Source organism: Xenopus laevis, chromosome 1S (assembly GCF_017654675.1).
Source record: "Xenopus laevis strain J_2021 chromosome 1S, Xenopus_laevis_v10.1, whole genome shotgun sequence".
NCBI lineage: Eukaryota > Metazoa > Chordata > Amphibia > Anura > Pipidae > Xenopus > Xenopus laevis.
The window spans coordinates 48,691,835-48,763,923 of record NC_054372.1 but is presented as its reverse complement, the minus strand read 5'-3'; the positions used below and the strand labels follow the sequence as shown (position 1 = coordinate 48,763,923).

The following is a 72,089-nucleotide window of genomic DNA, read 5'->3' as shown; positions in this document are numbered from 1 at the left end:
GGAGCGTGCCGTGCGACGAGTGACAGATGAGGCTGTAGACCAGCGTGACGAGGAGCAGGAAGCGCACGATTTCTGGTCGGAATCACCAGAACGAACCCAGGCACCTGCTGCAACGCAGGGAGAGGTGTCAGAAGTGGAGTCAGAGGAGGAAGGTGGCTTTGTGGAGGAGGAGGACCAACAGGAGCAGGCTTCCCAGGGGGCTGGTGGTGACCTTTTGGGGACCCCTGGTCTTGTACGTGGCTGGGGGGAGGAGACCGTGGATGATGCAGTCCTTGATAACGAGGAAGCGGAGATGGATACCTCTGCATCCAACCTTGTGAGAATGGGGTCTTTCATGCTGTCATGCCTGTTGAAGGACCCCCGTATCAAGAGGCTTAAGGAGAAGGACCTGTACTGGGTCGCGACTCTACTAGACCCTCGGTACAAGCATAAAGTGGCAGAAATGTTACCAACATACCACAAGTCTGAAAGGATGCTGCATTTACAAACCAGCCTGCAAAACATGTTGTACAATGCTTTTAAGGGTGATGTCACTTCAGGAACTCATCAACATTCCAGGGGCAGAGGTGCCAGTAATCCTGCCACGAGTGCACCTGCAAGGACAAAGCACTTTGGCCACTCTGTAACGTCAGACATGCAAATGTTTTTCAGCCCAAGGCAGCGGCAGAACCCTTCTGGATCCACCCTCAAAGAACGCCTCGACCGGCAGGTAGCGGACTACCTGGCATTAACTGCAGATATCGACACTCTGAGGAGCGATGAACCCCTGGACTACTGGGTGCGCAGGCTTGATCTGTGGCCAGAGCTGTCACAATTTGCCATGAACCTCTTGTCTTGCCCCGCCTCAAGTGTCCTCTCAGAAAGGACCTTCAGTGCAGCAGGAGGGATTGTAACTGAGAAGAGAACTCGCCTAGGTCACAAAAGTGTGGATTACCTGACCTTTATTAAAATGAATGAGGGGTGGATCTCGGAGGGTTACTGCACGCCGGAAGACTTGTTCTGAGTTTCTGATTCTGACTCCCCATGCAGCTGTCCTTCTCTGCACGCCTCATGACTCCACATACAGCTGTCCTTTAGCGTCCTCCTCCCTCCACCACCGTTACAAACTAGGGTGCAAACCCTACTGGTTTAATTTGAATCCAGGTAAATCCTGAGTTTTTCTGGCCTCTGTGCTTCAGTGGCTGCGACCAAAAAAAACAGAATATTTTCAGCATTTATATGGCATATTTTTTCTGGCCTCTGTGCTTCAGTGGCTGCGACCAAAAAAAACAGAATATTTTCAGCATTTATATGGCATATTTTTCCTGGCCTCTGTGCTTCAGTGGCTGCGACCAAAAAAATGGAATATTTTCAGCATTTATATGGCATATTTTTTCTGGCCTCTGTGCTTCAGTGGCTGCGACCAAAAAAATTGAATATTTTCAGCATTTATATGGCATATTTTTTCTGGCCTCTGTGCTTCAGTGGCTGCGACTAAAAAAAACAGAATATTTTCAGCATTTATATGGCATATTTTTCCTGGCCTCTGTGCTTCAGTGGCTGCGACCAAAAAAATTTAAAATTTTCAGCATTTATATGGCATATTTTTTCTGGCCTCTGTGCTTCAGTGGCTGCGACAAAAATAAATGAATATTTTCAGCATTTATATGGCATATTTTTTCTGGCCTCTGTGCTTCAGTGGCTGTGACAAAAAAATGAATATTTTCAGCATTTATATGGCATATTTTTTCTGGCCTCTGTGCTTCAGTGGCTGCGACTAAAAAAAACAGAATATTTTCAGCATTTATATGGCATATTTTTCCTGGCCTCTGTGCTTCAGTGGCTGCGACCAAAAAAATTTAAAATTTTCAGCATTTATATGGCATATTTTTTCTGGCCTCTGTGCTTCAGTGGCTGCGACAAAAATAAATGAATATTTTCAGCATTTATATGGCATATTTTTTCTGGCCTCTGTGCTTCAGTGGCTGTGACAAAAAAATGAATATTTTCAGCATTTATATGGCATATTTTTTCTGGCCTCTGTGCTTCAGTGGCTGCGACTAAAAAAACAGAATATTTTCAGCATTTATATGGCATATTTTTCCTGGCCTCTGTGCTTCAGTGGCTGCGACCAAAAAAACAGAATATTTTCAGCATTTATATGGCATATTTTTCCTGGCCTCTGTGCTTCAGTGGCTGCGACCAAAAAAATTTATATTGTTAGCATTTATATGGCATATTTTTCCTGGCCTCTGTGCTGCAGTGGCTGCGACAAAAAAAAAATTAATATTGTTTGCATTTATATGGCATATTTTTTCTGGCCTCTGTGCTGCAGTGGCTGCCACAAAAAAATTAATATTTTCAGCATTTATATGGCATATTGTTTCTGGACTTCTGGTTCAGTGGCTGCGACAAAAAAAACATAATTTTTCAGGAAAGTACACATGCCTAATTTTTCAGGGTTCTGCAACAGTGGCAAAATCGCATCTTTTATGGTCACCGCAGGTGATCAATAAAGTAGACCAAAACTGGGCCCACAATGCAGAATCAGTGTTTTTTGGTTCGCTTCACTGTACATTGAATTACCTCTGCCTGACCGTGCACGTGCGCACAAGCACGGTGACTGCTAAACACACCACTACAGAAATATTGCCACCAACAGGACGAACATCCTGGAGGTGACAAGCAACTAGTAATTAAAAACTATTATTTGCTCACTTGACGGTATCATTCATTAAAGCTCTTTGCGTCTTTTTGCGTTGCAGTAAGCACCGCGTTTCGTCTTTGCGTGTGAACAGGCTGTAACTTTTACACGACTTGATTGGCATGTAGACGCCGGACGTTTTAAAGCATTTTATTACACAGGTTTAGAAATGTAGTGTGATTTCTGCCCTTTACAGCACAAAACGCAGCGCTGTGTCAACAATGGATTTTTTAGAAACATTTTTGCCCTTGATCCCCCTCTGGCATGGCACTGTCCAGGTCGTTGCACCCTTTAAACAACTTTAAAATCATTTTTCTGGCCAGAAATGTCTTTTCTAGCTTTTAAAATTCGCCTTCCCATTGAAGTCTATGGGGTTCGCGACGTTCGCGAACCGTTCGCATTTTTGACGCAAGTTCGCGAATATGTTCGCGAACTTTTTTTCCGACGTTCGCTACATCCCTATGAATCAGCAGAAAAGAGGTTGGGGAGCTACTGGGGCATTTTGGAGACACAGATCTTTACTGCTGTGTTTGCCTTGGGCTGGTACAGATGCCCAAAACATAATGTACAAATTTCTAGCCTACTTCTTTAGTTAGGCTTTAGATCTCCTTTAAATGGGTCGGGGAATGACGGCTTAGTTGTATGGTGTCATCTAACGGTGATCCTGCCCAGAACTACAAAAAGGAGCTGGACAAACTGAAAAGTATAAAGCCAGATGATATCTTTAATACAATCAATGCTAAAGGAACTGAATCACCAAAAAATGAAAGTATATCAAAGTAAATAAAATATAATGTACTGCTGCCCTGCACTGTAAAAGTTGCAAACACAGTCTCAGTTATGACCCATGTCCCCCCTCAATTCTCTGATTGGTTACTGCCTGGTAATCAATCAGTGGAAACCAAGAGAGCTGCAAAGCAGGAAGTAGTGTTTTGGCTATTATGTAACACATCCAGTCACTCCAGCCTTTATACATTACATTTTTTACTAACTATATTGAACATTTATTTATTTTGCACAGCCTATTTACTCAGTTTTTATTTTTACACTGAACAGAGTAATAGTGAACCAATTAAATTGTATCTAAATTCTAACAGGCATACAATGCAATCATACAGAGATCACTTAGTTTTTTTGTGATTTTACTGTTCCTTTAATAGTCCTTATTTTCTCCATTATTCTTCACACACATCATGAAAAGTTTGTACCGTGGCCACAGGTAAATACTTTATTGAGAGCAGGGGCATAACTCAGGGGGGCCGGCCCCTCTGCAAAAAAAACGTTTTCTGGGTCCAAGCTGCCAATACACACTGGGGACATGTAATCCCTTGCCACCTATACTCTCGGGTGAACCGTTATACTACTAAGGAAACCGACCTCCAGCAGGCCCCCCTGTACCACTGTGCCCCCCAACATGGGCTCTGCTTCCTCAGTAGTTACACCACTGATTGAGAGTATTTAGAATATAATGCAGGACCAGAAATTGTAGGTCTGCAGTTTTTTAGGAATTACCTATTTCCAAATAATCTGTGCCATTATTTGTAAATGCATCTTAAAGAGTAAAAGATTTACTTGGCACTTGATTTTCAAAAATGTTTTGATATCTAAATTAGGTGGCACAGTTGGGAGTTATTCCCTCTGGAGAAAAGATGCTTGCGAGGGGACATGATTACACTTTATAACTACATTAGAGAGCATTATATACCACTAGCGAACCAGAGGCCACCCCATTAGCCTAGAAGAAAATAACTTGTATTTGATGCAACGTAGGGGGTTCTTCACAGTCAGGACAGTGAGGTTGTGGAATGCACTGCCGGGTGATGTTGTGATGGCTGATTCTATTAATGCTTTTAAGAATGGCTTGGATGATTTCTTGGACAAGCATAAAATCCAAGGCTATAGTGATACTAAAATCTACAATTAATATAGATATCGGTACAGTTTATATATAGTTTCAGCAGGCGTGTGTAAGTATGTGCACTGGGGTTCATTTGGAGGGGTTCAACTTCACGCACTTTGGTTTTTTTACAACCCAACATAAATATGTAACTATCTATTGTAAAGTGCTCTACGTAACGCCAAACATCACAATAAATATCATAAGAAATACCATATTTAATTTTTAAAAGCCTAACAACAGTTAGATTCAGGGAGGCACATGGCCAAAGTGGTGCGTTCTAAGATTAAATCTTTTGTGTATGAAACAAATATTCAGTCTCAACAAGTCAAGCATTGGCTTATAATAAATAGAATTTGTGGTGTAAACATAATGAAGATGGATTATGATATTATTAGTTTATCCCATGGATATTTGTTATGGAGCCTGGAAGGTAATTTGTACCAAGCCAAGTTAATAAGATTTGTATAATCTTTTAAAGTGTTCTGAAATTGAAATGCTGGGGCCAGAAAGCTGCATCTAAGGGGATGTTAGTAAAGTATAAATAAATGACGGAAAGGTGTGTGCATCCCCTTAGCTGATTAGATAAGTCTGCTTGGCTCACAAGTGTTTCTGATGAAATACGACGGCTCTGCAGTGCCTGCTCTTTTAATTCCACAAGGGAAAAAGCGTTCATTGTAAGCATTTCTCAATGAATAAACCCACTTATGTCTGTGCTTTGTAAGGAAATATTTATATACTGCTCCTTATTTTTTAGAAATTTCCCTGACACTAACAACTAGATTTCCTAGCAAAGAGTAAAAGAAATGCAGTAAAAATAGCACAGTAAATAATTGTACATGTGGAGATGGAAATATAAGGTGGATTGACAGTCAGGTATTGAAGGGCCAGTGACACAAAATAAATGTGGCATTACTGAGCAAGAATTTTTGTTAGCTACTAGGGTCAGTGGCCCTCATGTAAAAGATGAAAAGTAGCAGAAACAGTAGGCAAATAATGAAAAACTAAAATAAACTATAAGAAAAATATATAAAATAAAGACCAGTTACAGGAATAGGACATTATATATTCTACAACCTACCTATAACAGTGCTGTACAACTGAACCCCCCTTGTGTGGGCCCCACATGAAAGTCTGCCTGATGTGACTGCTTCCCTTGTTAAAGCTTTAAAAGTTATCAGTACAGTACTGAGATTAACTGGCCCTGGCATTGTTTAACCTCAAATTCAGACTGTACCCTATTGTGACAAACTGCTAGAGGGTCACCATCATTGTGTTACTGTATGTAGCACAGTATGAACTGTTCATCTTAAAGTGGTCCCTATGGGTTTCTGTCTCTTGTTGTATTCTGCCTCCCTATGCTCCCTGTGTGTACAATACTCTGCCTGCCCTATGCTCCCTGTGTGTGCCATTCTCTGCCTGCCCTATGCTCCCTGTGTGTGCAATACTCTGCCTGCCCTATGCTCCCTGTGTGTGACATACTCTGTCTGCCCTATGCTCCATGTCTGTGCCATACTCTGCCGGCCCTATGCTCACTGTGTGTGCCCTACGCTACCTGTGGACAGGAGCCTGGTAGGCGTTTGTTAGTATTTGGAAATTGTTGTTATGGGCCCCTAAGGTGTTTAATCATGTTCTGGGGTGGGGGTGCAGTGTTATCTATATGGGAGGAGGAGGAGGAGGCATATGAATTTAATGGTATGTTTTAAACAAGAAGTAGGGCAGAAATATTGTGGATTATGTGTTGGGCTTATGTACCAGCCCAAGGCAACAACAGCCTTTTAGCAATGAATATGTGTACCTCCAAATGTCTCCCAATGTGTGTGCACATCACAAACTGACCTCTTTATAAAGCAAAATATGCTCACTGTGCATGCACACATTGGACACTAAGGAGAAATTGTAAAAAAAAATGAGTGAATGGTCTAACAGGAAACCATGACAGGGAGTCTGGAGCTTTTGGCAAAAATATTAATAAATAGAATAAAAATTAAACTTGAAACATTTTATGTCTTGATTTAATGAGGCTTCTTTATATATTTACATTTTTACTGATCCAATCAGTAGTAGGAAATGCTTTTAGCAATCTAAAACTGTTTGATATATAGAATATGTATTAATACACGTAATTATGTCTCATCCGTTGATTGTAGCTGTTCACGGAGCATTCTCTGTTGAATGCATTCTATAAGAATTTACTTACATTCCTATCTTAAACATATTTGTGTTTTAAATGAATGATTATTGACTATGAATTAAATATTAATGTATTGATATATTTATTTTATTGTAGTAGCTCATGTTTAATCAGGATAAGATATAAACTGGCTAATGTATGTAGATAAAACCAAAGAATTCCATGGGGAAACAAACCAAAAAACCCAAGCTCTCAGCTCATAATGATCTTATTTATGCTAATGGTGAAGTTTAAATATATTTTTTTTTGCTTTGATTTAAAGTCAGCATGACTTGCTTCATTGAACTAATGATGAATCATGCAATCAGTCTGCACTCTACTTGTAATTATACTTGTGAGGTTCTATCATTCAAAGTTCTTGTATAAACAGTGTATGGAGAAACCTATAAAAAGCCCCTGCAGACAATTATAGTCCTAAGCTCTGATGGCCTAGCTCTCCAAACAATATTTAAAATGTAATTAAAAAAAAATAATTTAAAACATATTTATCAATACAGCATGTGATAAATATACAGATTTTATTCTATCCCTCAATCCTGATATGGATAAAGGGATAAGGTTGGAACAAGATGGAGTGGTGAGGATTAGAACAGGACAGTTAAGGTAACATTTGGAGAAAATGGAACAGAATGCTGTAGGCAAGGATCATTGAACAGAAAAGACAGAAACAGACTGGAGCAGGACAGAGCAGGTAAAGTTCACAAATCATTAGTGCAGGACAGAAGATGAATACTGTGCAGGAAGAGACTGTAGTGAGCATAGACAGAGATTGACAAGAACTGGATCTATGGCACAGTTACAAACTGCTGACATCATAGTTCTGTTCTTGCAAGGTGATGCCAAATATTAAGTCTCATTCTGCCAATGACTATGCCTTTTTGCTAGGTCGCTGTATCTGTTTGTACACTTCTGGTACTGATTTCCTTGTGAACAATCCTGATCCTAATTCCTGGAATCACCTCTGGCATTTTTCTGCCTTGCCTGTTGTAGCACCTGTGACCAGTACCTGCCATGTTTTTCTAGTACTTACCTTGACTGCCTTGTTAACTTACCTGCACCTTTGTGTGTTCAGTCCTGCCTCTTCCCCTATTCCTGCTTCCTTTATGGTTCGTACAAAATCTCTTTGTACAAACCAGGGGGAACTGTCATATCATGAAAATGTAATATCCCATAAGAACATTTCTACATATAATGAAATAAAAATTCTGTAGCATTTCTGAAATAATCTAGTTAGCCTTCACTATCCCTCTCCCAGTATTTGTCCCTCTTGATTCCCTCTTCATGCAGGAGCAAGGTGACAGATTTTAAAGGAGAAGGAAAGCTACGGAAGCATTTTATTGCCAATAGATTAGCTACAACAGTGCAAGCTAGAATGCTATATTTATTCTGTAGAATGTTTTACCATACCTGAGTAAATAGCTCTAGAAACTCTCTGTTTGTTTAGGATAGGAGCTGCAGTATTAACATGGTGTGACATCACTTCCTGCCTGAGTCTCTCCCTGCTCTGGGCTCAGATTACAGTAGAGAAGGGAGGGGGCAGGGAAAGAGGAGCAAACTGAGCATGCTCTTGCCCAGGGCAATGAGGTTTAAGCTGAAGGCAGGAAGTCTGATTCAGAAGCCCATGTGTACACAATAGAAGGAAAGAAATGCAGTGTTTCTTTTAACAGGGGACTCAGAGCAGCACTACTTTTGGGGTTTACTGGTATATTTAGATGGACCTTTCTGATAAGGCTTACTTAGTTTTAACCTTTCCTTCTCCTTTAATTGTCAGTTAGTTCTACTGTAGCTTTTGGCGTGGATGTCCTCTCCTTGCCTAGATGAAGTTTAAGGAGAGATGCTTATGGAAGTTAGGAGTACATATAGCCTCACTGCTATATGGTCTAAGCACCAGGACCTGCTCCTTCGAAATATATTGACCCTTTTTTGTATATCCATAAAAGTAAAAAAGTGATCTTTGGTTTTGGGGATGGTGAAAAGCAGATGTCACTTGGAATAACAATTACAATATATAATATAATTAATTACTATAGAATATATTATATTATAAAGAATAATTCTCATGATGGATGCAGAAAATAGACACTCCAGGACATAAAGGCTATTGCTTAAGCAAGTAATTTGCTTGCAAATTAAACCAAAGTGAATATTCCAGTACACAAGGTCTTGTTTTTGGACTTTTATATTTCTGTAACATGATGACCATCGCCCTACAGTAAGTAGTATTGTTTTGTAGCTCTGACTATAAGTTGTATCCCATCACCTGCTGTATGATATATTATGTTAGGCATGCATACACAAAGTAGAAAGATTTAAAGGTAGTCAATCACATGAAACTGTTCATGTACCCTTCACATTTTGGTCACACATTATGGGGAAATCTCATAACCTTAAAGGAAAACTATACTCCCAAAATGAATACTTAAGCAACAGATAGTTTATATCAAATTGAATGACATATTAAAGAATCTTACCAAACTGGAATATATATTTACATAAATATTGCCCTTTTACATCTCTTGCCTTGAACCACCATTTCGTGACTCTATCTGTGCTGCCTCAGAGATCACCTGACCAGAAATACTACAACACTAACTGTAACAGGAAGAAGTGAGGAAGCAAAAGGCAGAACTCTGTCTGTTAATTGGCTCATGTGACCTTACATGTGGTTTGTTTGTGTACACAGTGAATCTTACGATCTCAGGGGGCGGCCCTTATTTTTTAAAATGGCAATTTTCTATTTATGATTACCCAATGGCACATACTACTAAAAAAGTATAATATTATGATAATGGTTCATTTACATGAAGCAGGGTTTTACACATGAGCTGTTTTACTCAGTATCTTTTAATAGAGACCTACATTGTTTGGGGGGTATAGTTTTCCTTTAACTGTTCTGCTAGAAATCGCTAAACATTCAGGCACTTTCCACTATCAGTACTTCAAACACGCATCATGTGTCCAGCTGACCAGTAAACACATTCATGATGTGTGCTATTATTGCAACCTTTGACTCTTGTCTTCCCCAAAATGGCTGGTAATTTTTTCCAGAAAAGGTGGCAACCATAACCCCAAATATGAGACTTATCTTCAACTTGACATATGTAGCCTGGAGTAATGCTGGGGCCATATCATTCTGTGCTCATACATTCTATCCAATGGCTGATATTTAGTCAAAAAATTGGATAGATTCCTCTTGGGAATGTTTGAAAATTCCATTGGGAAAAACCACATTGGAGCATGATATGGTGAGCTCCCAATAAGTTTGCATAGGCCATCTAGGATACGAATCTTGGCACAATAAAAAAGATTGGCTCAGCATAATTAAGCCTTATACATTGGAGGCCAGATTGGGAAAATATCCACCAACAAGCAGATCTATTTAATACCTCATAATTGTCCCATTTTCTGCAGGAAAGTAACAATCTTGACAACTCAGCCGGAGTTGCTTGCTGTTCTGATTGTTTGTGCTTTTTAAATGAACACAATAGATACACAGCATATCATGTGTTGGGCAGATGGCTGTCGGATGAAGACCTGATTGGCCCATCTTTAGGCTGCCCATGGAACTAAATGTTTTGGCAAAGGTCAGAAACTCTTCCAGATGTATCAATATTACCAGTAACGGAACTACCCGGCGTGTGGCCCGGGTGCAGGCTATGAAGTTAGAACTTCACACAATTAAAAGGGACTTCTTACCCTAATTAATAATAATTCCAGATCCTATTTTATGATGTTGTTCAAGCAAAATAAACTTCACTCAAACTGTATACATTATTTCAATCTTCCTTTTAGTCTTGGAAATGACAATCATTATTATTAAAATGTATTTATATAGCGCCAACATATTGCACAGCAAGGAGGCAGAAGCCATTTTGAGGAAACTGTTATTAATGTAAGCTTTGCACCATGCCAAAATCTTCTTTATTCTTCAGAATGGGGCACCCAATACACATGGCCAGGCTACACAATTAGATGGAGAGGAGGGAGGGAAAGGTGAGGAGGGCAGTGACATCTAGAAAATGCATAATCTGCATGTAGAAAAGCATCCTGACCAATAGTGATCCTCTTGCAGAATGCTGTATTGAAACTCTCTTTTTCAAAAGAGCAAACTTATTTCTTAATACTTAATTTTGAAATTTGACCATAACCATTTTAGTTTCCCAGGTGCCCTCAGCCATATGATGAGGCTGATTATACCATTTTGATCAGCTTATGTTATCACTTTACAAGGCCCTTAGCCTCTTCCTGCCCATATATACAATTTTAAAATGTTAAAATTATTTCCCTTTTCTTTAATATTAAAATGAGTTTATAACAGTTGTGGGTGTTTTAATTAAAAAAAAAAAAAGAATTTGGGTTTTAGTTAGGACTTTTAGTATACAGATTTTTATGTCTAGGTGACAGGTCCCCTTTAAATTCAGTGCTTTATCACAAGAAAGAATTGCTGGAATTACAGATTTACTATACTTATCAATTAATCTTGTACTACATCTGGTTAATATAAAATTGTCGTGCCAGTTCTATCTTTCACCATTTCCCTCCACCCCATTTTTATTTGCCTGCTAAATCATTAAACTGAAAACATTTCTACATCATTACCTGGATTAATTTAAACAAATATTGCAACATGAATATTTACCATCCATGAAGTCATTTTATCTTTCACTGGATATATTTCTGGAATTGGCAGCTAAGAATGAATTACTGTACAGAATATATCAGCAGTATAGACCTTCCATATTAAACGTTGACACATCAAAAGAAATAGAAAGATCATGCTACTTTTGTGCTTTCCTCTCAGCAGTGTAGGGACTGATAGAAAGTGTATGAAACCAATGGCCACCTTGGCGAATACAGTACACTTAGGGGCAGATTTATCAAGGGTCGAATTCCGAAGTTGAAAATACATCGAAATTCGACCATCAAATTCTTGCAGAATGCTGTATTGAAACCCTCTTTTTCAAAAGAGCAAACATATTTTTAAATATTTAATTTTGAAATTTGACCATAACCATTTTAGTTCCCAGGTGCCCTCAGCCCTGTGATGTTAACACCATAAAGCCCCTAACCAAATTTAAATCAGAAAGGTAAGAATATACCATTTTGATCAGCTTATGTTATCACATTAGGAGGCCATTAGCCTCTTCCTGCTCATATATGTTTTTAAAATATAATAGTAAATCAATTTATTTTAACAAAAAAGAAAAACCTCTGCCTATCTGAAATATGATTTTAAAAAATCACAAATTTTTCGGAATTTATTAAACCCAGAGGATGGAAAAGTCTGAATCGGAAAATCTGGCATCTCAGACCTGTCGAAGTTGCATATAAGTCAATAGGAGAAATCCCAATGATTTTTTTTATGTTTGCTGGGTTTTTGGCAATACCCCGGGGGTGAAAAATCCCAAAACAACTTGAAAATCTGATTTTTCACAATTTTTTCCGATTTTTTCCAGCAAACAAAATTTTCGTGAAAGTATATTGATAAATAAGCCCAAAAAACCCATGCGGATTTGGTCTAAGTTTTTTTCAGAAAATATTGAGATAAATTCAGACTTTGATAAATAACCCACTTAGAGGCACATTTATCAAAGGTCAAATATTGAATTAATGTGAATTTTTTTTAACTCTAATAAATTCAAATATACTCGAAATTCGATTGGGGGTTTATTGAGATAAATCCGGACTTTGATAAATAACCCACTTAGAGGCACATTTATCAAAGGTCGAATTTCGAATTAATGTGAATTTTTTTTGAACTCTAATAAATTCAAATATAATTCAATTGGGGGGTTATTTAGTAAAAAAAAATCGAATATCTAAAACAACGAATATAACCGACCCGAAAACTCGAATCCGAATAGAATTTGACTAAACTCAAATCTTTACCTCTTGTATTGGTTGGTTTTCTTGTATGTTTAGGGATTATTTATCAAAGGGCAAATTTTAGAATCATGTGAATTTTTAAAAACTCTAACTAATTGAATTTTTTTTCACAATTCGAATGGTATATTATTTATGAAAACATCTGAATGTCTAAAATTCAATTGAATAGTCCTAACACGAACATTTGAGTCTAATTCAAACTCAAATACTCAAACTAGAATGTTGTGCGTCAAATTTCTTTTTGACACGCAACATTTTCTTCTCCCATTGGAGTCTATGGGTGTTATTTTTATGGTGAAACTTGGTGAAAAATTTGGCTCATCACTACTATTAACATCTTTTTTAACAATAGTTCAAGGAACCTCTGCCATTGACTTCTACATGAACTTGGCAGGTTTTAGGTGGCAAATATTCAAATTCAAATAGTTGAAGTGTCTGACTTTAATAAATTTCACATTCAAATTCAAATTTGAGATGGTGGTTTTAAATTCAGAATTTTGAGTTTTGACCAAAAAAAAAAAATTGAATAGGAATTTTACATTCGAACCTTAGTAAATCTACCGCTTAATGTCTACACCCATTTATTGTACAACACTGTGGAATATTATGGCATTTTGTAAATGTGTTATTAATAATAGAAATCATCATGATATGCAGAGGTGTCATGTAAGGTGATCCAAACCCACAAAGAGTTCTGCGATCTTAGTTATAGCAAATTAAAAATAAATTTTTTACTTTTAGTTTAATCCTTATCTGCTCAGGCACCCCTTTGTCAGACAGACAATGTAGTCAGACAGACAGTTTAAACAATTTCAGTAATTTTGAAAGACAGGAGAGAGGTCAAATGCTAGGCAGACTATATGAAAGTAATTTCCAAAATATCCATGAGATAGTACAATACCAAAAAATAAAAAGGGGCAATAATTCTCAGTTAGAGATGGAAATACAAAAACTAGCTCTGAAATGTAAATATTCTGTTGGATGAGGGAATTTCAATCCGCATGCACTCACCCTCATACATCCACGGGTCCTGTTCCACCAGTGCTACAACATATAAAGCGTCCCCGGATCCAGACGTATGTGCATAGCTTCAACGATTAGGAATATGGAGCACACAGGTGGTTTGGAAAAATCACGCCTTCTTTATTGAAAAAGTAATAGTAAAATCATCCGTGCAGTACAAATGTGGACATGACAACCCCCACACTTTACGCGTTTCGTGGCATCTCGCCACTTCCTCAGAAGCCGAAGACTTCTGAGGAAGTGGCGAGATGCCACGAAACGCGTAAAGTGTGGGGGTTGTCATGTCCACATTTGTACTGCACGGATGATTTTACTATTACTTTTTCAATAAAGAAGGCGTGATTTTTCCAAACCACCTGTGTGCTCCATATTCCTAATTGTTGGTTGAGGGAGCCACAATTTTATAGGTAACTAAAGGGATGAAGTTTTCTAATCAATAACAATGACACAAATCTTATGCTTACTAGAATTAAAGATAACCAATTAACATGACTTATAGAGCATTCAAGATAATTAACATTTCTTATACAGGTAGTTTTTTACCAACTGGACAGTTTATTGGACTTATCTTTTAAAAATATGGGCAGAGTTCAGTTCACCACAACATTCACACTTTAGTAAAAATGTCTCATTGCACTGGAGGATGCAGCTGGCTATACTTACAAAGATAACGACTTATTTTCCACAACGTCATATGATTGATTTTTGGCTTTCAAAGACCATCAGCACATGTACGAGATATCTAATAATAACAATCCTACTGTTATGTCAATGCTGTTATAACTGGAAGTTTCAGGGGATGCTAAATAAGAAGATAGGGCAGGACAATAACACTGTATTTTCAATGATGCTCTTAAAGTTTGCTGCTTTAAAGGCAAATATGAAATGTATTGATACAAAGTATGGGAATTTTGAAATATTTGTAGACTGTGCACTTTGAGCGCCCTTTTTTGCATCCAGATATTAATACACCTCTGAAGAGAATAATACATTGGACTTACACATACATTCTCCTACTTGCACATAATTTTTGCACTAGAAAGGAGCACTTGTGAGTGCAAGGTGTATTGGAAGCCTTATACTGCTCAAGGTAGGCATTACGTAAAAGAATCCATTGCAGCCTTGACCAATGTCTTCTGCATCTTAAGGTGGCCAGAGATACTTTGATAACATTGTACAAAGTGATTTTTTGTATGAAATTCAGTGAATGTATGGTGGGAAATGAGTTGACCAATATCAGCAGAAGACTTGGATATCGGTCGGCTGGTCGATCGAGCTGGCAGGAAAATCTAAATTGAGTGCCTTTAAAGGCACCTGAACATCGCCCATTGTAAGTGCTGTATCGTCAGATACAGGTAGAATTCTATTGTTTCTACCTGTATATCTGACGATTCAGCTCTACACAAGTGTATTGAAACAAACAATCTTTCTTGGAAAGATCTTTTCCAGGAAAGATTGTAATTGTAACGTCTATGGCCCCCTCAACTCTGGATCTGCAAACAAAGCAAAACTGAGGGTTAGAAGAGAGAGAGTTGTGATGTAAAATCCTATTGACTACATGATGCAGAAAACTGTATTCTGTTCCCTGTTCAGGAAATCTAAGGATAAAATATCAGGCTAATTTACTAAAACATTGGTGCTATTTTGAAAATAATATCCTTTTCTATTCTCTGTACAGGATATGAGTATAAAGTATGTATGGCACCAGTCCTGTTATTATACATCATGGATACATGGTTTTGCTTGGGACATGTTGGGATCAATTTCATTTTTTATAAAAAAAAATGTTTTATTTTTCCCTTAAAGCGGACCTGTCATCCAGACATATAAAGCTCTATACTCAAAGCCCTTTTCAAATTAAACAAGAAACACAAATTATTTTTTTTAATTAAAACATTCATACCTATTATAAAAGGTATTTAAAAATCTCAGCTGTCAATCATATATTTTCTGCCTGAGGCATAGAGGCGGGACAGGAAATTACTTTTACTTTCCATTCTGTACTGTACTAGATATCACTGCACTTCTCTTATTCCTTCTCCCTTCTTACTGTCTGATTGTGTAGCCAGTGCATGGGCATCAGGTGCCCCGTTCTGATACATAAAATATTTGGCTGATGCAAAGCTTCCACTAATAACAGTGTTCACAAAATGGCTACTGCCTACTTGCTGTGATTGTGTAATTCCAAGACTGAAGGAAAAAAGATTTAAATAATTTATATAATGTATGTAAAGTTTAATTTGCTTGAAAAACACAATAGAAATTAGTTTTGAATTATTATTTCTTAAAGGGCATGTAAAGGCAGAAAAATAAAATCCAATTTTTACTTTCTTTAACGAAAAAGAAACCTAACTCCAAAATACTTTAATAAAAAAATGTGTACCGTTTTTCCTCTACCTATACTTCCTGGCAAGTCAGCTTAGCCACATTCATACCTGATGAGCTTTGGGAAGAAGCTACAGATTCCATCTTGTTTAAAATATTTTATTTGATTTTCATATTAAACAAATGAAATCAAAATGACAACAAATGTTATGCAGATGAAGAAAATATGTTGCAAAGGAGACAATGGCATGATAGTATCAAAACTATATCGTTCATGAAAAATAACAAAAAACTAACTAAAAATTAACTAAGCCAGTGGATGCACAAGTAATAAAAGAAAGAAAAAGCCCATTTATCATCTGGAGTGTCAGATAGGTCATCTAACTATTGAAGAAAGCGCATTATTTCATCGCCAGTATTGGAGTTACAGATTTCAAAATAAGGAGTACAGATTCCATCTACTCTGACCTGATTGCCTTGAAAGACAGACTCATTCAGCTTAAATTTCTACACCAAGTATATATTACCCCAAGTAAACTTGAAAAAATGGGAAGAAACCCAGGAGATGTCTGTCCCAAGTGCGGAGAGGGGGAGACGGCATTTTTTCATATGACCTGGACTTGTTTGCAAATTTATAAATATTGGAAAGATATAGTGAAATATATGGCAGACGAATTATCATTCCAAGGCCCCTGCACTCCGGAAGTTTGCCTCCTCTGGCTAGTGGATGACCTCCTGCCTCTCAATAAAACCAGATCGTTAATTAGGGTACTACTATTTTACGCAAAGAAGCTGTTGATGATTAAGTGGATAGCGTCCCAACCCCCCACAGTACAGGCTTGGCGGAACATGATTAACAAAATGCTTCCATTGATCAAGCTCACATATGAGGGAAGAGGATGCCTGCAGAAATTCAAGAAAGTTTGGACCCCGTGGTTGGAGGTGAATCCAGAGGAATGAATGGTTTAGCCCTGTTAGGGAGAGTCAAAGCCCTGAGTAGTGAAATTAATTGACCCCACAATTCGTAGCTGATATACAAAGCGCCCACTGAGTTACAGAGTTATAGCTCTATTGCATATTATTATTGTCATTATATGAACAATTTTTACAGTCTTGCCTAATGTAGAATGTAATGGTTCTTCTTTGTTGGTTCTATCCACTTGTATGTTAAAAGCAGAAATAAAATCTTTAAAAAAAAAAAATGTGTACCGTTTTTATAAGAAAACTGACTGTATGCAGTAAAATTCTCCCTTCATTTACTGCTGTGGATAGGAATTGTCAGACAGTCCCTAACTGCTCTGCAGGGAAGCAATCATACTTATGAACAGCAGGGGGAGCCCCGGTCTTACTTCCCAGCCATGCAGAACTCAATCAGCTTTGTTTGTTTCCCTGTAGAGCAGCCGGCGACTGTGTAGAGATTTGTATTGATTTTATTTTTGCCTTTACATCCCCTTTACTGTTTCCAACTCCAGCTGCAGAGACAAAGATCATGGAGCCAGATTTAAACAAATAAACAGGGATTCTATTCGGAGGATTATTTTGCTGCAGCCACTGGTTCTGCAGAGTTGTAGAAAGTTTATATTAAACAATACAAAACCCATAAATTCCACATTAGATTACATGACAACACAGGACCCAGTGCAGTCTGCATATTCTGATTATTAATCAGTCTTGCTGTATCGGCTTCTGACAGATATTATTTGACTTGTGCTGTTTTGAAAATTTATGACGACCCCTAAGCAGCCCAGACCACACTGAGCATGTGCACAATCTTAGTCTTGCAAAGATGTTTAGCAAAGTTACAAGATGGTAACCCCCTGTGACCAACTTTGAAAGCATAAATCATTTGTTTGATTAGGCTTGTGGTGCAGTGAGTTCATGTTTATGTTTAGTATACAAAATACAGCATTTCTAGCCTTATTCTATTTTAAACTTTACTTCCTCTTTAAGGTGATAGGTCCCCTTTGACATAAAGGAAGGAAAATCATAAAGAATAGGCTTCCCATAGTCCTGGCAACAATAACAGCAGAGAGAAAGACAGGGTGTCATTGTCATATATGTGTAGTTACATTCAGGTGACAATTCCCAAGGCAAACTAGTTTGACTGCATTTTATATATGACAGCTTGGTTAGTTTAGCTTTCGGAATGGACCAGGTTGGGAAAGCCCCAAGCAGGATGTTTACTGCTAAAAATTAAATAGTTTAATTATTGGCCCGTGCTCCCTTTTCCTTGGCAATTGAGATAATACGGTATTATACGACATACAGTATGTGGTAGGAAAGGGAAGTAAAGGGCTAATTAAATATCAGGGAGCTGAATAAATACATATATATCTCTGTGGAACACAAGTCTAGGTTTCATATTGTTTTAGCAGTGAACATCTCTGAAATCCACATTCTTCAACATTTTAAGCAGCTGTTTCACAATATTTGTACTGCTTTATATATGTGAACATATAAGGAACAGATCTGGGCTAATTTTTGGAATTGTGTATTGTTTGTTTGGGTAAAGATGTCTTTAATTGCATTCCCTCAGTAATATAATGGCAGAGGCATTATATTAAGCTACTTAGTAAATTGCCTTGGAAAATTGTGCAGATTGTTTAGGGAAGAAGCACACCAACGTTTTCTGGCAATTACCTTTATCTCATTTTATTGCAGAAATTTGAAGCACTTGCCAGAAAAACTTGGTGTGCTTTTTCCCTACACAATCTGGATGATATAATTGCCTTTCGTCGCCCCTGTCCCCTGCACCTTTATTCGTGCAAATTTTCATCATCTGGACCGGAGCAATGGCGATTGGTGCAAGGGAAATTTAAAAAATTATTGTATCTCCAGCGCATCCCCAGTGTTTCTGAACCAATGTAGGTGTGGTTGAGCAGCATGCCGCCCCCCTAAAATCCTGCCCCCCTAGGCCCGGGCCTAGGTGGCCTTTCCACAAATCTGGGCCTGTGTCCCACTGTCATCAAGAGGCTCTCAAAGCTGGCTGCTATAAAGGTAAATCTGAAATGTATGGAATATTTGCTGACTGTGCTCTTTCTCAAATCATCTCCTCTTCGAGCGACTAATCTCCCCTAAATGCCTTCCTGCCGGCTAGAATGTAAATTGCCGGCAGGATGGCACTCGGAACGCTTCGTTTTACGAAATTGCCCGAAGTAGCTTCACGAGGATACTTCGGGCGACTTCGGAAAGCCGAAGAAATCCGAGTGCCACCCCACCGGCAATTTACATTCTAGCCGGCAGGAAGGCATTTATGGGAGATTAGTTGCCCGAAGAAGAGGCGATTTGTTGCTGGGCGACTAATCTCTTCCAGTAGAAGTGTGTGCCACTGCCCTAAAACACACATTGCATCATTGTGTGAGTGCCAAATAACAGCAAGTAAACTGCAAATAATGCAAGAAACTCGTTTAACAAAAACTTTGCTCACATCACCAGCCCCACTGTATGAGGTGCTTAGAGGGGTGTAAAGCAGGAAAATTATTTACAGGAATGTGGGATACAATTGGTAAAGGCAGTGGTGTAACTGTAGAGGAAGCAGTTCCCGCAGTGTTGACTTCCTCTATAACAGTGCTGTCCAACTTCTGTGGTACCGAGGGCCAAAATTTTACTGGCCTATGTGGTGGAGGGCCGATAATGGAAATCAGTGTTGGCCACTCCCCCTTTTAAACCACACCCATGTTATCACAAGAACTTTTTAGATCATATCCACATTAACGGTGGTAGCACACCAAAAAACCAAATGGTTGGTGCTCATTGCAGGGAAATCCCTCATCACTCATGTGAAAAATTTAAGTCATGTTAAAAACATACCCTTAAATCCATATGCCTCATCCTCCTCTGTGGATAATACAACAACCCCCCAACACATGATTAAACATCTTAGAGGCCCTTAACAACAATTTCCAAATGCTAACAAACCCCAAGAACAAACCCCTAACAGGCTTACATTCCACAGGTAGCATAGGGCAAGCAGAGAATGGCACACACAAGCAGCACTGGGCAAGCAGAGAATGGCACACACAAGCAGCACTGGGCAAGCAGAGAATGGCACACACAAGCAGCACTGGGCAAGCAGAGAATGGCACACACAAGCAGCACTGAGTAAGCAGAGAATGGCAAAAGGTCTGTGCATATTTTTGGTTAATAAACACCTTTAAGTTATTGAGCACATAGGCTCCTATCTGTGAATCATTATAGAATAATCCAGCCTAATACTAAGGAGCCTGCTGGTAATTTAATATGTTGCACTCTGCTGAACTTCAGTACTCTGCTGGACAGATCCCTGCAATTAAAAAATATGTAGGGCAAAAAGACTTGTTTGTAGACTTTCTCTTGCTGTGCAAAAGACTTTCCTGTAAATAATTTTTTCAAGAGTCCCCTATGTATATAAAAAGCAGACTTATAACCCTGCTTCTTTTGGAAGGGGAAGCTGAAAACTGGACTGAAGAGGCCATAGATGAGGATTCATCCATCTTGGATGCTCCCTGTATTTTCCTATCTGTAATGAAAACCGACTTTACAGGGGTTGTATGGCCAGTACCAGAAGACTTCTTCTTTTGTACAGAATAGGCTGCCCAGCCTCCAGTTCCTGCTCCAGGGCCAGCTGCCTTCCAGCAGATTTTTTTGGTACGAGCCCTCCAGCTGCTTGGTCCTTTGCCAGCCTTCCCACAGCTTGGGCCCCTACCTGGTCTCCAGCAGTAGCGTTCTGAACATGAACATTATCCTGTGTCGGCCTCCCAGCCAGTCCGTGCTCCTGTGTCAGCTTCCCAGCCAGTCCCTGCTCCTGTGTAGGCTTCCCAGCCAGTCCCTGCTCCTGTGTCGGCTTCCCAACCAGTCCATGCTCCCAATTGTGTCCCCCTGAAAACTGTTTCTTTCAGCTCCCGAGTCTGCTGTCCAGTCGTCAGCTCCCATGTCTGAAGTCCAGTCTGCAGCTCCTGTGCCAGTGGTCCCGTCTACAGCTCCTGTGCCAGTGGTCCCGTCTGCAGCTCCTGTGCCAGTGGTCCCGTCTGCAGCTCGTGCGCCAGTTGTCCTGTCTGCAGCTACTATGGCAGCAGTCCCGTCTGCAGCTTCTGTGCCAGCGGTCCCATCTGCTCCTGCCTCCGGGGACCATTTTGCATTGGGTTTCAAGCCTGAGGACAAAACTACCTCTAGACCTGCCTTTTCAGCTACTAGATTTGGTAGTGCTGTTGCTCTAGTCTGGTGGCTGTGCGCAGTGGTCCTTCACTTGTAATGGTTGCCTGCTGTGGTCCTTCACCTGTAATGGGTGCCTCGGCTGGTTCTTCTACTCTGCTGGCTGACTCTGAAGATCCACCCGCTCTGGCTGCTGACCCTGGCAACTCCTCAGTTCTGGTGCCCAAACCTGGTGACTTACCTGCTTGGGCTCTTAACTTTAGTCACACTCCTGATCATGGGGTTCCTACGGTTCCAGACATTGTTCCAGCGGGTCCTCCATTTCCAGAAGTTGCACCAGGGGGTCCTCCAGTTCCAGATGTGGCTCCAGTTGGTCCTCCAGTTCCAGCTGTGGCTCCAGGTTGTCCTCCGGTTCCAGCAACAGATAAAATTGCAAATATCCCACCCTACAAGCTAGTATCCCACTTCTTAGGCCTAAAGCTGGCCACAGATGCAAAGATATAGTCATACAAAATTAGGTTTTTGGGCGGTGTGTGGATTGTCTTGATGATTTTCTTACCATAGCAATTGGTAGTTTCGAAAATTTCTGTAGGCTAACGATAATATCTCTGCATGTATTGCCTATCTGACTATATCAGTGGGAAACTGTCACAAGAATTTGTTGGGCATAACTTTCATACGATTGCTGTCACAGGCAGAACATTGTCTGATTTTTTTTCTTTTACTACTTTATGTAATCTGAATGGTTAGCGGCAGGTCAGAAGATTTGGACGACTGATCTTTCTTTGGATACAAGGGTGAAATCTGCATGTCTATGGCCAGCTTAAGGAACAATTTCTCCACACCCAAGAGCTCTTCCTCTCTTTCTGAATGCAAAACTCATTGCAAATCTTTGCATACATTTTTGTTAGGGTAGGTTGTGTGTTCTCTGTTACTCATGTGACTACTGCCCATTTAGTTCTGGGGACCCTGGAACTACTGCCAACCTGGTCCTGGCAATTTGTGTCAGTAGGTGCAGCAGACTTGCACTCAGGGAATCCATGCCATTTTCAATGTGCCCCAGAAGTGACGCAGCTGCCACTCTGAAAACTTGTACCTGATTATGTCAAAATGTAAATGAATAAATGTTTATTTTTCAGGCAACCATGGAGGACACAACGCAAAATCAAACCACAATTACACTGGAATTATGGGGCAAATTATACATTATGGGTGGAATTATGGTGTTTTGTGTCCAAATATATGCCACATAGAATGTATTAAAAAGGTATCACAATAACAAAATACAAAGGTATCACATTGGAAACATAAGTAAGGGTGCATGGTAATTTTTCTGCAACTTGTATTGTTTCCTAAAAGAAGCACTGGCCCAATGAAAGAATCTAGTTTCTGAATTTTCTGGGGTGGGGTACCGTTAGCATTCCAAGTAGATTGGGCTTTTCTTGTCATTTGAAATTATAATTAACTTACATGTTTCTGTGGTCTGGGTAGGTGCTGTACATTAAAAAGCACTTGATGATAGAACCTCCTCTTCACCAGTCTCAGCAGATGTCCTCCAAAGCACCTAATTTCTAAAGGGAGCAATCGTAGTATCTCAAGCCTTTGCTTATATGTTATTAGATCAATACTTTTTAATTACATTTCAAATGAGAATTTTTATAATACACAAGAGCCATGACTATCCTGTAAATGATTTCCTTATAAATGTTATAAAGCAATGGTTCATACAAGGTCTTGGGGCTGAGACATAATAAAAGGAAAACCATACGAGAATGACCAGAAAATAATTAATTTAGAGGTTGGTAATAGGGTCAGGGTTGTAGAATAATAGCAAATTTATAGCCACAGATAAGAAGGAGAATCAGGGGGGGGGCATCTTATTATATTTGTTTGGCAGGGTGAGTGTCAGCAAGAATTAGCACAATGTAAATATGAGAGTGAGATTACTAGATGTGCTACACAGTAACAAGTCCCACCCAAAATACCACATGCTGTAGATTTCACCTGTTTTGTCGTCTGTTTGCACCATATCATATTTATTTGTTGAAAACATTACAGTGATCAAGCGGTGATTTAGGAAAAAGGAAAATACAATAAACCATTAGTTCTTATTTGTAAAAACTGTACAGTTTATACTAATATCCACACATGAATTTTCTGGTATTTGCTCATAGAAAAAAAAATGTTTCTTAATTCCAGGGTTCTTCTCATCATACTTGGATTCAGCACTCTCTGCACGTACAGGTATAGTATCTGTTAACCAGAAACCCATTATCCAGAAAGTTCTGAATTACAGAAAGGCCATCTCACATATAACTTTTATAACACTCCATTTTAATAGAATAAATAATTTTTTAAATCACTCATTTTCATAAAACGATTTCCTTTTTCTTTGTAAAAATAAAAAAGAACCCTGTACTTGATCCCAGCTAAGATATAATGAATTCTTTAATTTAATTAATGTTTAAATGACTAATTAGTAGACGTGAGGTATAGAGATCCAAATGACGGAAATATCCCTTATCTGGAGAACTCCAGGCCCCGCACATTCTGGATAACAGGTCCCATACCTGTAGAACAATGTGTATGGATGCATTTTTATTAATGTTTTATTAATGAGAATATGTTGCCTTTCCATATTTGGCTCAGTTTTGATATTTTCTATATATTTTCAATTAGCAATTACAAGGTATTTACATCTATATGTAACAAAATTCATAAAATTTGCTCAAGTGCGGTTACCCGTAGCAACCAATAAGATGTTTGGTTTTACACAGGTGACCTTGCTGATTGGCTGCTGTAGGCAGCATAGGACTGGGGGGTGCAGTGCCTACAGGACTGGCATCTCAGGGCCCCCCTAGCCACACACCCTCTCCGCCCCACCCTGTGTGCCTTATTCTGTTTGTGCTGCAATGGTGGCCATATGGGGAGGTCGGGGGGCATTACTCATGGTTTCCAGCCAGGGAGCCGGTCTGAGTCAGACCCTGGCTGTAGGTGACTAGATCTGTATCAAACATTGCACCTTTTATTACAAATCCCCATTAGCAGAGAGTTAGCAGAGAAATGTGCTCATCGGGTTAGTCGCAGCTTTTACAAACAATAAACATTTTGTCAGAAAACACTCACAAACTCAAAATATTGAGAAATGTTACCCAATATATTGGCGGCTTACAAATTGCTTATCAGTTAGAGCATGTGTATGTGGAAAGCCGCCTGGCAGTGAAAGGGTTACACTGAATACGACTTTCACCCTGTTGGTGAGGTTGTATAAAGCAAGTCTGAGACTTCAGGAGAGGCGGAGATAACACACACCGTATGTAGGGCACAGTCTCCCCTTAATAGAAAAGTCACAGCTTTATGGGTTTGATAGTTGTGCAATAAGGCGATCATTGGAAAGTCAGCAGGCAACTTAACAACATAACAACATAACAGGAAGTGCTGATATTTTGCTTTTCACTATGGATTGCACACGCTGGTAACGACACATACAGCAGCTCCCTCTCTGGGCTTCCAAAGTTTGAAAAGAATGTAAGTTAGTTTCTCATATACTACTAATACTCTGTCCCAGACTGGCATTCCATTTTCATATTCCTATTGACCTAGCCTTTATATGTTCGTGTTGATTTTTGGCGGCTAGGAGCATGGTACATTGCATGAACCTGAGTTTTAACTTTTATATATAGTACTTTCTCTTTGTGTTCCAGGTCTCAGTCAGGCAAGTATAAACCTGTGTTTCAGCATCCTTAAAAACGGCAAATCTGTATTATATACAGGGGGAGACTAATGATCAGTTCTCTGAGACCTTACGTGGTCTTGAGGAAACCAGCCTGCAGTATGCAAAAGAATTTGTTTTAGTATTTGGCTGTGCAACATGGAAGTCGTACAGCAATGGAAAGCAGGATATTGCAAACAATACATATTAATAGATGCATTCAACATGCATATAGTCTAATAAGTTGACCAGTTGAAACATGGGGTCCAGGCACTTGCAGACCCATGAACAGGCGCATGGGTAATAGAAAAGCATTTCTTTCTTATGAGAACACAAGGTTTGCAGACAGCTATATTCATTCTGGGCACAGATCCACTTAATCATAGGCTAGGAGTAAGTGCATATGTGCACAAAACAGTTAAGGATGCCTTTAACTCTAATATTTTGGTGATAAAGTAATACTTTTCTTTTATCCATATGCTTGTTTTCAGATCTATAAGCGCCTGCTGCAATTTTTGTTTCGATATTGCAAACTGCCACACAATTACACAAAAAATATGCAGTATTTTGTGCAATACATCTAAGTTGCACATGCAGGTTGTGACACCAGCACACAAATACTGTTGTACACATACAATGGTATATAGCAATTTACATAATCTGTCATACTTCACGCTCCATCTATATGTGCTCTGTTTTATTTATTTACTATATATAGAGAGAGAGAGCGAGAGATAGAAAAGGGCAGACACCAAAAAATATTACTTGGTGCTGAGTTGTAGTTAAGCAACAACTGAAAAACAAAATGTACCAGCACTACTCAGGCTTTGTGAAAAAGTATTACAGATGTATTAAAGGATCCTTCAATAAATCTGTAATATATAGTATATAATCAGAATTTGTCATTGAGTTGAGTGCTGAATTTGTAGCACATATATTCAGCTTACAAGATGTTCTCTACATTATCAACACTATTCTTATTATAGAATGGTGCCACAATCCCTGTAATTATGTTCTATCATGCAGCAAGAACTTAAAGCTGGCAGTCACCCTCAAGGGAATGGATAGCAGCACTCCAAGGGATAAGACAAATCAAGGTTTCATATATTTTTCATATATATATATATATATATATATATATATATATATATATATATATATATATATATATATATATATATACAGTATATACATACAATATCATACAGAATAAGGTCCGCACTCTCAGGACTTAGGAAAATATAAAAGGTTTTTATTCACAAGGAGACTGACGTTTCGACCTCTTCGGAGGCCTTTCTCAAAGCACTGATAGATGTTACAGAAATGTTACAGAAATGTTTTACCTGCGATCCCCTGCATTGCGCTTTCTTCCGTTCAGCCACAGGGGAGTGCATGAGTATTGTCAAGGGGGCTGTATTCACACAGACGCATGTATGCGCCGAACACATTTGAAATGCAACATCCTGCGTCCCACCTGCGTTTGGCGCATACATGTGTCTGTGTGAGTACAGCCCCCTTGACAATAATTGAGTGCGTCTACTCCTGCGCTCCCCTGCGGCTGAAAGGAAGAAAAGTGCAACGCAGGTGAGCGCAGGTAAAACTGCCAGTATGGAAGAGCCCTATACATTTATCATACCATTTATCATCTTTATTTATAATAAAAAAGGCAGGAATATTTTCAGTCAGCGCTGAGAAGCAGGGTTCTCTGCATTATTTTTTCATGACTGAAGTAAGAGCTGGCATATTGTCTTTTCTCGAAAAAAAGAGAAATATACCAGCATTTTGTTAAGAAAGAAAAAAAAAAAGCAAGATAATTTGTCTGTGGGAAAAACCATTTCTGGTCCAAGTAATGGCCATTCAAAGGAAATAGGGGAATAGACTCAATCCAGAACAATCATTTAGTTAATGGCACCCCTCCAGCAGAATCATTCATTGACATATGTTTTTCAAAAGAGCAAACCCTTTTAAAATTGAAATTTGCCATGGGGCTAGCCATTTTCTTAGTTTCCCAGATGCCCTCCCAGACGTGACTAGTGCTCTGAGAAACTTCAGTCAGTCTTTACTGCTGCAATGCAGTGGTCACCCCCCCCCAGCAGCCTATAGGTAACCAGCTAACAGCTCCCTGATACCTGCTTCCATGGGTATATATAAGAATAGCACAATAGTAATAACAGTAACAGTAATAAGACAATAGTAAATCACCCATGCCCAACAGTTACCCAACTCCAGTTACAGTGTGCTGGCTCTTTCTGAAAGGGTAGTTCTTATGAATGGCTGTTGCATTAGCTACTGCAAAATCAACACATTTACCAGGCCAATCAGATTGTCCCATCACATAGTATAGCAAACCTACTGTGGAGCCTCTACTACATCATGCTTAATGGTAATGCCCACCTTCATGATCACTCTCGTTTTCCCCTTATCTCTTTCAAATACCAATAATAAGGAAGTAGATATGTGCTGCTGACGGAAGCTTCACGAAGAGGCCAAAGGGGGTCAGTAGGGTTGCCAACTTTTCAAGGGGGGGGCGGGACGTTTGACATCGGCGGTGGGTTCGGTGACATCAGGGGCAAGTTATAATGTAGCGATCACGATTGGCTGATCACCATGCCATTAACGTCAATGTCCTGTCTGTATTTCCGTCAAGCCGTTTTCACCCAGACAGCCCTTCCAAATACCGGGCTGTAAGGTTGAACAGGCGACAGGTGGCAACCCTAGGGGTCAGTGATCCTCCTGTGAGGCAACTTTGGGCGACTATTGAAAATGCATCGCCGCGTGTCCCTTAGCGCAGACGACTTTGCATTGTAGCCTGTGGGGAAAAACGCCGAGGCAGTTCGGGGAGATAGTCACGCAAAAGACGTGGCGATTAGCCACCAGGCAACAAAATCTCCCCGAATCTCCTCGTGTGGACTAGCCCTAAAAATGGTAAACATGGGAGCTGCCTCTTTAAACTGGCAGTCTGTAATTTGGGTTTGTATGATGACCCCTATGCCTGACCAGCAGGGAATTCATCCACAGTTTAAATATTTTCCTCACTTCTCATAATACAGGTTTCTGTTTCTATGAAATTAAGTGATTCTTCTGATCAGCCCCATGGTGTTTATTTTTTATGATGATTGTGCTTTATTATACTCTGGGAATGTTCACATTCCTGCCTTCTCTTGGGAATAATAGGTTATACTGTTGAAGGAGATGTGTTTGCTTTTTAAGTGGAACAAATATGTTGCAGACACCATAAAACAAGGGCTCTGACAATTCTCAGACACTATTTGCATAAAAAGTACTATAAGACCCCCATTTAACATTTTTTTCAGGGGACCAGAAAAAAACAGTATAAAATCTTGGAAAAACTAAAAGCACGGAAATGTGATATATATTATATATTAGTAGGACTGCAAAAAATGGTGTAAAATGAGAGAAAACTTTAAATCAGGCTATGTAAAATTGAGGTTTCAGATCTCATCTTCTTTGTAGCACAAATTAAAATGTGATGCTGTTATGTTGTAGCCTTATGTTTCCTAACTATAGGAAAAAAATAGTCAGTTTTCTTGTGATAAATAGGTACTGGCCATTTTGCCCTTTTAGCCTGTACTTGTAGATTAAAGTGATAAAAAGTTATCTCCATTGGCCCTACCTGTTTAGTGCCCAGTATGCACTAAGTCATGGGCCCAGCTTTATTATTTACTTTTTCTAGTGGTCCAAACAAGTGGCACCAGTATTATGGCAATAGTCTGTTATAATCCTTTCCACAACTGTGACATCTTTGCTTGTGTTAAATGATGGTGTATGGATGTGTGCTGCAAAAATTGTAATATTGCACAAGTTGCCTTTTTGTTTCTGTAACTGTGGACGCTCTGAGGGACACATTGAGGGACACAATATGGAAGTTCAGGCTGTAGAATATGGTTTGAATACAGGGTTAAGGAAGCTCAGGAGATTAAGCACACAGCAGTTCAGGCAATGTGCAGGGAATGAAAAATGTGGCAAGAGAAAAAACAATATAATTTAGTGTATTATTTCTCTTATTGTTGTAGTTAACACCATACATCACCATCTTCCAAGCGTGATTTATCCCAAGTGTGTAAAATCTACACTTCACAATCTTTATGATTACCACGTGCTTTTAGTGATAGATGGGCACTCACAAATGTTGCAATTATTTCTGCGCACATCAACTTTGTCAATGTTGCCTTGCCTGCAGTTACTCCTCACTGTTTGAGAGATAGGAAGCGCATAGATGGTGTAGATCTTTTTATTAAATAAAAAACAATTAAAAAATTGCACTCACAATTGTGTATTTAAAATGTGCGTATTCAGTCCCCCATTTTTTTTTTCATTTGCCCGCATTGGAATACTCCGGTTCTTTGGCTGTAAAGACTACGACCCGCGTTATCCTTGACCGCGTGCGTCCTCCTGGGCTAATAGGGATGACGTGAGACACTGTCGCCTTACACATTTTGTCGAGGTTCACCTTCCTCAGGCCGATCAATAGTAAAACATCCAATAGGGACAATGGAAGTTGTTCTTACGCTCAGCCTGTGTTTAGTTAAAGTGTCGGTGCATCAATACTCATCAGGGGTAACCGCAAGCCCTTCTCCAGTTAGGCTAGGGCCAGATGGGGTTGAAATCAGCCTGCTGAAATCAACAATTTCAGCCCCTGGCCACTAGCAGAATCCTCTTCTCTGTTTCGAATCCGCAACCCTTGTGTCAGCTCTGGTGCGAACACAGTTGGCGGATTATGGCGGAAACATTTCAAGCTGAAATCTGCCAAATATGTTAATGCTGGAGCCAATACAAGGTTTCTGGAAATGAACAGAGAAGAGGATTCTACTAGCAGTCTGGCTGAAATCGTCCCATCAGGCCTTAGCCTTACAGTATGAGTAGGAGAAACAATAGTTTATCTGAAAGCAGTTCCATTGTGAAGTGCTGGCTCCTTCTGAAAGTTCAGAATCAGGCACAATGAGCTGAGATGGTTGTCTACACACCAATATTACAACAAAACAATATTGGTTCAAGACTACATGTTTTATGGTGAATTACAGTATTTGTAATTAAACAATGTAATTTATAAATAAAAAGTACACCATAAAAATCATGACAGAAACTATCACCCTATTGCAGAGCATTTCAAATTATTACCAGGAACAAAATATGATTCAGGGCAGTAGCAGCTCACACAATCATACACTCTTGTCTCTTGCACATTCCCACACACACATGCTCACACTTTAACAGACATGGTTCTGAGAAAAAGAAAAGCTTTGTAAGGATTTTCTTAAGATAAAATATGCATTTGACCGATTATTATTGTTTGGTGAAATCAAAATGCATACTTTTTTTCATAATCATTTCCATTTTCCATTAGAACACATGTTTTGACATTGATTGTGAAAATCTCAACACATGAAGCAAAATAATACGTATAAATAAATAGACGGGGGGAGTGAGAAGCGATTGTGAACATGGGATTATTTATAAAATAATTAGCTCATTTGAAAAAATGTTTGATTACAATGGTAATGGTATTTATTTCCAAAATATTGCCACCGAGGGTAGAAGTCTTTAATTTTGGTGTTTCAATGGTTTATGTACATGTATAAGACACCAATGTTGACAATTTATTGTATATAATACTGTATATGTGAACCTTTATTAAGAGTTTGTAAGAAGTCCTGATTAACTGCAAATAATAATTCCCCCTAAGTTACTCATTCATTTACTAACTCATTCATCTAATATCTGTGCTGCTTAAGCAGACAGGGAATCTGTATGGGTGTCACGTTCAGCACCCTATATCCAAAACCCAAGCTAAACTCCCTGGTCTCGGCTCTCACTTCTGCCTTTAACCGCCGCCTTTCACCTCGGGAGGAGCCCTCGGCTAATAGGATGCCACCAGGTCTTAATTGAGAGAGGAGCAAAGCTAAGCGGTTCTGGACGAGCAAACGGGCATGATCGTCTCACCAGGATACTGGAAGAAAGAAAACCACCAGGAACAGGCAGGCCGGGCCAGCACAAGCAGAGAATCGTCAGACAGGCCAGAATCTGGATTGAAGAGCGTAGAATAGTTGGAGGACAGGCTAAGGTACAGGATTGGAGAGATCAGAGTAATCACAGACAGGCAGGGTCAGGATTGTATTGGAGAGGTCCAAGTAGTAAATAGACAGAGCAAGGGTCAAAACCAGAATATCAGTTATAATTCACAATAGCAAGGCACCTAGGAACTTAACAAATAGAACCTAACAACGGGCAGCTTGCAGAACACTGAATTCCCCTTTTATACTATTTGAATTTCGCGCCTTTGCGTGTGACGTCATCACACCGGTGCATCAACCAGGGTGCAGCCCACTAGACCACCAGGGTGAGTCCTTACATTGGGTATTTGTACATCTGGAATTATGAGATAGTTCTATTTTCCCCAAATGGGCCAATTCTACTTATATCTCAGCCTGAATGGGGGTAACCAGCTATCTGGGGGGAAATGTTTAAAATGCCAATCCCTGTTTCGTTAAAAGGTTTTTAAGGAGCAACCTTACAATTTTGATACGTGAAACACACATTGGAATTTCAAATTTGCCATAGATAGCTGGTTACTCTATTCGTGCTGCTATATATGTTAAAACCAGTAGAAGGCACAATGAGAAAGATAGGAGGATCCCCAATATTAGTAACTGACGATTCTCCCCTAAATGTTCCCCTAAATGCAAATTCCAATGCTATGTAGCACTTCTAGTCATACGAGGCTATCCTCCATTTGTAATATAATGTATACATTTTGCCTAGGTTTAGTAAGCTAAATCAACCAATAATTTGTTATCTTTAAAATAGGTGACCAGAAATGCTGCCTGCTAATTGGTTGTTAATGGTTATTAAACCTTTTATTATGTGACCATATTAAAGGGCTTTATTAATTGGCGGTGGAAGAAGGGTATATAACTTGCAGTTAGTTGCATTAGGCAGCATGTTCAGCTTAAGTGCTCAAGCAGAGTAATAAGCAGAATAATAAGCAGAATAATAAGCAGAATAATAAGCAGAATGTTGGAACATCCTTAAGTTAAGGTTCCAGTTGAGATGTAGCCATTGTAAAGCTAGAAACCTTTTGAAAGTTGGTAAATGTTTCCGTTTGGATGGTGAAATATGGTGTTTCCTATACTTTGTTAATTTAGTAAGCTGTTAATTATAAATTCTGCCAAACATTACTTCTTCATGGCACAATTATATGAAATCAGTAAATGAAAGGTAAGTAAAGGTAGTATAAACTTCTGTCTTGGTGAAGTTCAATCAGAGTATTTTCACAAATTAAAAATAATTTGCCAATTCTTTTTTTTTTTTTAAAGCTTAAAGGGCTGGTTCAGCTTTTAGCTAACTTTTATTATCATGTAGACAGCGATCTCATTTTTTATTATTTATATTTTTTTAGTTATTTAGCTTTTTATTCAGCAGCTCTCCAATTTGAAATTTTAGCAATCTGGTTGCCATAGACCAAATTACCCTAGCAACAATGCATTGATTTGAATAAGAGATTGGAATACGAAAAGGAGAGGCCTGAATAGAAAGATGAGCAATAAAAAGCAAAAAACAAAATAACAACAAATGTGTAGCCTTACAGAGAATTTGTTTTTAGATTAGGTCAGTGGCCCCTATTTGAAAGCTGGAAAGATTCAGAAAAAGACTAATAATGAAAAAACTGTAAAAAAATAAATAAAAAAATAATGAAGACCAACTGAAAAGTTGCTCAGAACTGGCCTTTCTTGTTTTTTGTAACTTGTATCTTAACTTTGTTTAACAAAAGACAGTTCACATTGCAAATTAAACACTCTACATAGCATAGTATAAATAGTATCAATACTATAAAGGTTACTGTTTCATGGCGAAAAGCATAGAGGGAACCAAATCAAAAAAAAAAAAGGCTTATATAAACAGAAAAACAGAATACAAATTAAAACTTGAAAATTAAAAAGAACCAAAGCATAAACAAAATAGTTAGATCATAAGAAATCAGTTGTTTTCTTCCATAGAAGGCTGAAAAATCGGGTGATTATATATGCGATAGTGTTCCCCGTGCTCCACAGCCCCTCCAACAAGTCGATGGTGAATCTGGAAAAAGCTTATGGATCTTATCCGGAGTGTGGTACCAGAACATCAGGATTTTAAAAATGTGTTCCTTTTGTTTAACACACATACTCATCTATCTTGCATTCTCCCAGATTTTAGACCAGTCCTCTTCAGATAGCGTATATGGAAGAACAGTATCCCATTTGTCCATATATTTATGTCTGCCTTGACAGCTATCCAAGGGAGAAATAAGTATATTATAAATGAGGAGTGCCCATACTTTACTAATGAGAGGTCTACTTATAATGATGTTGTCCCATCATGATCTACATCCATAAAAGCTTTGTTAGCATTCTGCTCCATGGAAAATATTTACTTAAATATTGATTCAAACCTTTGATATAAATTATTTATGAGAATATTAATATTTAACAAACAATTTCTTATGTAACCTTAACATAATAAATATCTGAATGAAAAGCATGAAACAGGAGGGTGATATAGACAAGCTTTTTGTTGACAGTGTCTTGAGATTTACTGATCACCAGCTAAAGGTCTACTGGTAGATCCCGATCTATCTTTTGGGCACCCCTGTTATAAATGGTTGAGATTAGGCCCTTTTGTGGGAGGCAATTCTGTGCCAGAATTTTAAATGTTGTTGGGGAATTGGATTTTGAAAATATCGTATATGGTTGTACAAAGTTGTGTAACTGGAAATATTCATAAAGCTTTAGATGAATTTGGGGAGTTTTATCTTTTACTATCTGGAACGGGAGCACTGAGTGGTCAGATGGGTTCATGGAATCCCATAGGGAGGAAGCACACCAGAAACTTTGCCATTGCCTTTAGATCATTTATTTCCGCAGAATTGGCACAAGCTTTCGGGGTCAACCCCTTCCTCATAAAAATCAATTATCAATTTCAAAATGTACTAAACAGTTAAAAACTATTTATATCAACCAGTAGCGCTACAATTGTAACAAGATAAAATATTTTTGTTGCATATATTATAAAAAAAAATCTCAAGTTAAAACTTTCATTCAGTCCCATAGGTGTTAGGGAGTTTAATCTCTTTATCCATACTGCTTCACGCTGTAGTAACCGTTTTCTTATTTTACTGTACCGCCTCTCTCCACAGTTACCTGTTCCAATACAGTCCTTCTTAATTGGGCTACGTTGTGCTTATTATGAAAAAAGTGTTTGGCTACCGACATTTCAGACAAACCTTTTTTATTCTCCTGTTCCGCTATATCAGGTGTATAATTTCGAAAACTACTTTTATGGTCATTTAATCGAGTTTTTATGGATCTACTTGTTTGTCCCACGTATGTTAGTCCACATGGACATTTTATCATGTATATGGCTCCTGTAATATTACAGATAAAATGCCCATTCATCCTTATTAGAAAACCCTTTGTCTGGTGTGCTAGTGTTTCACCCTTCATGATACATTACACTCGCCACACCTTAATGTACCATTTTTTAAAGGTGCTAGCAAACCAATATTCTTATCTTTTTTTAGTATTTTTCTGTCCTATAGATTTCCCTCTCCTATTTGAGAATAGTGGAAACTCCTTAAACAATTTTCCAACTTCTTTATCAGTCTGCAATATCCTCCAATGTTTCAAAATGAACCGCCTAACAAATGGCATCAGGTGTCCAAAAGTTGAAACAAATGGGATCCGAGTAATTTTTTATTTTACCTTTCCTTCTTTTCTCATTAATAACTTTTTTCGTTCCATTATTTGAAGTTCCTGTTTTATCTCATTGAGTTGGTTACTGTCATGTCCCCTTTGCGAAAATTTTCTTACCATAGCCTCCGCTTCCTGTTCAAATAGATTCTCATTGGATGTAATGCGTCTAACTCGACTTAACTGGCTACGTGGGAGCGCGTTAAATACACCTGGTGGGTGACAACTTGATGACAACAATCTCGTAATACAATCTGTAGGTTTATAATGAACTGGAGTTGATATAACATTATTTTCAATGGATACCTTGACATCTAGGAAGGCCAATTTATATTCAGATGGGTCAGATGGGTTCAACATCTCTCTAACAGTATGAACCTGCATTTCTCTCCATTGTTTGTAGAAGGAGGTAGTCATACCTGGTGGAAAGCTTGGGTTCCTTAAATAGACCATTCAGAGATCAGATTGTACTTATGTTTGAATCTGTCCCAAATTGCCAAGGTAAGTTGTGTTGTTGGTAGCAATGAAGTAAGGGTTTGTTTGGTCTTGCTAGAAGACCAAATTATTGAATTAAGGTGAAAGTCCATTGTGGCACTATCTTCTGGCAAAGAAGAAGAATGAGCCTGAGATTGTAGGAGGTGAGGTGGCAAAGGCCTATTCATTAAGATGATTTTTGCCTTTATGTTTTTTAAGGTTTTTGGGCTGTTTGGTGCTCGTTTTCATCTGAAAAATACACTTTTTCACATACAAAAAGATTGCACAATTCAAATTGTCGCATGGTGTTTTAGAACTTTCCGCACGCATTTTCATTTAGATTTTTTAGTTGATTAAAGGGCAAGTCAACCCCAAAATAAAAATTTGCCTAATATACATAAATATTTGCCTAATAAAAGAAAACATAATTCTAAGCAACTTTCCAATATACATTCATTACACATTTTCAGTGCTTTTAAAGTTATTTGTAAATACAATTGATATTGAAAGCAGCATTGGCTTAACTCCCAGTTGTTACTTTTTAAACAATGTTGCAACAGTCTTGGTTTCCCAGCAAAGACAGGTCTGTTAATCAGCCGCCTTGTCTTACATTGTATAAACAGTCTTAGACATCAGGGCAGAGAATAGAAAGTGACAGACAAGCACTGCTTTCAATAGCAATACATATACAAATAACTTAAAAACCATAGCAAATTTGTAATGAATGTATATTGCAAAGTTGCTTAGAATTGTGTTCTATTTTTTATTTTGGGGTTGACTTTCCCTTTAAGCCAAATTGTGGTGTGTGTATTTTTTTAAAATAATGAGAGAAATTCTTGTTTTTATAAATACCCCATTAGGGTTTACTTTATAAAGAGTTATATTCTGGCACTATGGGCACTATAATTAAATAGCAACAATGTCCTTGCCTCTACTTCTGGCATCTGTAAATGGAAATTGTTATTGTACCTGAACAAAAGAATCAATGATGAATAACACATATATTTTTGCTCCTAGGTCTGGGAAAGACCGTCAGGTTTTTCAGACATGAACTTATAGAAGGGGTTTTACCATATTATCCATCATCCAAGGATGTCATGTGCAACTTAATGGGTCAGCTCCTTAAGTTATATTATTTTTGGATCAAAAGGATATGTCTGTTTCTGGCTTATAACTATACAGTGGTACAAATGTGAGTAGATGTAACTGTTTTTAATATTTATTGTGTTATTAATGTAGACTATAAGCACTGAACAATTACCCTAGCCATACACACAATATATATTTCTCAGATGGAGGTTGTAGCTGTGCCAATTTCATGCTTTTCTTCATTCAGATTACATATGGTGCAATGCCTCATGTAATCGATGTGCTATAGAATTAAGGAAACAGAAATCATGACTCATTTCCAACCCATGCTGTGGGTTACTGCCCAGGAGAAAATTTGCAGAGTGTTTAAAAATAAGACTTAACTGGTGAAACTGCAGACTGAAACATGCTTTTACACTTGAATTACCCTTTATTTAGCTTTATCCCTTTTGCCCTTTATCCTGACTAGTTTCCCAGTCCCACCTCTTCTTCTAAATAGTGTGCAAGTGCACCTATTGATATGGGGGACCCTGGATCTACTTCCGCCCTGTGAAAGGTGGTAGTTATAGGGTTTCCACCTTGGCATACTTTCATAGTTGTACCGGGGAAAAAACTAAATAATAGGTTATCAATGGTGGTTTATCATTAGGCCTATCTGCACATTAGCAATAACCAATTGTATTCAGTGGGCTCAGTGCTGCAGGGCGGTAGTGGAACATGGTGGGGAAGGAGTGGAGTGGGGGCATGGCTGGGGCAGAGTACAAGCAATAGTTAGGTGTGGAGATAAAGCACAAAGCTTAGGGCCAAGGATGACAGTCTGTTTCTGCATGCTATTAGCATTTTACAGAATGGCCGGCAGGCCACAATCTAGGTGATGGCAGCGGCAAAATTTGCATGACATCAAGGGGCAGATTTATCAAGGGTCTCATATTTTTGAGTGTCAAAATCCACACATTCAAATTTGAATCCCCCCTATTCAAAGGTAAATTTTAATGTGATATGTATAACACCTCAACCATTGGAAACAGTCCTATTTTGGATATTCACCACCTAAAACCTGCCGAGTTGATTTACAAGTCAATGGCAGAGGTCCGTTGAGCCATTTGGAGATGTTTGGATTTGGAGCCTTCCTGACATTCAAGTTTTTTTTTCGGGAGAAAAACACAATTCGTATGTTTCAAATACGAATCGTATATGATTTGAATTTTGGGTTAGGAACAATTGGATCGAATATTAGACATTAAAATTTTTCTCAAATAACCTCCCAGTCGAATTGTGAGTATATTCGAATTAAAAAAAAATTCACATGACTTCGAAATTCAACTTTTGATAAACGGGCCTCTAAATGTGGTTGTCATTAATGGAAAATCCAATAATATTTACTGAATGGTGTTAGGCTCTTCCAGTCAATATAACTGCTAACCTTAGACCTTAATCCTAGCACCAATGAATATAACTTTTTTTTTCATTTCGTCAATTTCATGCACTTATAAGCTGTTCTCCTGTACAAAATTTCATGAAATTAAAATGTTAATATTGTATTTCTTAACACGAGAAATGTGAGCCGCATTTTCCTTTTGGAAGATACGATTCTGCTCAATCACAGAAGCATCAAGAGGTTAATACAATTATCCTTGCAAGCAGAAGGTGCTTCTATAGCCCTTTATTACATGATTTTTAAGCACATATGGGTTTCTTATAGGGTTACTACATCAGAGGAACATCGTCTTTATGCAATTAAAGATAATATTGACTACATTAAGAAGGCAAGTGTTTATCTTCATATAATTATTGTCTATTATTAATGTACAATTGTACACCCTGCTCTAATTTTTTATTTGATTCTGTGATACAGTGTTAAATAAAACACTCTAATTCCTGCATTTGCTAGAGCAGAATTGTAAGCTTGCAGTGTGACCTAGAAATGGGTTAAATGGAACAGCCATTATAGGAAGAATTATGCCTCATTAAAATGTTTCATTGGTGCAAACAGTTTTTCTTTATAATTTCTGTTTGGCAAAAATTTAAAACTTTCTGACAATTCATCAACTAGTGGGAAAAAAGATTGCACATTTTATTGTTTTCCTGACTGATTTACCTTGGAGGAGCAGTCGGCAAGCATATGTATGTATATATGTATAACTCTATTTGTAAAGCGTTGTTAAGGAGCCGTACAGTGCATAAAAGTACAATATATATAAAAGTATATATGGGGAGACAAATCACATAATAAATATATACAGAATCATAGGACAAAGAGCTTAAGTGCTATGTGGTAAGAGACATAGTGGGAAGGAGGTCCCTGCCCCGTAGAGCTTACAGTCTAAGTGGATGGGAGTCTAACATACAGGTACAAATTGGAGATGAAAAAGTGCACAAGGTAAGGCATAGTCAGTAGTGACAGGACTAGTCTAATGTTCGAGTGCTCCAAAAGGTGGGCTCTTAGTTTTCTCTTGAAGAGATTAAGAGAGGATTCTTTACGGAGGAATTCAGGGATGGAATTCCAGAGGTAAGGAGCAGCAAGATAGAAGGGTTTGAGACGAGAGATGGCAGTGGATGTGGATGGTGTGAAGAGAAGGTGACTCTGAGAAGAGCGGAGAAGACGACCAGGAACGTACGACCAGGAACGTATAGTGAGACAAGATGAAGTAGACAGCTCTTTGACCGACTTCCTATTCAAAGGAGAAGGAAGGCTTAGTATATTTAAATTGGAAAGTAAAAAAAAAACTTAAAAAATGTAAAATTGTTTAGGGTGCTTTTCTAGGCACTTTTGTTGTTGTAATTGCTCTACTCAGAAAAGAGATCTGAAGCCTCAGATGCCCTTTCCCATTTCCTTATTTGAACAGTGCAACACTAAACCCTTATATACTCCACACTATTATTCCCTGTTTCTCTGGTAATTCTAATAGTCCATTTTCCTATCTTCTTTAAGATTTTTAAGATCTATTAGATTTTAAGGGATAAGTAATCATTTTCATTTTAAAGTCTCTAAAAATACTCTACACTGCCCCCAGTGGCATTTTAATCCCCGCTGCCGCTATTTTTGCCGCCCATGATAACCTGTGGGGTGCTGCTTGGCTAAGGCATATTTCTCATCTTGCCTAATAGTTGGAGTGCTCCTGACTGCCCCCAAAATAACACACCTCTCTCTCTACCTACTATTGGGGGAATGTAATAAAAGTCGGTAACGGAAAAACTATTCGCAATGCGAAAAGTTATGCCTTTGTGCAAACAAATTTTGCTTTGCGCGAATTTAAAATAGCTTTTGCAAAAACTGTTTAGCGACCACTTCTGACAGTGGAAGAAAGTTTGCGAATTGTATAGTTTGCGCCAATGCGCTGTTAATGTAATAAAACTTCATACTGAAAAAAGTCATGTTTCAAAAGATTACAAACCCTTCAAGCACTTCTTAAAGATGCGCAATTAAAATTACCAATGCAATAACAGTTTAAGGAAAAACATTACATTGCGAGATGTGAACTTATATTCTTATTGGTGCGAATTGCTTTTCTCTTTGTGACTTTTATTACATTCCCCCTATTGAGTTTTATGTCTTTTCTGAGAAAGAAGCTAAAACCTGCAGCTGAAATGTGTAACTTCCTTATAGAAAAAGTAAACTTTAAGGGGCATATTTATCAAGGGTCAAATTTCGAATTGAAAAAACGTTGAAATTCGATTTCAAAAACACCAACCGAAATGAAGTCCGTTTTTTTTTCCGGTCGAATAGGTCCTTTTGCGATCGAATAGGTCCGTATTCGGCCGAATTAGAATCGGACGAATTTGAAGGAATAGCGCATTCGATCTAATTCGTTTCAAAGTTTTTCCCAAAAATAACTTCGTCCACCAATTGACTACAAATTGGGGTTATAGGAGGTCCCCCACAGGTTAAAACAGCAATTCGGAAGGTTTTAGATGGCGGATAGTCAAAGTCTAATTTTTAGAGACAGTACATGATAAATTTCAATATTCAAATTTTTTAATTTTTTTCAAATTATACTCGAATTTGGACTATTACCTAGCCAAAATACACAAAGAATAGCTTGAAACTCTTTTTTTCATTTGAAAATTCACCTTGACCTTTGATTAATCTGCCCCTAAATGTAATCAGGGTTGGACTGGAGACTTGGGGAGACTTGGGGCCCCCCGGGGCTACAAACGAATGGTCCCCGGGGGCCCCTTCCGACCTCCAATTCCTGGGCTTAGCATGTGCGAGTGCCGCAGCACAGGTTCAGCTCTTTATGGGGCAACCGGGAAGCAGGTCTGGGCCAGCGGGGGACCTTCTGATTTTTTTCCGGTGTCCCACTGGCCCAGTCCGACCCCGAATGTAATGTAAAATTGCTCAGGGTGCTTTTCGAAGCACTTATATAGCTCTTTGATTGTACAGTTACAGGAAATCACCAGTAGCAGTGGTGTTGTTGTTTCAAAATTCATTATATTAGCAGTTAATAAAAACTAGCTCTGAAATGGAATGAGCAGCATATATATGTGCAAATTTGTAAGCTAAGCAGTGCCCTGTAATAAACACTTAGATGGAATACAGTATGATAGAGAAATAGGCATAATTATTTAAATAACCTACATGCTACAGTATCAAAAGGTAGAGGAAAAGTGGTACCCATAGTTTTCCATACAATAACTATAGTTCTAAATAAAGTCATAAAAAGTAATTCAACATTTTTTGCCGGCTAACTTGAATTTTCTTTCAGATATATGTGCAGTTAAATCGGGCCAATTATCAGGTAGGTAAAGTATTTAAATCATACATAATTATTTGAATTTGTGTTTCTCCAACTGTAAAGCAAATCTGGTGACTTGAGGCCAGAGGGAATTCCTTTTTTTTTAAGCTTACTTATCTTAATACAGACGATTGGAATTCACAAGGATCGACTCAAACGCAGCTTTACTGCTCCACCTTTAGTGTTTTATAGTTTAACACAACATGTTTCGAGTCTTGTATGACTCTTTGTCAAGTGTACAGCGATGTGAAAAAAGGCATATAAATCGGTGACAGACAGGAAATGACCTCATGAAGGGGAGTACACACCCCCCACCCACAAAAAAAGAAACAAAAATTGTAATAGCCATGGATAAAGTAGCAATTAATTTGCAGAGGGAGTCCAGTTTAACCCCAATAAAGTTCTTTTTTCAAACACAAAAAATACGAGTCTGTGGTTCTTTCACTCTGTGAGATTGGATTGCTGGTGTCGCACTGTGCTGAAAAAAATTAAAAACATTTTGGAGAACAATTAAACCAATGGGCTAATCTAGTAATGCCTACATGCCCAATCTGTTCCTGGTAAATGGACAAAAAACTGACTAAGAGTACAAAACAAACCTCGAGGTAGTTCTACATTATAGGTATCATTTCTATACATTACCATAAGTAGGGGGATTCAGTAAATCTCTTAGAGCTTGGTATAGGCAAATCAATATCTGGAAAAAAGGTTAAACATAGTGTTAGTATGTGCAAGGAAGTCACAAAAAACTTTTCACACTCCACGATTCGTTTAACCCTTTTGGATTAACTGTATTAAGTTTCCTAATCCAGTACATCTCTCTTTGTGATAATCTGAGTTTCAAATCGCCACCTCTTGGAGGGGTATGCACAACTTCCAAGACAAGCCATTTAAGTTGATTGAGATTGTGGTTCATAGCCGAAAAATGTCTAGCCACGGTAGTGTCCGTGTAGGTATCTTTTTTGAAATTCCTAATGTATCCCCGATGCTCCTTGATCCGTGCTTTAACTTTTCTCCCTGTCTGTCCCACATAGGCCATCCCGCATGGGCATTTTAGCAAGTACACTACATTACTGGTATCACAAGTGGCATAGTGGTGCAAGCGTATAGGGTTACCGTAACAAGGGTGGTTAATACTATCCCCCTTTATTATAGATGTGCAGCAAACGCAGTTAAGACATGCAAAAGTGCCCTTCTTTGGTTTCCCTATAAATCGTTGGGTGCATGTGCTAGGGGGATTGACTTCTGATGGGCAGAGTATATCTCTTAGGTTATTTCCCCTCTTATAACTGAAAAGTGGTGTACTAGGGAAACATTTACCCAGAATATTATCCTGTTGGACGATTGGCCAGTATTTACGAATGGTTTTCTCAATGGCGTTACTATTCCTGCTGTAAGTGGACACAAAGGGTATCAGTTTATTCTCTTTCTTAGGTTTATAGGTAAGTAGTTTTTTCCTATCAATTGTTTCAGTTTCTACAATACATTTATTGATAGCCTTACAGTTATAACCTCTATCTAGGAACCTTTTTTTTAACTCCTTTGTGGCATTCTCGAGGTCATTTTTGTTAGACGAAATTCTAAGAGCCCGTAGAAATTGACCTTTAGGAATAGCTTTAATTACATTTGGGGCGTGGAAGCTAGTAGCATGTAATACGTTATTCCTATCTGTGTCCTTCCTGTAAAGACTTGTGTGCACCTTGCCGTCAGAGATGGTGAGATGTACATCCAGGAAATTCAACGTGTGGCCCCCAATTTCAGAGGTAAATTTGATGCTACTATGTGCTTTATTGGCCTCTAACACCATACTTTCAAAAGCATTGACGGTGCCCTTCCAAAAAATGAGGATATCGTCCACATAGCGAAAGTACTGGACAATATGTTGTTTAAAATTACTTTCTAAAAATACCTTATTCTCAAGGTTATGCACAAAAAGGTTGGCAAATGCCGGCGCCACTGCAGCACCCATTGACGTACCCTGGCGTTGCCAGTAGTACTCACCTGAGAACCTAAAATAGTTCTTTTGTAGCACTACTGACAAACAGTCGAGTATAAAGTAAAGTAGTTGGGGTGGTAGATTTGTATCCAATAGTGCCTCTTCTATGACCCTTATGCCCTCCTCCTGTGGGATCGAGGTATAAAGGCTTTGTATGTCTATGCTTACAAGCATTACGTCTGGGTCTAGCTTGTCTAAGGCATTCATTTTTACTAACAAATCAGTGGTATCTTTCAAACTTACTGGTATGTTATAAGTTAATGGTTGCAAGTAACTGTCCACAAATTTGGATAAAGGTTCTAGAACAGACCCAATCCCAGAGACTATTGGTCTACCTGGAGGGTTAGCCAAATTCTTGTGGATTTTTGGAAGGAGATATAGGACGGGGGTACGTGGAAACTCAGTTATTAAAAATTATTTTTCCTCCGTTTGGATAACCCCATTTTCCCATGCTTGTATGACCATTAAGTCAATATTTCTTTTAATCTCTTGTGTAGGGTCACATCCTATTTTCACATAATGGCTTGGTGTATTAAGCTGATTGAAAGCTTCAGTTTCGTATTTAACCATGTCCATTACTACTGTTGCGCCCCCTTTATCCGCTTTCCGTATAATAATAGTGTTGTTGTTCTTAAGGGAGTCTTGGGCTTTTTTCTCTTTAAACGTCAAATTTGAACACGGTCGTTTACTCTCTTGTAAAGTCCAAAACTTTCTAACATCGTGGTTTACAACATTTTCAAAGGTAAGTAAGGATTCATTGGTAAAGTCTGGTACAAATTCAATTTCCCATTGAATTAAATCTGCATTATAGTATGGGATAAAGTTCAGGCCTTTATTTAACACACTTAGGCATTCAGTTCATAGGAGGAAATATTAATAACTAGGTTCATTACCTGGTTTGAACCTAGTTATTAATATTTCCTCCTATGAACTGAATGCCTCTGAACTAAGTGTGTTAAATAAAGGCCTGAACTTTATCCCATACTATAATGCAGATTTAATTCAATGGGAAATTGAGTTCCAGAAGTTCCTCAGAGACTTGAAATTAAAGGCCCATTTCTCTCTGATTGAACCAAAGGAGAGTTCTAAACCACTCGAACCAACGAGAAACCTTAAAAAACCTTTGAAAATGTTGTAAACCACGATGTTAGAAAGTTTTGGACTTTAAAAGAGAGTAAACGACCGTGTTCAAATTTGACGTTTAAAGAGAAAAAAGCCCAAGACTCCCTTAAGAACAACAACACTATTATTATACGGAAAGCGGATAAAGGGGGCGCAACAGTAGTAATGGACATGGTTAAATACGAAACTGAAGCTTTCAATCAGCTTAATACACCAAGCCATTATGTGAAAATAGGATGTGACCCTACACAAGAGATTAAAAGAAATATTGACTTAATGGTCATATAAGCATGGGAAAATGGGGTTATCCAAACGGAGGAAAAATAATTTTTAATAACTGAGTTTCCACGTACCCCCGTCCTATATCTCCTTCCAAAAATCCACAAGAATTTGGCTAACCCTCCAGGTAGACCAATAGTCTCTGGGATTGGGTCTGTTCTAGAACCTTTATCCAAATTTGTGGACAGTTACTTGCAACCATTAACTTATAACATACCAGTAAGTTTGAAAGATACCACTGATTTGTTAGTAAAAATGAATGCCTTAGACAAGCTAGACCCAGACGTAATGCTTGTAAGCATAGACATACAAAGCCTTTATACCTCGATCCCACAGGAGGAGGGCATAAGGGTCATAGAAGAGGCACTATTGGATACAAATCTACCACCCCAACTACTTTACTTTATACTCGACTGTTTGTCAGTAGTGCTACAAAAGAACTATTTTAGGTTCTCAGGTGAGTACTACTGGCAACGCCAGGGTACGTCAATGGGTGCTGCAGTGGCGCCGGCATTTGCCAACCTTTTGTGCATAACCTTGAGAATAAGGTATTTTTAGAAAGTAATTTTAAACAACATATTGTCCAGTACTTTCGCTATGTGGACGATATCCTCATTTTTTGGAAGGGCACCGTCAATGCTTTTGAAAGTATGGTGTTAGAGGCCAATAAAGCACATAGTAGCATCAAATTTACCTCTGAAATTGGGGGCCACACGTTGAATTTCCTGGATGTACATCTCACCATCTCTGACGGCAAGGTGCACACAAGTCTTTACAGGAAGGACACAGATAGGAATAACGTATTACATGCTACTAGCTTCCACGCCCCAAATGTAATTAAAGCTATTCCTAAAGGTCAATTTCTATGGGCTCTTAGAATTTCGTCTAACAAAAATGACCTCGAGAATGCCACAAAGGAGTTAAAAAAAAGGTTCCTAGATAGAGGTTATAACTGTAAGGCTATCAATAAATGTATTGTAGAAACTGAAACAATTGATAGGAAAAAACTACTTACCTATAAACCTAAGAAAGAGAATAAACTGATACCCTTTGTGTCCACTTACAGCAGGAATAGTAACGCCATTGAGAAAACCATTCGTAAATACTGGCCAATCGTCCAACAGGATAATATTCTGGGTAAATGTTTCCCTAGTACACCACTTTTCAGTTATAAGAGGGGAAATAACCTAAGAGATATACTCTGCCCATCAGAAGTCAATCCCCCTAGCACATGCACCCAACGATTTATAGGGAAACCAAAGAAGGGCACTTTTGCATGTCTTAACTGTGTTTGCTGCACATCTATAATAAAGGGGGATAGTATTAACCACCCTTGTTACGGTAACTCTATACGCTTGCACCACTATGCCACTTGTGATACCAGTAATGTAGTGTACTTGCTAAAATGCCCATGCGGGATGGCCTATGTGGGACAGACAGGGAGAAAAGTTAAAGCACGGATCAAGGAGCATCGGGGATACATAAGGAATTTCAAAAAAGATACCTACACGGACACTACCGTGGCTAGACATTTTTCGGCTATGAACCGCAATCTCAATCAACTTAAATGGCTTGTCTTGGAAGTTGTGCATACCCCTCCAAGAGGTGGCGATTTGAAACTCAGATTATCACAAAGAGAGATGTACTGGATTAGGAAATTTAATACAGTTAATCCAAAAGGGTTAAACGAATCGTGGAGTGTGAAAAGTTTTTTGTGACTTCCTTGCACATACTAACACTATGTTTAACCTTTTTTCCAGATATTGATTTGCCTATACCAAGCTCTAAGAGATTTACTGAATCCCCCTACTTATGGTAATGTATAGAAATTATACCTATAATGTAGAACTACCTCGAGGTTTGTTTTGTACTCTTAGTCAGTTTTTTGTCCATTTACCAGGAACAGATTGGGCATGTAGGCCTTGTGTAGGCATTACTAGATTAGCCCATTGGTTTAATTGTTCTCCAAAATGTTTTTAATTTTTTTCAGCACAATGTGACACCAGCAATCCAATCTCACAGAGTGAAAGAACCACAGACTCGTATTTTTTGTGTTTGAAAAATGAACTTTATTGGGGTTAAACTGGACTCCCTCTGCAAATTAATTGCTACTTTATCCATGGCTATTACAATTTTTGTTTCTTTTTTTGTGGGTGGGGGGTGTGTACTCCCCTTCATGAGGTCATTTCCTGTCTGTCACCTATTTATATGCCTTTTTTCACATCGCTGTACACTTGACAAAGAGTCATACAAGACTCGAAACATGTTGTGTTAAACAATAAAACACTAAAGGTGGAGCAGTAAAGCTGCGTTTGAGTCGATCCTTGTGAATTCCAATCGTTTGTATACTTCATTAGCGCTCACGGCGGAGGTGCATCACTTGGAACTCGACCTTAATTGAACCTGCAAACGGTTAGAGGTAACAGCAATTTATTTATATTATCTTAATACAGCTATGGGACCGGATAAAGGATCTTTCTGTAATTTGGATCTATATACCTGAAGTCTAATAGAAAACCATTTAAACATTAAATAAACACAATAGGCTGGTTTTGGCTACAATAAGGACTAAATATATCTTAGTTTGGATCAAGTACAAGGTACTGTTTTATTATAAAAGAGAAAAACATAATTGTTTTTAAAAATTTGGATTATTTAGCTAAAATGGGGTCAATGGGAGACGGTCATTCCAGTATATGGAGTTTTCTGAATAATGGGTTTCCGGATAACGGATCCCATACCTGCAGTAAGTATTTTTATTTTTTTTAATGTTTAGCCCTTACTAATCCTACTGTATATGCAGGTTAATCCATCATTACATTTTTTATATAAATCAGATTTAGGTATAGGATTCATTATCTGGAAACCTCAGAAAGCTCAGAATTATAGGAAAGTAATCTCCCATAGACTCCAGTTTAACTAAATAGTTCAGATTTTTAAATATGATGTCCTTTTTTACTTTAATAACAAAACAATACCTTCTACTTGATTTAATTGTTTAATCGATTTTTTTAGCAGACTTAAGGTATGGAGTTAAAATTATGGAAGGATACCTTATACAGGTATGGTATTTAATTTTAGCTACGCATAAATGGACCTGGTACTTGGAAAACCCCAGGTCCCAAGCATTCTGCATAACAAGTTCCATACCTTGGAATATTTATTGTTGCATTTTACCTTAACCCCAACATGACTGCCTGTATATAATACTGTAAGCTCATATTATTTGCACTGATTCTACTGTGCTAAAACATTGCAATAAATGTCTGAGCATGAAAATTGCAAAAATTTGCAATTGCGATTTTTGACGCTAGCATCCATTCATCGTCTTTGGCATAAAAAACGCACTAATTCGCCGCGAATTTGCGCCTGGCGAATAAATTCGCCTATCCCTATACATGACAGCTAACTCCAATCCATCTGGGATTAATGGAGGGCAACTCATATCAGCAGCACAGAGTCAAAGAGACTTGATCAGACCCCAACTGGTGCTTGAGGGCCCCCCATCCCAGCGGCAAAGACACCTCAAAACCCCCTTGCGCTTAACTTTCTTTCGGCTTGCGGCCGCAACTGGTGGCTGGAAGGGAGATTGGGGGCAGCAGCAATAGCGGGTCTTGGCCTGCGCAGTCCAACCCTGCAAAGTGTCAGTAAACCTTAGTGTAAATGCACTACATAAATACCAGCTACCCCCAAGGAGCAGTGCATGTGTACAAGTTACTGGTCCCAACAGCATATTGTAAGGGTCTGTCACCAAAAAGACAATATAAATTATAGTAAATATGTAGTCACATCTACTTCTCTGCCTTAAATGATCAATAAGATTAATATGTTCTTCTGGTCAGGATTTTTAAACTAAACAGACATATCTTTACAGAGAATAAACAGCCATGCAGATGTAACCAGTGGCGTAACTACCAGGGAGCAGGGGGTGCAATTGGGCCAGGGCCTGCACCCCCGCAGGGCCCCCGGCAGTCACGCGCCCACTGCAGCGGCTGCAGCGCCGCATGGAAGAGGGTGGGGCGGCGGGGCCCGGCTGTACGGCCCGCAGCAGGGCCACACCCACCGAGTTACGTCTCTGGATATAACGCTATTTTGGGCTATACAGACCAACAGGGTTAAGCACCAGCCAGTACAGTAGAGCATGGGTTACACGTGACTCTAAGGGGCATATTCAATAACCTCCGGACATTCGGCAGCAACGGCTTCCCTCACATCACCACACTTCGCCAGGCGAAAATTCGTCAGGACAACACTAATTCAGTGAAATGTGAAGTTGCGTCCAGGGCGCCGAATGGTGGCAAAGTTTCGCTAGCGTTAATTCGGCAAACAAAGTGAAGTTGCGCTAGCTTTGGCTAATTTGCATACAGTGGGAAGTTAAAGTTGAATGGACATATATGTTGCAGCAAATACATTACATTACACAAGTCCAGGGAACCTCAATAAAAGAGATTCGAGTTGTTATAATGCCCTACACATGAGCCCAGTGTATAGTTTATGTGCCATATGTTAGGAAATGTAGGGGGAAGCCGATTACCACAAAACATTTTTCCGCTCTTTTGCAGCCTTTCACCTTGAAAAACTGAAAAGTCACCAGGGTTTTTTGGGACTTAGAAACATTTTTTAAATTTTTTTTAAGAAACTCCCATCTACTCTATTGCACTTTGCCTGGTCTGAGGTGGCGAAGGCAAGTCTGGCGCAAGAGGTAACGTTCATTAAAATCTGCATCTTAGTGAATTTGCATAGTTCCGTCCATTCGCCATAGCGATAATCTGCCTGGCTATCTCCTTCGCTAGCAAAGTTACGCCAGTGCCCGTTAGTAAATCGGCGCTTTAGTCACTTCGCCCTTTAGTAAATCTGCCCCTAACACTTCAGACTAGGGCCTTCGCTAAATGGAAGCTTAAAGGTGTGGTGTAGTTTAACTACAACTCCCACAGGCAAAGGTGCAATAAAACAGGAAAAGAATGGGTGCCAGGAGGTTCTTGCAGTCAAACAGAATACAACTTTTATTTGTCAGAGACAAATGATTCATAGGGTTGTACTTACAAGCCACAGAGGCCCAGCAGATAATCATGACAAGGTTACAACGTTCCTCAGATGGCACGATTGGAACTTCCTGAAGCAATATCATCACACCAGGATGGATACACCCTCAGAATCTCAGCACCGTGACCTGGATCCCACACATTGGATCAGGGAACTCACTAGCCCTAATTCCCTATTAGGCTGTGTCCCTACACTACAGGCTTGTCTTGCCTGAGGGGAGAGCTACCTCCTTGCTATCCCTCCTAGTTGGAGCCAAGCTGCTCTTGCTACTTAACTGCCTATCTTACTCTCATAGAGAGTACAATTACAGGTAGTCTATCTCTAGCTGGGTCCCTCTAGAGCACATGGCTTTACTGGGCCTTGTTGCACCCAGGCTCCCTGGAACATCCAGCTGGGTCAGAAGATCCACCCCTTCTCTCTAACTATACCAAAGTGTGACAGGGTGTGGTCACAGCACCTCCTGGACAATAACTTGGATATGCAGATTACATCTAGCTACATGGGCCTCTGCCTAACAACTAGGGAGATCAGGAAGTGTAGGTAATTAAAGCCATAGGGGTACATTAACCGTATGGGTCCCTACACAAACAAGTGATAATAATGAATAATCGTTATCCTTTGCTGTCATTTACATCATTGCTCATGCTGTGTTACGTTAGTGAAAACAAACTTTATTGCACCTTTGACTCCTTTTTAACAGTTTTTTCCTTCCTGTCTCTATAATAAAAATATCAGTGTAGAGAAATGATATAGAGATGCATGAATGCCTGTATATACTTACTAAACCCAATTTTATTGTTTACTTAAATGTATTTTTCTTTCTTTTTAGAACTCACCCATAATGCTTTATACAGCAGGGCAGAACATAACAGTATGTATCGATATATTTTGTTTTCTATATAGAGAGAGAGAGAGGGAAACATGCACCAAAGTCACATTGGTCAGAGATGTGTGTAACTGTGCAATCTATAGTGCCAGCATTGTGTTGTTTTTTTGTAGTGGTGTTGATTCTTTATTTCTTGATGCTTTAAAGGGTTAAAATCATTGTCCTTGTAGTTTCATTTTCCTTTGTATTATTATTTCACTTTCTATTACTAAGGAAATAACAGATTTAATAACAGATGCTTTACACATTCCCACAGTTTGCAAATAGAGACCACTGAGTGAAAACACATGGCTAGGAAATTTAGGGTTGTGGGTTAAACCAAAACAGGAGTTGTTTATTTATACAGTGAAGCCAGTACATTTTCTTTGGGATGAACAATAAGGTTTCACTTCTAAGGGCAAAGGCACACACACTGGGGCACATTTATCAACACTGGGCAAATTTGCCCATGGGCAGTTACCTATAGCAACCAATCAGTGATTAGCTTTTTAAAGCCAGCTGCAAGTAGAACAATGAATGCAGCAATCTGATTGGTTGTTATGGGTTACTGCCCATGGGCAAATTTGCCCAGTGTTGATAAATGACCCCCACTATGTTTTTAGTCACCTGGGGACCTAATGTCAGAAAATACATGTAAATTACTGGAGGTAAAACACATCAGTTGCAAAGTTGCCTTTCCTCATTTCTTAAAATTAAAAACTGCAACAAAACACACAAGCTTTTGATGAGCGAAAGGGGATTCACATTTGGTGAATTTGGAGACTTACAATTTATACACAGTAGCAAGATAGTTTGGGTCAGTTTTCTTGGGCATAAACCTGTCCAGTTTAACATTTGTATAGATTCTGTAAGGGCCCATTTAAGATACCAAATAACTCTAAATACTAAGGGTAAACCAAATTATGTATTTGGCCAACTCAGAAGAATTTTCTCTCTGATAACCTCCATAGAACTTCAGCATTTTTTCTTTTTCACGTTTCCTTTCATGTAATGATTATATTTTTCGCCCACCATATATTTATTTGCTTACTTATTTTGCAAGGTGATTGATTGCCATGAGAGATCTCTTAAGGAAAATTAATCTATCAACTATAATTTTTATAATTACAGATGGGGCAATCACCTAGGCATTTGGCTCAAATGGTCTATGGAGATCATTATTATCAAACTTCAGATCAAGGTTAGGCAAAGAACTACTAAAATGAACAAAAGGAAAACATTAGGAATACCCTACAGTTCTGTAGTGGAAGATCCCCAAATTCTTTAGGAGGTTTGCGCAGACTTTGAGGCTGGAAAAAGAATTTAGGGACATATTTGTAGAATAAATATTAAAAAGAAAAGCTTGCTGTGGATTCTCTGTTTTAATCAGGAACTTTTTGAGACATCTGATAACATCAAAAGAGTTCACATTTAGTTGTTTTTTTAACTTTTGTTAAGAAATGTAGCAAAAATGATCTTGTTCTGCAGAGTAATGTGACATTACCATACAGTAAGAGTGAATACAAGAGACATTAATCATCAGAAAAAAGTTGCCCACTAAGAAGCCATGCAGCTCCCAACTCCCAGTTGGAAAAGAATATGCTCTTGAGATTTATCATCAAATATCAAAACCATTGTAAAATTGCTTCAGGTGTTGTCCAGTGAAGACACTATTGCAAGCCCAGATATTCCATATAAAAATTATTATAGTACTGTGTCTTATCACCCGCATATTCCTCCATAAGGAACTGTTTGTTACTAGGCATTATTCTCTTATCCCAATCCCAAACATTTTAGCACCCAAAACTGGGTGCACATTTATTCATGCAGGATTGAAATATTTTTATTGCCAATGCTACTTGAAATATGGGGAAAGAGAGTGATATGAAGTTTACTGTTTTATTTCAGGATGCTTGCTATAAAGCTGTCTTGCACTGTTATTACCTTGAGATGAAAACCATTGTAGAAGAGCTAATTGTTTTGAAAGCTAAAGATACAGGAGAACAAAAGCTTTTACACTTAGAGGAAAATCTCAACATCTCACCCACAGTAAGTGTTAGAACTATTGGGCTATTATATCCATCAGGGGGGACATCTGTGCAAAATAAGGGGATCATGAATAGCACACTGTATTTGTAAATGTGTTTAATTATGTTGGCATGTGTGCCCAATCTTAAAAAGATCTATATAGAGTAAATAAGAATCAAAGCAAGTGAGTCAGGACCAACCAGACCAAGTGAATGGCCTGCCCAAGCTGGAGTACACCAGTTGTTAAATATTGGCTCTTTCTATGGCTTGAATGACTAAGCAACACTTTTTAGAATCAGTATCTTATTTATTATAGATTAGTATATAGTGTAAAATTGGAACCAAATAAATATGGGCCTTAGTGTTTTTTAATCAACCCAAGATTAACAATCAAAGAAAGAGAGTTGTGGAAACAATTAAATACAAAAGCATGTATTAGAGAATACTCTAGGAGAATAAAGGAGGCCAGACACTGGGTTGAGTCGGCAGTTATTGTATAGGGTCATAGTTAAAAATCAGGCAAATTGGTTAGGCATATTCAAAAATTTCAGCCTGACAGCCTAGACCCCCTAATTGTCTACATCAAATATGGTCAGCCACCAACTGAGAGTCATCATTTAAAGGAATTCAGTCAGGATTTTTATGATGTCGTTTTTATTTCTTAATTACACTGTTTACACTGCGAATAATTCACTCAACCATATAAAATTTCATTCCTGAACCAGCAAGTGTATTTTTTTTTATTTGTAATATTGGAGTGTAGGCAGTCATCTCAGGTCATTTTGCCTGGTCATGTGCTTTCAGAAAGAGCCAGTACTTTAGGATGGAGCTGCTTTCTGGCAGGCTGTTGTTTCCCTACTCAATGTAACTGAATGTGTCGCAGTGGGACCTGGGTTTTACCATGGAGTGCTGTTCTTAGATCTACCAGGCAGCTGTTATCTTGTTTTAGGGAGCGGTTATCTGGTTACCTTCCCATTGTTCTGTTATTAGGCTGCTGGGGGGAAAGGGAGGGGGTTAATATCACTCCAACTTGCAGTACAGCAGTAAAGAGTGACTGAAGTTTATCAGAGCACAAGTCATATGACTGGGGGCAGCTGGGAAACTGACAATATGTCTAGCTGAATGTCAGATTTCAAAATTTAAAAAGAAAATCTGTTTGCTCTTTTGAGAAACGGATTTCAGTGCATAATTCTGCTGGAACAGCACTATTAACTGATGTGTTTTGAAAAATTTTTTTTCTTCCCATGACAGTATCCCTTTAAGGCAATAGAGAGTGCCCCCACCAGCATCAAGCTGCACAATACAGCTATATTTTGATCACATTGATATGATATTAGCGCTGACTTCCACTAGCCTCCTGTTACACTGACTTGTGCTGTCCCTCCTCATCTTCAGTGACATTGTACAGCTTCCCAGTTTACCCTAACCCAGTGTTTCCCAACCAGTGGCTCACCAACCCCTTGGATGCTGCTCTCAGTGGCTTCAAAGCAAGTGCTTATTTTTGAATTCCTGGCTTGGAGGCAATTTTGGTTGCATAAAACCAGGTGCACTAACAAACGGAGTCTCCTGTAGGTTGAAAGTCCATATAGTGGCTACCAAAGGGCTAATCTCAGCCCATATTTGGCACCCCCAAGAACACTTTTCATTCCTGGATTGCTGCCAACTCTTTTATCTGAATTGTGGACCCCTGCTCTAACCAGTAATTAGCCAGTGGTTTTAATCAGAGGCTAGAAGATGAATAGGAAAGGACATGAATACTAATACAAGTAATGAAAAGTAACAGCAATACAATTGTACCCTTACTAGTACCCCTACTTAAATTCAAGCAACCAGATGACATTTTAAATTGCAAGAAAGGCCAGTTGGAAAGTTGCTAAGAACAGGCTAAAATGTATCTCTTTAAATGCTGGGGATGCTATTATTATGACTCATTGCTCACATAATGTGCTGGGATTATACCACTAAATTCCATGCTCTCATTGAATAATGAGCCCAGACCTAATGAACTTTTTGAAGCTGACGGAGGCATTGCTTGCATTACACATTATATCTGGAATGAAAGAAACATTAATGCTTGGGCAAATAATGGGCAATAAATATATGTATTAAGGTAGGTGTGTCCATTAAAAAACATCCAAATGGATGTGGACAAAAGGCAGGACGCGGCTGCAAATGCCTCTGTTACACTATAAATGTAAATATAATGCAATATAAATTCCTCACTTTATTTCCTGGCAGTCCCCTCCTTGGAAAACTTTGCTCCTTCTCTCATGTTGCCAATTCACAAATCTGATAAGGAATAGCCTTCCACAGCAATGTTATACAAAACATCCCATGTGAGGTGAAGGGTCTACAAGTTAATCATGCCTGCAGAGTAACTGTTAGTTAACAATTAAACTGTCTCCTGATATGCTCCATTTCCCCAGCCACCTGCCAGCCTCTAGCTGGAACAGCTCTACATGTGATATTTATAAGAGATTTATAAGAGAGCAGCAGCTAGACCCGTCATGGAACTCCTTTAACCGTCTGATTCAGTCCACAAAAAACAAAACAAAAACAAATGAGGAAATCCAATTGCATTTTGCATCCTAAGATGAACATATTGTGATTATCTACTTCCCCTTTAATAACGAACTTATAATGAATATTCTTTTCACAGTTCACACAATGGGGCGACTGTGCAAGATGCGAACAGTTTGAAGAAAGAACTTTCACAGTCTTTATAAAGGCATTTGAAGAATTTATCAAAATGTTAAATGTTAAAGAATACAATTATCAAGATGGTCCTTAGATGTTTCACTTCGTCTGATCTGACTCTTTCATAATAAGTAAGCTAAACCTTTACTCAGATGTGAATGGACATGTCCAATGTTTCCTTGGAAAGCTGGAGTTCCTCATGCGACACTTAAAGGGGCTTTAAATTAACTTTTAGTATGATGTAGAGAGGGATATTCTGAGACAATTTGCAATTAGTTTTCATTTTTTTCATTTGTGGCTTTTAAGTTATTTAGCTTTTTATTCAACAGCTCTCCAATTTGCAGTTTCAGCTATCTGGTTGCTAGGATCAAAATACTACAAATACATATTGATGTTTTGTAATCAATTTTTCCTTCTCACAGTTTCGAGAAAAAAAAAATCCCTCGTACAATAAAGCTGATATTAGTAGGAATAATAACAAAGGTTAAAAGGGGACCTGTCATCTCAAGAAATAATTCCAATTCCTATTTTATGATGTAAGTCAAGCAAAATAAACTTCACTTACACTATAAAAAATTATTTTTTTAGACTTTGAATTTACAGTCACAGAAGGCAGGCAGCCGCCATTTTATGGACATTGTTATTGAGACAAGTTTTGCATTATGCCAAAATCTAGTTTATGCACCAGAATGGGACACCTGATGCCCATGCACTGGCTACACAATAAGACCGTGGGGAGAGAGGGGGAATGTGAGAAGTGACATCTAGGAATTGCTGAATGAAAAGTGAAAAGTAATTGTCTGCCCCACTTCTACGCTTAAGGCAATAGCTGAGATGTTTTTATTTAAGAAAATTTTCAAGAATTAAACTTTCATAGAAAATGACATTGTTTGAGAAATTTCATTGTTGATACATAGTTATACAATGTTTTGGAAATATTAAACAGTTACACAATTCAACCGTACTTGTTCTGCACTTGGTTACACAGTATTTTCACCAGAGGTATGCCCCAATAGAGAGGAACCAGTAGTTAACAGCACTGGGTATTCGTTTGAGGTTACCCGTTAGCTTTGGAAACAGTTCCATGTGGAATGCAAACAGTTTATAACAGGATGACAGTTAGGTACATCTTTGTTAGTTATTTAAACTTTGATTAAACATCAAAAAATGCGTTTAACGTTATTAACGCTAGGTATCGTAGGAAAACAGAGAAGGAAACCATATAGAGAAAAGGAGAGAAAAAGAAAAAAGGGGTGGAGGGAAAAATGAAATAAAACCTAAAGGGACAAAGAACAACAAAGTTCACATTCTACAGTATGTCTCATTAATGGTGTGTATAGAATTATATATGCAGTATTTCCACTTTTGTAGAACAGGCTTTATAGTGATGTTATACTAAGAGGGAGGGAGTTGCTAAAGGTGGCGACATCGCCAAACGAGTGGATCTTTCCCCGATATGCCATTAACGAGCATGGCTATATTGGGTGTAATCTGAAAGTTCGGCTGTACAATCCGATTACAATGCGCAATGGGCTCCGGCAGGATTGGTCGGGTCAAGTCATAAGATTATTTTTAAAGGTATTTTTGATCCGGCGGGATAAAGATATTGTATACCCGAGTCCAAAATCTTATCAGTCTTGGGCACGACCACTATATGTGTGCCATGGTACCTGAGGATGTCCAACCCCGGAAGCAGTTATCTTGTGGAACATGATGTATCCTACTAATCTCACAGGCGTCAGGTACCACTTGAAGAGGACTTTATACCTCGCTTCAGAGATAATGGTATTCATTGAGCTATGTTTTAGGTTGTCCCATGCCTTTACCCAGTCTTCCTCTGTTAAAGAGATCCCCAGTTCTTGTTGCCAAGCTTTGATATAGTTAAGATCCGTGAGATTAGCTGGAGAGACCATATTACGATATAGTAAATAGACGGCTTTTGGGGTGGCAGAATTGTTTGTACACCATCTCTCAAAGTAAGTTTGAGTAGGGGCTTAGGGGATCCTCGTAGACCAACATTGCTTAACCCAGTGTAGGAGTTGAGTGGCCCTAAAGATTTCAGAGTCCGGGATGTTAAAATTCTCTTTCAGATAAGACATTGATGTAGCTGAGATTTTTTTATATCAGGTATGGAAAAAAAGTATTTGGGTTTCATGTTTAATTTGAAAAGGACTTTTATGATACAGTTTTAGGTCTGTGTGGCATATTCCCTTTAAGGAAATGTGTTTGCAAATACAGTTTCCCTGGAAAAATTACATATATATACGGTAGCTTATTTTGTAAGTGAGAAGTTAAAAATAATGACTGTAGGAATTATGTGGACTAAAATACATCATTGCAAATGTTAAACACACAGCTACATTTTTTTCCCCAAAACCCCAGCATAGGAACAATGACAATAATGGATTAGTTATAAAGCGACACCCCCTTTGGCACAAATCACAGCTTGTAAATGCCTTTTTTACCTAGCTAACAGTCTTGCAATCCTTGTTGTAAGTTTTGCCTATTCCTCCTTGTAGATCCATTCTAATTCCGAGATCTTGGGATCTTGCAGGTATACAGGGTTGGACTGAAGCATTGGGGGCCCACCGGGACCTGCAACACAAAGGGCCCTCCTGGCAGTCACCAGTGACCACCTCCGGACGTTTAAACTATGCATTAAGGAGACCAGGTCTGCCCTTCTGGGGTCAGCCAGGGCCCACCAGGTTTTTTCCTGGTGTCCACCAACCCAGTCCGACTCTGCAGATATAAGATCTATCAACAGATTTAAATGTATACATACTGTATATAAATGGGTTTGTTCTGTTTGGCACAGGGCTGCTGGCTGTAGGAAGGGAGATACTGACCAAGTCATAAAGTTATTTTTAAAGGTATTTTTGTGGTATAGTTTTTATTACTAAATGACACATAATTCATTCTACCATTAAAAATGTTATTCTTGAACCAATTAATGTATTTTTTTAGTTGTAATATTGGTGTGTAGGCAGCCAAGTCAAGTCATTTTGCCTGGTCATGTGCTTTCAGAAAGAGGTAGTACTCCACAATGGAACTTCTTTCAGACAGGCTATTGTTTCCCTTCTCAATTTAACTGAAAGGAGTCATAGCTTGGGTTAGCAGGACTTGGGTTTGTACTATAGAGAGCGTAAATGTTGGTGCAGGGCACCCTGGTAAACTCATGTATTGATCAGACCAAAGGTAGTAGATAAAAATTGAAAGCTTTATTTATATAGTCATCTCTCGCCTGCCGCGTTTCATCTCACTGGGACACTAAATCATAGGCTTTGTACTATAGAGGGCTGTCCTCATATCTACCACTAGGTGGGGTGTGGGAGCAAGTTTAGCAATGCAGGTGCCATTCAGCTGTTATCTGGTTACCTTTCCATTGTTCTGTTGATAGGCTGCTACGGGGAAAGGGAGGGGTGGTATCACTCCAAATTGCAGTACAGCAGTAAAGAGTGACTGAAGTTCAGAAGAGCACAAGTCAAATGGCTAAGGGCACCTGGGAAAGTAACATGTCTAGCCCCGCGCCAGATTTCAAAATTAAATATATAAAAATCTTAAAAATGGTTTTCTATGCAGGAGCACTATTAATTTAATACTAATTAAAAACGATAGAACTTTGTTAGGTCTTTTGTTTTCATTTTATGGATAACAAGCCTATTTAACCAAATTCAGATTTGTTTAATTTCAGAGGTTTCTTCTACTTTATATAAACTCAATTTTTTTTTAAAGAAAAATGAATGTTACCGTATTTATAAAAAAAAAATTATAATATAAAAATAACTGAATAAAATTGTGGAAAAAAACTGAAATATCTTGAATGTGTGTTTTACTCATCATTTCTAGTGAGTTGCCAAACTCATAAAAAATTTGAAAAACTCGACTTGAATGAATAGTTTAAATCACTGTCCAACTGGTGGCCCACCTTGTGTGGCCCTCCATATGAAAGTCTGGCAGCTGTGACTGCTTTGCTTGTGGAAGCTTTAAAAGGTATCAGTACTGAGATTAACTGGCCCCTGCATTGTTCACAACTAAGATTCAGGCTGTACACTCCTGCATTGTTCACACCTCAAGCCCAGACAGTAAGGGTTCCAAATGTTCACCTGTTCTCACCTCAGACAAACTGCTGGATGGGCAACAGCAATAGAGTGGTCATGATAGGTTTCCCTGTCTCCTGCCCGATTCTGCCTGTGTGCCATATTCTGCCTTCCCTCTGGTCCTTGTGTGCCATTATCTGCTTTCCCTATGCTTCCTGTTTGTTTGCCATACCCAACCTACCTGTGTTCACTGTACTCTGCTTACCCGTGTGTGAGGTACTCTGCTTACCTGTGTGTGCCATACTCTGCTTACCTGTGTGTGCCTTACTCTATCTACATGTGTGTGCTGTAATCTGCTTACCCATGTGTGACATACTCTGCCTACCTGTGTGTGATGTACTCTGCTTACCCGTATGCCATACTTTGCCTTCCCTATGCTCCCTGTGTGTGCCATACTCTGCCTGCATGAGAGGGAGGAGGAGGCATGGATTTATGAGTATGTCGTAATATTACTTAGTTAATTATTTTAACATATGAATGATGAGTGATACCCCTGCAGTCAGTGGCGTAACTAGAGTTTGTGGGGCCCCCCTGCAGAGGTACTTTCAGGGGCCCCCCGGCAAGGAACTTTCGATGCCCCCACCATCTATATTAGTTAATGGCAATGACATATATGACATATATATTAAATATATTTTTTTTCTTTTTGAAGTAAGAATAACATATATGGAATTTATGGCAAAGTAAATTAGATAAAGGAAAAATGGAAGAATTTGATCATTCATATTAACCCTTTTGCTGCCAGCTGATTTGGTACTTTTATTGCCAAACCATTTTTAAATATTTTGCACTCTTTCACTTTAGGCGCCTTTCCTGGTGGTGGGGGGGGGTCTTTTAGTTTACCCAGGAAAATTTCTGAAAATCACCTCAAAGCTTCCACTTTGTAGCATCTAATCTCCTACATATCATTAGGTACCAAGATAAAACACCCTAAATATGAAACCTGGGGTCCACCAAACAGTTTTATACCAAATGTGCATAGGTTTATCGAAGTACATGGCATGTAAAAACCCCATAATATACCTTGTGCATACTTATATCATGGCTTAAATTTACATTTACCCTAATTCAGAAACACACCACCAGTTATATGTGTGGTAAAAAATGCAAAAAATGATGGTGACCCCTGAAAACCATATATTTTTGTAAAGTACACATTCTGATGAATCTGAAATGGATACGTGAGGCGCAAAATTTTTGCCCTAAACTCCAATGGGTGAAAAAATTTATGCCCACAGACTTCAATGCACTTTGGCGAATTTTCACCATTTCACCAGATTCGCCCATAGCTTAGTAATTATGTCTTTCTACTCCTAAATTCTAACCTACCAAATTGCAAATTAGCTACGCTAAAGACAGCGTTTTTTATGACATTTGGGAAAAACACCTTAAAATTGCAATTTGCTGCATTTATCTGAACCAATTTCTTGCATACAAAGGTAAATACTGAAAATATGAATGCCAAAGGTCTAATAAACAGTTTCATGCCCAATATGCAGATATCCCAAAGCAGGTGTCATGTACAAACCCCAAATGAAAATGGTGCATATGAATTTTCTTGGCTGCCAATTTGCCTTCTGTGAACAAAGCCCCTGACTGCGTATTATGTGTCGTAAGACCCCCTAACAGTACAAAGACCCCGAAAACCATATATTTTTGGAAAGTACACATTCTAACAAATACAAAATCTCTTAAAATGTCTTTCTACTCCAAAGTAGCAAACTGCAAAGCTAGGCTTAAAAAAGTGCCGAACAACAATGCAAGCAAAAAACTGCAATAAAATCACAAAAATCAAATACAATTAGACAAATCAATGAAATAACAAAATAACTGATCTGACAGAGTGGTTAGTGGCCAGAATACCGGATCCAATAGTCACGATGTGAAATAAACCAGTTTTTAGGAGAAAAGCAAAAGGTAATATGATAAAATGAAAAGCTAAAAAAGGAAGAAAAAAGTTGTGTGTATGTATGTGTGTATACTTCTAAAATGTGTGTGAATGTGTGTATATGTGTATGTGAGTGTGTAAATATGTGCAAAAGTATTTTGATAATAAAAAAATCCAGAAAAGTTACATCCTCACGTAATAATAAATCCTACCCTCTTAACCTGGAAACAGCTTAACCGCCAACTTCAGCTAACGGTGTTTCCCTCGCCACTCTTGCCGTTGTATAACAATCCTGAGTTCCCGCCTAGTTTACATGACAACGGTTTTAAACAAGCCTTTGGAATTTCGAAGCCTAGTTTGAGACATTTATTGTTAACCCAGCCGGGAGGATTGTCCCAAGTAGTACAGCAAAAGGAGCTGTGGTCCATACAAGATTTCTGGAGATTTAGGCAGCTTTCTCATTGGGTGAAGGACTTAAAATTGTGTGGAGTGGTGGCCAGGGACCTGACTACCTTTGAATCCCTTTGTGCTAGAGACGGGAATATTCTACACCAGATCTCTATATTTTATAAGTTAATAAATAGCTTAAAATGCAAAGACCAACCAACTTATGCACGTCAATGGGAGGTTGAATTGGAAACGACTTTTACTGATTCTGATTGGGCCTATATTTACCGAACTAACTCCCGCTGCTCTATTAGTAATAAATATCAGGAATACTCCTTTAAATTATTATCCCGGTGGTATAGAACTCCAGTGAGGCTGAAACAGATGGGTTTGTGTCCAGACGATTTATGTTGGCGGTGCAGAATGGAACCTGGGACTCTATCCCATATCTGGCTGAATTGTTCTGTGTTAAACTCTTTTTGGGTAAATGTGATATCAGACTGTAAGAACATAACTGGCATTCAACTGCCTAAATCTCCATCAACCCTATTATTGTTTCATAATATTAATTCTTTTGACCCTTCCAGGTCAAAATTATTAATACAGCTCCTGTTGGCAGCTAAATCCTTAATTCCAATGCATTGGAGGAGTTTATTGCCTCCTACTAGAGAGGAATGGTATAAAGTGGTGAGTGAAATTTATCGTATGGAGGAACTGACGGCTTATATCAATAATACCCATGAGAAATTTGCAGCCACCTGGTTTTTATGGATGCAATTTATAGCAAATACAGGGGAAACAAGTGTTCATTGATACACTGTAGCTTGAAAGCGGTGCTGTGTATTGTAGATTATTTTCTATGGACGTATTGCCTTGCCTTACTTATCTATTTGGTTCCTTTTTTTTTGTCTTTTTTCTTTGTTCAATTTTTTTATATTTTTTTTTATTCTCTATTTCTGTATTTTATTTCTCTATTTTGTAATGTGTATCATCGACAACTTTTGCATTTATTGAACTCTTGTTTATTGGTGCAACGTGATTCATGTAACAAATGCTTCTATACATGTTTTGAATATTTTATTTCAATAAACACATTTATGAATATGAAAAAAAAAAAATCCAGAAAAGAAAGAAAAAAAACCCTTCAGTAAAATGTGTATTGTGTATGTGTGTACATGTATGTATGTGTATGTAAATGTGTATAAAAAAGGTGTAAAAAAAGGCTACTTACCATTCTGAAGTGCAAGAGGGTCTTTGGCAAGAGCCCTTTCCTGTGAAGCACGTAGGTACTATGGGGGTAGGGGCTAGGACTTGAATAATTCCCAGCAGTTCAATATGTCCTCCCTTTATGAAAACTTTACAGCCTCCCAGGAAATGTTTTTTAAAATAACAACTCTTGTGGCATTAGTGCTTAGCAGCTGCATTGGGCTCTAACAATACTAATTTTATTTGCCAAGCTGAAAAAAATTATTATTGGGCACAAAGTATTTTGTTAATACTAATATGCTCATTTTTTGTGAGCTACGGCCACCATTACTGCTTGGTAAAACAAATATTGAGGCATGATAAATCTGCTACTGAGTTGTTCATCTATCTATCTATCTATCATCTATCTATCATATATCATATATCTATTTATCTAAAAAACCAACCACACCAGTGATTCACTTGTATAGTTATACAGATTTTTATCCTTGGATTAACGCAGAGGTCTTGTAAGAACCTACCCTGGTGGTCTAGTGGGCAGCGAGGCCCACGCCGTGTCCTTGGCGTGGACGCCCGCTGCGCCGCTCCTGTTCTCTCCTTGCCGGCGCCATTGTGTGCTTCCTAGGGCGCGTCTCTTAAAGGCGCTGGCGTGATTGTGCCAGCGCGCAATGGCGCGAATTTGCGCACGTTTTGGCGCGAATTAGGACCCTATTTAAGACGTATTAAGATTTGTAGCCAGTGCCCATTATAGGATCTTATCCTGCTGTTCCTGAATTGCTATCCTGACTGATTATCCGTGTTTGATCCTGCCTGTTCCTGACTTTTCTGTATCCTGACCCTTGCCTGCCTACGACAACTCTTCCTGCTTAACCCCTTGATTGATAACCCGGTTCGACCCTTGCCTGCCTGACGATTCTGATATCCGCCTGCCTCGACCCAGCCTGTCTGACCATCCTTCTGCTTTATCCAGTCTGTCTGATTATCTAGTTTTGACCCCTTGCCTGCCTGACGATTCTGTTATCTGCCTGTCCTGATCCGGTCTGTCCTGTTTCCGTTTCCACCAGACGCCTTGTCCTTGACCTTCTGCCCAAAGACTCTTGCTATCCGGTCGTGCCCCTTTGCCAGCCAGAACACCTCGCCTTGTACCCCTCGTTAGGTCCAGGTAGGCACCCAATTAAGATGAGGGCTCCTCCCGAAGCCCAAAGGTGGTCACACTACTGGTGAAGCCGAGCCGAGACCAGGGTCCTTGGCATTTGTTCTGGTATTGGGTGCCGGCCATGACAGGTGTGACCTAAATCACTACTTATTAAGTTGCAAATCAGAAAAGAGAGAACGTACCCCCCTCAACTAACAGTAGTCACAAGCTAGACTATCCTGTAGCCTTATTCTCTTTATCTATTATATAGCTATCTATCTATCTATCTATCTATCTATCTATCTATCTATCTATCTATCATCTATCTTTCTATCATCTATCTATCTATCTATCTGGCTGAAAAACCATTTTTGCTTTCTATATAATAAGTGTTTCCGGTGCTCTCTATAATTTCAAATGCTGTTACATGAAATTAGATAAGCACACAGTGAATACTGAAGGCAGTGCATGTGGAAGGGTGTTTTGCCACCCATATTATCTAGTAAGACACATGTACACAAGCCAAACACATTCATACTCACCTTACCTATTCTCCTGTCCATCTGTGCTCTTTATCTTTTTAATTTATTTCTTAATTCGTAGCTCTCTGGATAACGGGTCCCATATTTGTATAAGGCCACTGCCTTAAGTTACAAAAGAATTGGTTAATAATTTCCTGGCAGAGAACAGGATCCTTTTTCAGTAACTGCATTGCATTAACAAGACTTCAGTTTCTTGGTACCACAGAATTTTTCTTCCTTAGGGCTCTTATACGTGAGCTTTTTTTTTTCTGCGTTTAACACAGGTTTGAGCACAAATAAACACATACGCTCACTGATTCCATTATATTTTGCCTGGTTGTACTCATGAGTGTTCTGATTCTGAGTTGTGTTTTACTCCATTTGCGTTTCAGTGTGTTTGTTTGGACACAGCATGTTGCATTTTCTTGCACTTGATGTGCGTTCACCTAACAATAGAACAGAGGATTGCAGTTGGAATGGGAAAAAAACACCCTTAGATACATAAAAAACACAACACTTTAAACAAAATATGTGTTTTTCCACACTCAGCGTGTGTTTAAAATAGAGCAGAAAAAATGCTTCTATATAAGAGCTCTTAGGCTAATGACACACAGCTAGTCAAAATGCCTTCCAAAATGTCTGTCACGGTTTGTCCTATTAAATTATGGGTCAGGGCAGAGACACATGCTGCTATTTTGGGAGATTAGTCACCCAGCTTCTTCTTTGCGCGACTAATCTCCCCACACTGCCTTCCCGCAGGCTACAATATAAATCGCCGGCGGGATGGCACTCAGAAAACTTCATTTTCCGAATATGCTTGAAGTTGCATTCAAAGGAAAACGTTGAGCAACTTTGGAAAGCCAAAGCATTCTGAGTGCAATCCCGACAGGGGATAATAGTCGCCCGAAGAACAATCCATTTGTCGCTGGGCAACTAAGCTCCCGAAATAGCAGCCTGTCTCTGCCCTAAGATGGTCACTAAAGCAAACACATTACTGGCAACTAGACCTATGCTTAACTATTCAAACAAGCAATTTAATATCTAAATTCTCATGCCACTGCTGCAAATGCTTACATTACAAACTATACCATAGATTTGTATGGAAAAAGTGACAGCTGGAAAGGACATTTTGACAACTGCCATATGGCAGCAGTCTTCAAAAGTCAGCATTTGGCATTTTACCAAGAGATTGATACCATTACTCAGTTACAGATCCTGTATTATGCCTGTGTGGTGTTTATACAAATGGCCTGTAGATGTCACTGTGCCCAGATTTATACTGTGCATACTTCCTGACAGCTTAAAAGTGAAATGGCTGCATGAGAGCATGCTCTACTCTACTCCTCCTTGGCTACCCAAAACATAACAAATTGACAACAAGATGGCTCTTCTACCTCTGCAGCAGCCTGCAGCTTTTCTTCCAAACCCTGGTGAGCCTACCATACCTTTTACTGCTTTGATCCATATGTTTGAAAATTACATTATTGCTGCTGACCAAGGGGAGATTTCTGCTTTACTTATTCACTGCCTGGGAGCAGAGGGACAGCGTATATTCTATACATTACCATTACCTGATGAGACTTATGAAACTGCTCTTACTGCTATAAAGAACTTTTTCGTGCCAAGAGTAAATGTGGTTGCTGAAAGATATAAATTCAGCCAACGTGGACAACATAATGGCAAATCCACAGAACAATTTGTAGCAGCTTTGAGAGAGCTGGTTGTTACCTGTGAGATTGGGAATCTAACAGATGAAATGCTAATAGACCAAATAGTGGAAAAAACAAACTCACCTCACATTAGAGAGAGACTGCTCCTAGAGCAGGATTTAACCCTTGCAAAGGCTATTACAGTTTCTAGCCAAATTGAAACAGCAGTGGCCGAGGCTAAAACTCTCAGTCAGGGAACTGCTGGGAATGTACAGATTGTGAATTCAGCACTGTGGCCTAATAATGCACAGTCACAGGCAAAATACAGTGCTAAGGAAAGGGATTCACTGCAAAACCGTGCAGCAAATACAAATAGAAAATACTGCTCTCCCTGTGGTTCAACACAACACATTTCAAATCATGTTACATGTCCTGCAAAAGCAACTGCACAAAAGTAGGACATTTTGCGAAGATCTGCTGTAGTTCTGCTAAAGATGTTCATGAAGTCACTACTACAAATGTTACAGTAATAAGTGTGGATAAAGCTGGTACATTTATTCCAGACAAGTTTATATGCACTGTCAGTGTCAGTACTGCTTCTACTGACAAGGGACACTCCATTAACCTGATGCTTGATACAGATTCAGCTGTTTCTATACTACCAAAGGATATTTTCTTGAAATACTTTGCAAAAGATCCGCTTGTTGCACCTGCTCGGAAACTAGTCAGTTACTTAAAGGATCCAATCCCTGTGCTTGGTTGCTTGCCAGTGACTGTACAATTTAAATCAAATACTGCAAAATGTGACTTTTACATTGTGAATAAGGGTACTGCTATACTTGGAAGGGATCTCTTTGCTGCATTAAACCTATAATTAGTTGATGGTCTCATTACTACAGCACCAGTGCCTGCCACACAGCCAGTGTCTAAAATTTCAAATTTCAAAGCAACACTTCACTGGGTTGTGCAAAGAACTTTGTACACAAAGTTAAGTTGAGACCAGATTTCAAACCAGTAACATTTCCTGATTCAGCATGGGAAAAACTTGCTATTGATATTGTCGGTCCATTTACAGATGCTCCTATAGACTGCAGATTTGCTATAACCTTGATAGACTATTACAGTAAATGGCCTGAAATTGCATTTGTTTCTCATACAACATCAGCTGCAGTAATAATCTTTCTGTCTACAGTCTTCAGCAGAGAAGGTAATCCAAAGGAGTTAATATCAGACAACGGACCACAGTTTGTCTCATATGAGTTTGAATCCTTTCTGAGAGAGAGGAATATTGTGCATAGGAAATCTTCAGTGTATTACCCACAAGCAAATGGAGAAATTGAGCGATTCAACAGAAGTTGAAAGAAGCATTACAGACAGCAAATCTTACTGGGAAATCTTGGAAAGTATTTACAACAGAGTTCCTACATAACTACAGAGCAACAGGCCATGCAACAACCCAAACCTCTCCAGCTAAATTATTACATGGCAGACAGATGTGCAGTAATTTACATGTTTTAGACATCAAACTTCCACAAAATACTGTGCCTACAAAATCATCTACTGCTGACATTGTGAAACGTCAACAAGCCAAATGCAAGGCTTATATTGACAGAAAAAGTGGTGCAAGAGAAGTATACTTTCAACCTGGATCTTTAGTCAGAATTAAGAAACCAGGAATACTGAAACAAGGACAATCTATATTTACTACACCACTTGAAGTGAGATGCCAGTGAGGACCATACACATATGAACTGTCTGATGGACGCATATGGAATGCAAGTCGTCTTGCTCCTGTTAGATATGACTTTGGAAAAGCTCCATTTGATGAAGGACATTTTCCTACAACTGCAATAGGCCTGAAGAAAGTGAACCTATATGGCGTACTGAGAGAATCAGAAAACTACCTGCATGGACCCAGGACTATGTGATGTGAATAATGTATATTATTGCTTTAAGATGCATTGTTGTTGTTTATTACATTTGCCCAAATGCTTTCCTACTATAGGGGGGATATGTGGTGTTTATAGAAATGGCCTGTAGATGTCACTGTGCCCAGACTTATACTGTGCATACTTCCTGACAGCTTAACAGTGAAAGTTACTGTTGTGTAATGGCTGTATGAGAGCCTGCTAATAAGCACTGTTATACTCTACGCATCCTCGCTACCCAAAACATAACAGCCTGGAAACTGTAAGTTTGTTGATATCTGCTATAGGAAAGCTTTTATTAAGGTACAAGATATTGGAATATATTTCAAATCACAACATAAGTATCTGCTGGTATGATTTTATACTCAATAAATTATGTCAATCAAATCTCAGTCACCACAAGAGAAGGTGAGCAGAGACCTAGAACTTGTGGTTGCCGTTCACAGAAATTATTTAGATTTTGCTTTTTGCATTTGAGTACTGTATAGAAGGTCACTAATTAAATAACAAATAGTGTCTCACATGCTGTCTGCATTTGGATAGAGGACTAGCTGGTGTTAGTTGTTTTTGTGGCCAAACTACAGGGAAGCTGTATCCTTACTTGGAAGACCTCATCTTAGTTGCCAAGGATAATCCTATTGTCCTAGATCCTCAAGTGAGAGTAATACAAGTTCTTCAATAGTTTAACTGGCTACTAAACAGAGAAAAGAGTAAGTTAGAACCATCTCAGAGGCTTGTTTATCTGGGAGCTTTAATAGATAGATAAGGTTGGGTCTTGTTTCCCTTCTGACTCTTAGAATTCAGATTTCGGTTCATGGCTCCAGGGATGTCCACACTCAACTATGTGTCTGCTGGGCCCTTGAAATTTTTGGGGACTCTAGCGTCCACCATTGGTCTGGTAAAATGGGTGAACTGGCAAATGAGACCTCTACAGATGTGGTTCTTGGACTATTGGGATAGATACACCCAAGATTGGAACCAATATATCAGGATTCATGCTCAGACAAGAGAGTATGGAGGATTCCAGCCATTCTTCAAGCAGGTCTACCCCCAAAGAACCAGAGTGGCCCAATTTATATACAGATGCCTTAGGAAGAGGAGGATCTTTCAGTTCAAGGAGAATGGGACTCTGGGTTGTCTCAGCTACCTTCCAATATTTTAGAGATGAGAGCTCTCCATGCAGCTCTCAAGCCTTTCAGGAGCTTCTCACAGGCTCAGTGGTGAGAATAATGTCAGACAACATGGTGACAGTGACATACATCAAACAGCAAGGGGGAACAAAGAGTCTGAGGCTATTGAGACAGCTCCAGTAATGTCTTGTGCCCAATAACATTTGTTGCAGCTGACAGCTATGCACATTCCTGGGAGGTTGAAAGTTTAGACAGATCTTCTTAGCAGGAGTCCCCTGCACAGAGAGGAGTGAAGCCTCAACCTTCAAGTTTTAAGGCTGATTGTGGCCAAGTTGGGGTCACCTATGATAGATCTGATGGTATCCCCAAACAATCTCAAGATCAGTTTTTTCTTTTCCAGATATCCATATTAGGAGGCAGTGGCAGTGTATGCCTCAGTATGTCTCAGAAATGGAAAAATCTTTGGGCATATGTATTTCCCCCAATACCATTAATCTTTAGAGTACTAAGGAAGATTTGGCAGTCCAGGGTGGAGGTAATTGCAATGATACTGAATTGGCCAAGGAGACCTTGGTTCCTATTGTTGAGTAGACTGTTCATCTCGAAACCCCTGCCTCTTCCAGCTTGGAAAGACCTATTGTCTCAGGGCAGTTACTGTCATCCAGAGCCTCAAGCATTGTAGTTGTGGAGACTGAGAGTGATAAACTGAAGAAGGAAGGATGTTCTGAGAGAGTAGGGGAGACCCTTTTGAGATCACAGAAAGCTAATACTTCTGCTAGATAGAATAACGTTTGGGAGACCTTTCAGGCTTGGGCTTCCAAGTCTGCAGATCTTGGAAGTTTTTCTGCAGATCTTACCATTTATTCAGCTTGGTCTGGATAAGGGGCACATTTACAATACTTTGAGGGTACAGATTTCAGCCATTTTACACATTGCTAACAACATTTATGAAGGCAGTATAGAGAATTTATCCTCCAGTTAATCTATATGTTTCACCTGCCACACTGTTGTTAGTATTGAAAGCCCTTACACGTCCACCACTTGAACCTATAGAACAGATATCTCTATGGCATTTGACACGTGAGACTTATTTTTGAGACTAATTGCTCTGACTTTAGGTAGAAGTGTCAGTGAGATTCAGGCTTTGTCTAAGGAACCCCTTTAGCAGGGGTCGTAACTATAGAGGATGCAGACCCTGTGGCTGCAGGGGGGCCCATGAGGCTGTAATTATTGGGCAATTTCAATTTACAGTATATTGGTAAAACAGGGCAACCTCTGGATATATTGTGGGCCCTAAAATGAATTTGCTGTGGGGCCAAGTAACGTAATTATGCCACTGCCCCTTACACAGCTTTTCACGCTGATTCTATTCATCTTAGACCAGTTCCAGAATTCCATCCTAAGGTTGTTTCATCCTTCCACATCAATGAGCCTATAGTCTTGCCTGATCTTAGGGCACAACAGGAGGAGGAAGATGGCCAACTTCTAGACATCAGGCATTGCTTACAGGCGTATATTGAGAATACAGCCTCCAAGGTTGTTTGTGTTGCCTGGAGGAGTAAGGAAGGGTGAGATGGCATCTATCGCTATGCTATGAAGATGGATAGTAACGACAATCAGGTGAGAAAACAAGGAGCAGGGGAAAGTGGAGCCAGAATTTGTTAGGGCACATTCAACTAGAAGAATTGAGACTACTTGGGTAGCAGAAGTTGGAGCACCCAATGAGGAGATTTGCAGAGCTGCAGGCTGGTCGACAACCAACACCTTTATCAAGCATTATAGGTTAGATGTTGCCTGTGCTGTGGCCAATGCTGGTTTTGGCTGGAGGGTTCTCAGAGCAGTTTCTATGTAAATTAATAGACAGGGGCTAGGAGGAAGGGGAGGTGCTTTATATATTTGCTTTATTCTGTCTATGGCCAGCAGGAGAACTTAATCCATTTGTTTCATGCTGCCATCAGGATGGCCAGGAAAAGAAAATCTTGGTAAGTTTGGTAAGAATTTCTCTTATATTGCAGCTTCTATACTGCAACACTAGGGATCTGATAGGTGATTGATTGGTGATCTGATACTGCTACCCCTCAGGTTCCTATAACTGCTGTCACTGCATGCTACTGATTTCTGGCAAGAGAAGGGTTAGTAGCCTTCAAGGAATTTTGTGAATGTTGCTTTTGTCCATTTATTAGGCTTCACACGTATTGCTCTAAAGGGCTTTCTGGTAGCCCTTGCCATTGATGGGTTCTCCTAAGCTCAACTTATTTTGCTGGTTGGTGTACATTAAGAGATCATCCATTCCCTATTAAGACACCCTCCATTCCGGAAATGCCATGGTTTATTTCTCATGACCCTCATATTTCCTGGTATAACTCACAAAATGTATTTTGAGGAACCATTTAGAGCAAACCATGTTTGTATAAGTCCAGGAAAGCTTAGGGGTGAAAAAGTGGATAAGCACATGACCTTGTTGCAGTCCTAGTAAACTCCCTTGTGCGTCTGAATGATGGTCATGTTATGGGACAGGTAGAGGGTGTGGGGGTATGCCTATGTCTGCCCACCTACCCATGACTGCAGGCAGAGTGCATTCATGGATACAGTTGTTAGTCACTTTGCTCCGCTGTCAAGCACATAGAACTATAGGAATTCATTTATTGTTCAGGAAAGGGTGCAAAGTTCCAAAACATAATTCCTTATACAGAGCCAGTAGAGCTTACCATCAAATTTTCTTACTTCAGACAAAGTTCTATTTTATCAGAAGCCAGTTAATCTACCATTATATTTATGGACTGTGAGAGGAAACTGGCTCCCTTGAGAGGAAAAGCACACTACCAGTGGAAGAACATGTAGACTTGCTGCAAGGTAGCTGCCTTGTTATTCACACTCTGTCAACTCTCTGTCTCTGTGCCAATATTTATGGCCTAATTGCAACTCTTAGGCTTTCCCCCCCTTATAATCTTTCTAGAGCACAGTTTATTAACCATAGGTTGCTAGATATTTGTAGACTACAACTCCCAGCACGTCTTTCCTTGATTATAAATTGAATAATGCTGGGAGTTGTTGTCATCAACAAAATGACTAGTGGCTTAAAGTTAACAAGCACTATCCTTGCTGACCAGCACATTATACTGTATATGAACAATAACAAACAATATTAACACAGTATTACTTTAATTACATTTTCTCTGAGTTTCGTATAATTTTAGTCCAGTCACTGTGAGAATGAAATTGATTT

At 38.9% G+C, this 72,089-nt stretch overlaps 1 protein-coding gene across 2 annotated transcripts; it reads left to right on the top strand.

Annotated features, from left to right (window-relative positions):
• Positions 1–24,422: 24,422 nt before the first annotated feature.
• Positions 24,423–57,851, top strand: LOC108706672 (interleukin-15). Of its 2 annotated transcripts, XM_041579566.1 has the most exons (8): positions 24,423–24,666; positions 36,085–36,259; positions 37,859–37,922; positions 40,863–40,895; positions 50,162–50,203; positions 52,106–52,246; positions 54,885–55,053; positions 57,477–57,851. In XM_041579566.1, the coding sequence occupies exons 2-7, from the start codon at positions 36,165–36,167 to the stop codon at positions 55,014–55,016; spliced, it is 507 nt and encodes a 168-aa protein (XP_041435500.1). In that variant the 5' UTR covers positions 24,423–24,666; positions 36,085–36,164; the 3' UTR covers positions 55,017–55,053; positions 57,477–57,851. The 2 variants fall into 2 exon arrangements, with proteins under 2 accessions (XP_041435500.1, XP_018098774.1); XM_018243285.2 differs by lacking the exon at positions 57,477–57,851 and having other exon boundaries at positions 24,424–24,666; positions 54,885–55,881.
• Positions 57,852–72,089: the final 14,238 nt, after the last annotated feature.

Coding starts and splice junctions, on each gene's coding strand:
- LOC108706672 (XM_041579566.1), top strand. CDS start 36,165: ATGTGCAACTTAATGGGTCAGCTCCTTAAGTTATATTATTTTTGGATC. Junction 40,896..50,161: donor TAAATCGGGCCAATTATCAG/GTAGGTAAAGTA, acceptor CTTTCTTTTTAG/AACTCACCCATAATGCTTTA. Junction 52,247..54,884: donor ATCTCAACATCTCACCCACA/GTAAGTGTTAGA, acceptor TTCTTTTCACAG/TTCACACAATGGGGCGACTG.